Source organism: Sturnira hondurensis, unplaced genomic scaffold (assembly GCF_014824575.4).
Source record: "Sturnira hondurensis isolate 20B ecotype Veracruz unplaced genomic scaffold, ASM1482457v3 Scaffold0006413, whole genome shotgun sequence".
Classification (NCBI taxonomy): Eukaryota; Metazoa; Chordata; class Mammalia; order Chiroptera; family Phyllostomidae; genus Sturnira; species Sturnira hondurensis.
Window position 1 is genome coordinate 33,080,602 of NW_028079044.1, and position 72,089 is coordinate 33,152,690.

The 72,089-nt window shown below is 40.2% G+C and overlaps 1 protein-coding gene across 1 annotated transcript; it reads left to right on the forward strand.

Annotated features, from left to right (window-relative positions):
- The first annotated feature begins 15,726 nt into the window (after window positions 1–15,726).
- On the forward strand, window positions 15,727–51,471 carry TRHR (thyrotropin releasing hormone receptor). Its single transcript, XM_037049015.1, has 2 exons — window positions 15,727–16,515; window positions 50,783–51,471. The coding sequence occupies exons 1-2, from the start codon at window positions 15,727–15,729 to the stop codon at window positions 51,188–51,190; spliced, it is 1,197 nt and encodes a 398-aa protein (XP_036904910.1). The 3' UTR covers window positions 51,191–51,471.
- The last annotated feature ends 20,618 nt before the right edge of the window (window positions 51,472–72,089 follow it).

Below are 72,089 nucleotides of genomic sequence, written 5' to 3' on the forward strand. Positions count from 1 at the left end.
CATGAAGTAAGTACCATCATTATCTTTCTGTTACAGATAAGCAGCCTGAGGTTCCGAGAGGATAAGCAACTTGCCCAAGGTCACGTAAATAGCTAGCAAAAAAAAAAAAAAAAGAGGCCAAGGTCTGAGCATAGTAGGGACAAATAAATAATGATCGCAGAGAACTAACAGTGATTAAAGTGTTACTCTGTACTAAGCACTATCTAAGAGCTTTACATGAATTATGACTTTTATTCTTACAACAATTCTATGAGAGGAGTGTGATTGTTACCCTCACCCCCATTTTGTGCAGAGATGGAAATTTAACAAAAAGAACTCAAATAACATTTTGTATCAAAATGTGAGTAAGTGATGGGGCTAGGATTAGAACTGACTCTAGAACCTATGTTTTGTGCTTTAAATAAATGAATAATGTAATAAAGTTTTTAAAAACTGAACTACTTACAAGACAACTCAGCAGGGAGTCATACACAAAAAATAGGGATCACACACTTACTAAAATCATTAATCTTAGAACATGTCTGACAGCATTTTTAATAAGCAATAAGAAGTGTCGTCCGTGGTTTCCGTGGTGAAATTCTCCAAATGAACAGCTGGCTTTCCTGAAGTCAGAGAGAATACTTTGATACAGACTCCTTCTTGTGGCTTGTGTCTTTAAAAAAATGCATAATAAGATTTTGATATGGTGCCTCTTGGAAAAACTCATTTGAAAGATTTTATATAAATTACCAAAAAGAAAGCTGAACAGAAAGTAAATGATCAGAGAATAACCTCTAGATATTTTCAAAATTCCTCCAAATAAAATGTGCCTATTCTATATGATCTAATACTCCCCCTCGAAAAAATATATGCCATCGCTTGAAATTCCTTAAAGGACCAGGAGCCAGAAACAAACAGGGTCAGGGAAAGGAGGAGAGAAAACAACAAGCACCATAAAAAACTATTATTTTCACAGACAACTCTGGGAGGGCAGTTCTCGGATGCCCAACAGCTGCGTAATGTTCAGCAAATTTTGCCTGTCTGGATTTATGGGGCATAAAAAATGGCCGTCATAAGATCTGGAAATGATGAGCCTAGTCCTGAAATCACCGTGTCAACCCTTAGAAGTGCAGTGGAAGGCAACTAAGAATGATTACATTGTGTGTGACAGAAGGTGCCGGCCCATAGAGCACAAGCAGCTGTTTGCACAGGGACACATTTGTCATAAGGGAGACATTGACGGTGGCTAGGAGCAGGCAGCCAAGGCAGGCTGCCTTGCTTTGGGGCCTGCAGAAGGAAGGGTGGGTGTGTACTCGATCCCAGCCACACTGGCTCTTTGGGTGGCCCAAAGATGTCCTGCCCCACGGTGACACAGTATCTCCTGTTGTGCCCTGAGGCTGTCTGTGGACGAGAATTACTCCCATTAGTGAGCACTTACTATGTCAGAAGCAATTCTAACCACTGTATATCTATCCCCTTATTTAAACTCTAAAAGCTCCAGCAGTAGGTATTATTATCAATTCCACTGTACACCCTGGGAAACCAAGATGTGGAGAAATTAACTGCCCAAAGCAGGTAGAGAGGGAGAGTCCAGAATTCTGAGAAAGTCCATCTGACCTGATTTCACCCTCTTAACACTCTATGCTGAGGTTGGCAAACAGCAGCTTGCTGGCCAAATGGGCCCACAGCCTGTTATTTTAGTGGCCCCTCAGCTAAGGATAGTTTTTACATTTTTTAATAGTTGGTGGGGGTGAATCAAAAGAAGAATAATATTTTGTGGCATGTGAAAAATCATTATATTCAAATTTCATTGTTCATAAACAAAGTTTGATTGGAACATGACCGTGCTTATTCTTCTCTCCATTGTTCACAGCTGCGTTTGTGCTACCGTGAAGAAAGGGAGCAGTTACAACCAAGGTGGAAAGGGTGAAAAGCCAAAAATAGTTCTCTGCCCTATCACAGAAAGTTTTCTGGTGCCTGGTCTATGCAAAATACTGAGCAAGGACCGAGGAGGATTCTCCACATTTAACGCGGTCAAGTGATGATCCAGGAGAACCTTCTGTTACCCCACCCCCATCTATTTCATTTCACATCTTTGTTTCTGTATGTGAATGGGATGCAGTAGCAGATTTCTGACCCACCACCAGCGGGTTAGCTTATTTTGTCTTGAGACGTACAGCTAGAAATACCCCAGCAGAAGTCAGCATTCTACAAAATGGAACTAGTAACCACACCAAATTTCCAAAATATAGGTATTGTGACTTTAAAAATATTTGGGCCAGTGTTCAAGTGGGAGAGAAAAGAAGCATTTAAAATCTCTCTGTAATTAGATTGCTCCCATCAACAAAACAGAAAGTTAAATTGTTGCCCAGGAAAGGTGGGCCCTTCGGCTATTTCAGGCAGTCAGCTGCCTGCACTGTGGTTCGGGGATTCTCACCTGGGAATAAGAAAAGGCAGGTGAGTTGCTGCTGCTGAAGACTCTAGTGTGCAGAAAACAGCAATCAAAGAGGAAAAGGCAAAGGTCGTTGGCAAAAGAGTGCTTCAGCTTCCCTGATCGCCGGATTTTGAATAGTTTAATAAATAAAGTCCACGTTTAATTTAAACATCAGTTGGATAAAACTTTCACCTGAATACTTCATGTCTGGCTTTCATCGCTCTGGCATTGCTATAGCAACAGGACAGAAGCAGGATTTGGCATTTCCTTAAGCACAGTTAAGGGGGTAACCAATCAAAGAGGTGCACTTACAACAAAAGACCTGTAAAATATGCATCATTAGCCCAGCAGAGCTCTGGTTTCTCCTGTGTTAATATGCATTCCAGAAGAACCAAGAACAAGACCGTAGGTCTAATGACTATCTCCTAAGAGGAGATACTAACCAGTACTCCCAAGGGGACTCCTCTGCATAAGTACAGTGGGTTTAAAGGTCCCCAAGAGCTTGATTCTTTGACGTCAGTCATGTGGGGTTTTCTGCTCTTTTCCCTCATGCATTTCTTAGCCTCCACAAGCTCTGAAAGGTAAAGGCGTTACTTCCCTGATGCACCAGAGCTTGAGTGTTTCTCCATGCTGGAGGGACACTGGCATGAGAGCCAAACAGAGCAGCCCTGTAGGCTGCCAGCAAATGCAGGCAGTGTGGTTTTACAGATATGGGATGAAATTTTAGGGGCACCAGCAGAGGGTCCAACTTCCCAGACTGGGTTCAGAAGACAGCTTAGTCCAGCTTCACAGAAGAAACTGACGTCTTCAACTTGGGTTCCCTGGAGGGGATGGGGTAGGAGAGAAGCTATTATAGGATTGAGCGACCTAAACCTCCAACATCTTTTCTCTTGGTTCTCAAGAAGCACCTAAAATACTGTTCAAATCAAACATGTAAAACCAGAACATGCCAATGACTTCAACACCTCGTTCGTTTCATAGACCAGGACATTGAGGTTCAGAGAATTCAGTGAATTGCCGAGGGTCATCAGATGATTTATGGGATGCTCAAGTCTTTTATGGGACACTGAAGGATTCCTTTTCTGTTGCACACATCACCTTGCCTTCTTGCTCTTTCAAGCATGGACCAATCAGGGGAGAACAATGGGGGGAAAGGTGGGACAACTGTAACTGAACAACAGTAAAAAAGAATTTTTTAAAAAGATGATATTGGATCACTACTCATTATACTGAAATCTGGTAGCCAACAGCTCAGGTTGCCAAGCTAATGGTAGCCAAGCTAATGCTGCTTGTTGGAGCATGTTGTTAAAAGCATATGTCTAGAATGAGGAAAAGATGTTCTCGTGGTTTGTTCCAGTCTGGGGAGCTGGGGAACACTTGGTGTACTAATTGAGACAAGCAAGGAGAGTTTAAAATTGCTCCCTGCAGTGCTTCACTTGAAAGGTAGTCAATCAACCAATAGAAAGTGTTTCCATCTTTGAAACACACTAACCCCTTAGGTAAGCCAATTCAGCCAGAATTGATTAGGAACAGGCATAATTTCGTAGCGTTTTCCTTCTCCAGCTGGGCTAGTATTCAATTACATATATTCAAGAGATCCTAAGAGGATGCAGCTAATTTTGACAAGGTTCAGTATTTCTTCAGTCATTAGGATGCTGTAGAAAAATATAGAATGTTTAACTCCAAAGTCTTTCTCATTACTAGGAAACAGGGTAGTAAGTTGGAACAACTTATGTTATGCTCCATAAACATGTTCTACTATCTCACTATTTCACTTTATTATGTACATTCATCACTCAGCCTGAAATATCCCTTCCTTGTTCCACTCTCAAGATGCAGGTGAAGAATTGGCTCCTTCTCCATGAGGGCTTTTGATCCTCCAGGCCACACAGTGGCCACTCTTCTCTACAGCTAAAGAGCTCACAGCATTTCTTCATATTTCTGTTGTTGAACTTGGAAGGTCATATTGTACCTCTATTTTGTGTTTGCTTTTCTCTCCCACTGGACTATAAACTACTGAAGAATAAGAGACCCTGCTTATTTATCTTTGATTCCCACAATAACTGGAGTATGTAAGTTTATAGCAAATATTTACTTTCTGAAATGCATTTTTGTGAATGGTAGTAACAGAATTTTATATGATGCAGATCATATAAAATTGCAAAGGATGCCCTTGAAGAATTTGACATCTTACTCTTTTGCATACATGTACAGATCCTCTGTCATTCTTAAATTGATTCAATCATTTGGCTAAAACTCAGAAGTAATGTGAACATTAACATTAACTGCAATTGCCAAGAAGGGGGGAGGTTTGCATCAGCAGCACACCTGCCGAGAGACCTCAGAGTAGTAGGACTTGCTCATCTCTTCATCATATTGGCTTTCAAACGCTTTTGACCTAGACCCACAGTGAGGCATGCATTTTATAGTGTAGCTGTATGCCTCATAGCTTCTGGCCAGACTGCCAGGTCTGTACCCTGGCTCTGGAATAGATCAACACTCTGTCCTTGTAAAGTTTAACCCCTTGGTTAAACAACTTGGTTTCCTTATTTGCAAAATAGAGTTGGTAATTGATTTCCTAAGATTGGTATGAGACTCAATGGAGTATTATAAAGTTCTTGGAATACTGTCAGTCATGTTATTACCTATACGAATTCAGTAAAACTAGAAGTTTATGAAATAATACTTACCCATATTATCTGCAATCTAAAATAGTATTTGTCATAAAAATTTAAATTGATTACCTAACACAAAATTGAGTCTTAACCTGAAGTGTGAAAAATAACGATGCTTGACAATTTTATTCTCTTTTTAAGTATTCATTTGCTAGATTTTGCTAAACATCTATTGCTTTTGGAAATTCCTTTAGAACACGCAGAGAGACTATAAAGCTTCAACTAGAAGGAGTCATAAAAATGGACACTCTGGTTTCCTTGACTTATTTGAAGAATCCATTCAGCAAAAAAGAAGTATCTCTATCCATTCCACTCATCATTAACCAGATTGAAATCCTGGCTTTTCTCTGTTAGTTCTCTTCAATACTGATGACCATCCAGCTTTTTTTTAAGATGGCCCTATCACTTCTTTTTAAAAAGATTTTATTCATTTTATTTCCAGAAAGAGGGGAAGGGAGGCAGAAAGAGAGGAAGAGAAACATCAATGTGTGGTTGCTTCTTGTGTGCCCCCTAGTGGGGACCTGGCCTGCAACCCAGGCATGTGCCCTGACTGGGAATCGAACCAGTGACTCTGTGGTTCACAAGCTGGCACTCGATCCACTGAGCTACACTAGCTGGGGGACCCGGTTACTTCTTGAAGCCAATAAGCAGTTAGCTGCATACAACTTTCAAGGCTCATGCCTCCAACCTCAGCATAATTAGAAAACATTGTTTTTTCTACTTTAAATTTAATAACGGTTAACTTAGTACATTTTCATGTGGGCATAGTTCTAATCATTTTAATTCATATTATTTTATTTAATCCTAAAAAGGCACACCACTCTATAACTATGATTAAAACAACTTGCCAAAGACACACAGACAGTAAGCAAGCTGGGACTAAAGACCAGTCAGTCTGCGTCAAGAACGTGGGCTTGGCAAATGCCTTTGCAAAAGGGTTCCCCACCCAGAGATGAAAAAGTCAGGCATTGCGTGTATTGTGGAGCAATGTTCACTTGGGACATCCTCAGACAGAGAGACTGGCCAGCTGCTGCTCCACACTGGGAATCTTCTATTCACGCTTCCATCTTTATGGCCCAACTGGTTGGCCAGGGACTATTATCTGATTCTTTATTGCTTTTTTCCCCCCCAGGCGCAAGACTTATTAACTTTTTCCTCGGTCTGGTGAAATTCCTCCATACTGTTTCACATGGAGTTAGTCACTCCTTACACTATACACCCTTAAAAATGTGTACACACCTCCATACAACAGCTAAAACACTGCATGACAATCAGCAGCTGATATGGGTGCCTCCTGCAGGCTGGGAGCTGCTCTGTGCTCTTTGTAGTCACATTTTTATCTGCAGGGTCTGGCAGAGAGCCTGTCAAATAACTGACACTCAATAAGAAAGCGTTTACCAAGCAGGAATGGATAAACAGGTGGGCAGGCAACAGAACCTTGACACTGAAGGTGAGAAATCACTTCCTAATGTTGCCTCATAATTCATTCACTGCACTTCGTTCCTGCCATTCTTCTTGCAGGAGGATATCCCAGCACACTGCAAAGTTTATGAAAAAATACAGTAAGATGTTTTGGAAAAGTCTTGACGTAGAGGAAATTACCATGATGATTTCACAAATTGAAAATGTGTTCCATATTAATGCCTCTTTTTATTTACAGTCATTTATTTATTAATCATTTCAATATTAAAGTGGCCTTTGATTCTCTAAGACAACACTTCTGATTTTAGCAGATCTTACTTAGCTCCGTCAAGCAAACCACCAGTTCTTATCACCATCACCCCCAAGGAGCTCCCACCCCACCCACCTTCTCCACACATTTGGGCCACCTGTGGTGACTGCCAGAAAACATCTCTTATGGGGGGGTGACCCCTTCTGCACGTGAGTGCTAAGATAATCTTTAGTTGCAGTTAGCCAGCTAAAAACCCGATCACTCCCTGGATTTTATTTGTAATTACTGTCTTCCTTGCCTTTTTACTATGTACAGCTTTCTACTATGTACTACTGTATTTTCTACTCTGTCTTAGGCTACTACATAAGGCAACTATTCCTAACAATGAAAACAAATAATTTTTCTAGATTTTCTATCACAATCATAATTTCAAAGACGTTCCTAAGAATTTTAATTCCACAAATTCTTCCATTTCTTATTGATGTAATCCTGGTGAATAAACAAATACTTGCATTTTTAAAAGTTAATTAATAAAATTACTGAAGCAAAAAAATGTACTATTCCCTCTTGCATTGACTCAGGTGCAGGAGGATAAGAGGATACGGCACCAGGATCTCCGCAGACATAATTCCCAGCCAAACCACCAAAATATTCCATGAGACACAGCAAGACATATCTTATAACAGGTATTTTAAAGGTGCAGCATGGCGTTTTAGTAAGTTTAATGATATCAGTTTTATTGTTCCCAAATACATTGTGTTTATAAGGTAGCAAATACACTAAACTTTTATTATGTGCCAAGTGCTGGATTGAATGCCTTATATATAATATGCCATGTACTCACCACATTTATTCTATGAATAATATTTCAAGTCAGTCACTTGGGAAAATGAATCCACTCATTTGCACAACAGCGTTGTATTGTACACAAGCTGCCTTCTCTGTGCTCTGTGTGTGTTTCGTCTGCTGTGTGCTGGGGTCACACCAACGCATCAAGGAGAGTTCTGAGCTTCCCCTAAACATGTAGGGTTACTTTCTTGCTTTGAATGTTTTATGTGTAGCCGTTATGCAGATTTGAATAAAAACAAAGCATTATGTAGATTTGTATGAATATGGTGCAATCATTTTTGGAAAACATTTTGGCAGTTTCATAAAAATGTAAACAAATTCTAAATTTGTGTCCTAGCAATTTCACTCTCAGGTAATTTGATAATCCTTATTCAAGAACTATCACAAAATATTTCCACAGACATGGCATTTGTATGCCTATTAATAGTTTTATTCACAATAACTCAAACCTGAAAAAAATCAAAATGTCCAGCAGCATTTGAATTAATAAACAAAATAAGATATAGCTATACATACCTACAATGGATTATTATACATCCACAAAAGGGGACAAACTACTGATTCATGTAACAAAATGCTGGCCCTAGTCAGGTAGCTCAGTTGGTTGGAGCACTGTCTCCTGATTCATGAAGGTTGTGGGTTTGATTCCTGGTCAAGCTACATACAAGAACCAACCAATGAATGCATAAATAAGGGGAAAAGCAACAAATCACTGTTTCTCTCTCTCTCCCCCTTCCTCTGATTTCAAAAAGCCAAGCATAAGAATACATGCTGTATGCTGTAAAACTTAATTTAAAAAATTTCTTTAAAAATCTCTATTGATTGCAAGATGACTGTAAATGTTTGGGAAAACACTAAAAATGTAGAATTATGGGATTGAGCAAAAAAGGGGGAAAAAGAGAAAAAACTCATGGACAGGGACAATAGTTTGGTGATTGCCAGGGAGAGGGGTAGAGGGAGGATGAGGAGGGTATGGGGCGCAGTAAATGGTGATTGGTGGACGGAGACTTGACTTGGGGTGGTGAACACACAATACAGTGTACAGGTGATGTGTGGTACAACTGTGCACCTTATACCTGTATAATTTTGTTCACCAGTATCACCCCCAAAAACTCAATGAAAAGGAAAAACTATATGCATTACAATTCTACTTATATGAAACTGTTCAAAAGATCAATATAATCTAAAGATAGAAAGCTGGGCATCACTTACCTGAACACAGAATTGTTCAGGGGATAGAGACTCGACACAGGAGTGTGGGGGACATTTTAGGGTGTTGGAAGTTTTCTGTATCATGTTTGTGGTGGTGGCCTCAAAGGTTTATATATTTGTTAAAACACATAAAACTCTACACTTAAAATGAGTTTTTTGCATTTTTATGTAAATTGTATCTGAATAAAATACGTTTTTAGAGAAAATTATATATGCATATTTGGGAAGCAGCACTATATGTCTACATTTGTGGCTATGGTACACTAAAGAAATATGAATCAGAGGAGGAACTGAAGGTCAAATACTAAATTGATAGATTTAGCAGGAAAAAAGCCTTTTATTGTTAAAGTCTTATGCAACTATTCATGTGAAGATACAAACTTGGACTTGAGATTTTTAACATTCAGAGTAAAGCATAAAACATAATCAACTATAAAATGGAAGTTTGTAATAACTTAACAGTAACTTTTAAAAATTATATGCCTTTTTAAAAGTAAGTTTAGTGTTCCATAAAACATGCAATAACTCGAAATAAGCACAAGCTCAGACGTTAGATGTTTTGATTAAATTCTCACTCTTCAACCTTTTGTACAGGTCATGCCCACAAGAGGCACTTTGGGGAACCTTGTAATCAGGGTGAACCCTTCCTGAACACGCTCCCCCTGGTGAGGTAACAGAAGGGGCTGATGCAGGGGAAAGGAGCTACGTGTACGTGTTCACACCTCTTCATTTTTAGACATTTCTAAGTTGAGTTCTATGGCACTTAGTTTTAAATTTAAGATCCTATTTTCTCCACAAATGTGGACTCTGGGATATATAAAAGTATATGCGTACATGGTAGAGAAACAGAGAAGAAGAGTAGCTTGCACCCAAAATACCCAACACAGCGAGTTTTATCTTTCGGTGTAAACAGGAATTTGTGTCTTCTCCACAAGCACAAACATGGCTTGATAATCCCATCACATAAAGTATTTTCCTTTATTGATCAATAGCCAACAGTTTTCCGTAGGTCATATTTAAAGTTCAGCAAAAATTGGATTTGGACATTTTTTTCCTCTAGTTTGCCAAATGCCTTCTTCTATCCAGACTCTGGAGGAAGTTACACCTGAACTGAGGAAATTGGAAGATCCTTAGTTCAGTATCTAGGTGACTCAGCATAAAGCCCGTTGTTTTCTACTCCCAGAACCCCGACCTCATATCCCACGTCCAGTGACTAAGTCTTTGACGCGGTTTCTGTTCCCGACTATTAACTTGATAGACTGCACCGCATTCAGCACTTCCAAACCCAGACACCCTCACAGTAATACAAATTCTCCCAGGACCCAGAGACCTGTGCCAGGCCTCTGCTGCCAAAGTTTCCTGCTGGCCCCTTTTCGAATCTTGGCAGGTGACTTGCATCCCGTTTATCTCACCGTACTGGCTGTCCTGCAGCCTCGGCTGTCGTGTGCTCCAGTCCTTCATCTCCAGAGGCCAGCTTTTTTTGGTGTAGATTAGTGGCTCTTGACCATTGTCGTATGGACCAAATCTTGGGCTTTGTTTCATGATTAATTAAATGTCTGGAAGAGGGGCCTAAGTATCTAAATTTTTAAAAACCGTCCAGATGATTCTAAAATTCAACCAGGGATCAGAAATCTGGGAATAAGGTGAAGCAAGGGAAGGTGCAAAATTCAATGGACCTCAAAAACAAAATTCTAGTGATCAAGATACAACTTTAATGCTATAGTTTTAAAAATGAAAATGAATGACAAATAGTCCATAATAAACAAACTATCAAACTTTTACATAAAGGCTCAGTACTTGAAAACTTAACATGAAAGGAAAAATTCATGATATTGGTTCTGTCTTAAAATTTTGATATTTTATTCATCAAAAACCTTTTGCATTAATTCTTTTACAAAATACTGCATTCAAATATTAATTTTAAATATCAATCACTGAGGTTTTTGTCACTCCTTTAAATGTTGACCCCTCCTCACTCTGCCATGGGCGGTACAAGCCACTGACCCAGCTGAATGTCTACAGTGTCTGGGACCCTAGTGGCACTTGACTGTGATAAGGAGAGCTGTTCTACTTCCCAGCAACCCCCCACCTTTGAAGCTCAGCCCGTTCTGCCAGTTTAAGACACACAGTAAGATGAACACTTTTGTCCAGGGTCCAGATCTCCTTCTCAGGCCCTGGTCCAATCCTGGGAAAGACACCTCTATTTCAAAGATGTAGGCGGACTAGCCAGGTATGTACAGTTTGAAACTCCCTCCAGGTGATTCTCATTCGTCATTGCTCTCCACTTCCCACATGAGAACCATTGAGCTAGATCGTACAGTTACTCACAGCATTATTCAAACTGTGGACCACCGACCACTAGCATCAGCATTACCTGGAAGTTTATAAGAAATGCACACACTCAGGCCCCATCCTAGAATAACTAAAACAGCAGTTTACAGATGAATCCAGGGATATAGGTTTCAAGGTCTCTGGGAAATTCAGATGCATGCTAAAGCTTGAGAAACACTGATAGCATAAGTAATCATCTATCTAATGGGTTCATGAGAACCAGTGGAGGACCACCTACTACCTGGATAGCTAAGATCATCTCCCAAATTCCTCTCGTGTAGAGGTAGGTGGGCCCAGCAGGTGCGATATCAGGTCAGCCACTGTGCCTCAAGGACAAGCAGATAGTTTCATAGAGTAACAAGGAAAGAGAAAGTACGATACTGAGAGTAAGCTATCTGATTAGGAATGCCAAGGATGGAAAGCAGAAGTACAATCCTAAATTTTCCCAAGTTCAAGGGTAAGGTCTGAGGCAGACCCTCCCAAAAACAGTCCTGACCAGGATTCCAAGAACATTCTTAGAGGAGCCTGTGAAGTCTGATGCTCATATTGATGCTGGCCAAGGGGTGCACGAGTGCAGTGGCCCCGCTGAGGGTGGAAGGTCAGAGAGAAGAAAGAAAGACTGCAGTGGGCAGGAAAGCACGTGCGGTGTTTTGTGGGCATGAAAGCACGTGGCCGTGAATTGCCACCTTCTTTTCAAAATCAGATGCCACCGGATTGTTCTCAAAGAGCACATCTCTCTATCAAAAGTACTCAAAAGATACAAAAAGACATTTTAAAAGATATAAAAGCCACAATTCTACTATCTTAGAATTTCAGATATTATGAGAAACAAGAAGTCTCAACCCAAATGTAAGGTTTAGTCTAATTTTATCCTACTTTTGTGCAGTTCTTTTACCATAGGGAGTGTTTATTAGATATTACCTAATTGGGGTTTTACAAATAAAAAAATTCCACCTTATAAAATCACAGTTACTTTGAAAATATAATTTTGCAAAGGGTATTTAGTTTGGACTGAAAATAGGCAGGACCATAAGGAGCAGACATGCCTGGGAAGGTGGAGTCAGAAGTTTAGCCTCCCCAGAATTGAAAGAACAAGTTAAGGGAGGGGGGTGGTCTAAGCCAGAGCGGAAGGGGTAGCCTGCTCATCATTAGGACCACCTCATTACCAACTCAGACTCCTCATGGCCAGAGTGGAATCATAAAATTGCTGCCCCACCCTCCAAAACCCTTGCCATTTCACACAGCTGGGCTTTACATATCCTAAGGCCTTCAGTCAGAAGATCTCACCCTCCCCACCTAATGAAAGGAAACTGTGTTTTACGCTGAGACTGGAGCCCTCTCTGGTCCCTCAGTCCGTTGTCCCCCCACCCCCCCCCCCGCCCCACTGCAGATGACTTCTCTTTTGCAACCTAAACCCTCTTGACATACTTTTTTATGCGTATCTCCCTGTAACTGTAGACTACGACCTATCTGAAAGTAAAAACAAAATTTTATATACTATGTCCTTAGTACATAGTAGGAGCTTAATAACTATGTGCTAAGAGACTAAAGAGAGACACAACATAGAGACTCAGAATGGTGAACTTGCATGGAAATACTGAAGAATGTGCTAAGAGAAGACTTGGAGCAGGGATGGAATTGCCAGAGCACACGGCATTATAAATGATCTCTCCCCTCATCCTTACTGCCTAAGTATAGGACTTGAAGAAAGGTCTTTTTGTGGAGGCGTGGCAACTGAGTAAAACTCTAGGGAGAATGACAGCAGAGATGTGCTTTATGAAATATGACTTCAAGGGGCATTTCGGGTTGGAGGTGGTGTGGTTGGGATCGGGTAGGGAGGTCACGCCTTCTTCATCTTAGAATTTTTTATCCTGCGATGCGTGAGGTCTAGTCAAGAAATGGGGTGTTCGGAGCAATCCCTGTCCTCTAGACCAGGGAAAAAGGTGCCAGGTACATCCGCGGTCCAGTCTGCTAAACCAGTGGGGAACACAAACTACTTCAATAGAATGTGGGCTGAAATTCTCCTTGGGGTAAAAAGAATTTGCAGGTGGCTGGTACTCTCCATTGTCTCTCCCAGGAACTTGTACATGACACGGAGGTTGAGACTCAAAGGGCTACAGAGGCCAGGTGTTGTGATAACTGAGTGAGGCTGGCACGTGGGGCAGATAAGAAGGAAGCAGTTTCCATGAGGAAAATGGAAGGCACTTCCTGTACCAAGGGCCCCTCAAACTGCTACCCACAACCACCACTCACCTCCAGATAATCATTTCTACGCAGGAATAGGGGCCCGTGGCTCTACATCTTTCCTGTTTTCTGGACAGACAGAAATCCAGATTTAGTATACAATTTGTCAATTTGGAAAGGTAGACAACGATCAACTTATTTTAAATGACACTCAAGCTTACACTTGCAAGCTAAACAACACCCGTTTGGAAGCTGAATCTGGGTCATGAGTCATTAATTTGTAACTACCGATGATTTTGAAAGGAGCAGGAGACACTCAAGGAGCCCTTGGTTATTCAGAGGGTGGGATTTATTCCATATGATCCATTGTCCCACTTTTAAGTCATTGTCACCTAGCTTTGAACACGGCTTTAGTACTCCCAAGGTCCTGTCTTCTTGAAATCTATTCTTCCATTGACATCTTCTGGAAGGATGATGTCACCATATGGGAATTTCAGGTAAGGGCTATTTTTTCTCAGTCAGTTAATAAAGTAAAAGTGGATGAGCATTAACATTTGGTGTACTCAGTTGGTGCCTGAGAGGTGAGACACCTTTTCTAAGCTTTCATAAAAAAAAGATTTTCCCATGGACAACTTTAGACAAATAAAAGTCAATGTCAAGTTCACATTTCATTTAAAAAATGGGTCTACAAAATTTTGTTTCAGACATGTGGTACCAGAGAGGCATGAGTCACTGGCCTAGGCTTCCACTGAACAAGTTTTCACCTGGAAATAAATGAACAAAAAACATCGCTGGGTGGTACCTCTGGCTGAGAGTCCAGAGGGGAGACGAAGACGGCAGGGGCACGGGGGGCAATGAGAGAAATTCTATCGAGTGATGCAGGGGCAGAATTGAAAAACAAACTTAACAGATCGGGTGCAGGTTTAAATTGACGTTTGCAGCTCAAACAATTTTTTTTAGTTCACTAGTATTCATAAGCCCCAGAAGATTGAAGCTAAAATGATTTTAGATTAATTTTTACTCATTCTCCATTCGCATAATATGAGAGGAGGGAGACACTTTCCCTAATTTTCTGGAGAAATGGTCTAAGGGTTTCTGCAGTCAAGAAAGAAGTTGATTTCAGCTCAGACAGATATTTCAAGATCCAAGGGCTGTGTCTGGGCTGAGGAGGATGTGTTTGCTTTTCCAAAGTTCCTACCAAACAGGGGGTGTCGATATAGCGCAGGGCTGCTCAGGAACTGAAGTGCCCACAGAACTCAGGCCATAAGCAACTGTAAAGACCACCTGCTACTGGATCCCTTGCTTGTGATTTCAGCCTTCCAGAGTGAAGAGTGTAACATCAGCAGAGTTCAAAGTAAATTCTGCAAAAGGAGAAGATTAAGAATCAGTGAGAACCAAGTGGCATTTGTGAGTGCATATGTCAATGTGTGTGTAGTGTGTATGTGTGTGTGTGTGTGTGAGAGAGAGAGAGAGAAAGAGAGAAATACAGAGAGAGAGAGAGAGAGAGAGAGAGTTCTCATTAGGAGACGATCTATGATTTGACAGCCTCGCTGCTCCTGCTCCTGCTGCTGCCTCTGCTGCGGCTGAATGGTCTGTCATCGCTTGAACAGAGCTGCGAGGGTTCAGAGGAACTGCAGTTCTGGAGATGAGCAGTGCTAAGTGGTCTCCCTGTCAAACAAAGTAGACGAGAATCTTTGCAGCTTTGGGAACTTGGACTTCTTACTGCTTCATCCACCCAGGGAAGCAAGCAGCACAACAGAAGAGAGGAAAGGTAAGAGAAGAGACCGTTCTTTACGGGGTGGGTAGGGCAGGGGCCACGGGATTTGTAGGCTCAAAGGGATCTCACCCTCTGAGAGCTAAGGAAGTGGCTGCTGATTTCCTATGGGGCTTGATCAGTGAGCATCTTGGCTTCCCCACCACCACCTCCCCCCTTCTTGTATCTTTTTCTTATTTTTACTTTTTCCAAACATCTGAGAGGTTTCCTGGTGTTTATTTTTTGGTTAGCATGTATTATTGAGTCTTTTCCCTCTGAGCACTCTTTCAAAACAGGGAGCTTTTTCTGTTTCTTGTTTCTTAAGCCTTTTTTCCATGAAGAGGAAACTGGTCCCTCTTACTGTAAGCTGGTCAAAACAGTTCATCCTGCACTGGAGTTGCAATAAAAGGAGTTTTCAGAAGTACGCATCAGCCCTATTCTTGCAGAAAAGGGGGGGGGGAGGAGAGGAAGTGAGGGTTAGCAGGCGGAAGTTGTGTCTTAATCTGAAACGGCAAGGCTGTGAATGAACATGGGCTATCACTCTTCACAGGGCAGAGAAGCACTGGAAGAAAGGCAGGGCGCTGGGGAGAGGATGTTTTGAGAAGTGTTGTTTGAGAAACACGTCACACCACTGAAGATGGAAAACGAGACAGTAAGCGAACTGAACCAAACACAGCTGCAGCCACGAGCAGTGGTGGGCCTGGAATACCAAGTGGTCACCATCTTACTTGTGCTCATTATCTGTGGCCTGGGCATTGTGGGCAACATCATGGTAGTCCTGGTGGTCATGAGAACCAAGCACATGAGGACCCCCACAAACTGCTACTTGGTGAGTCTGGCGGTCGCTGATCTCATGGTCCTGGTGGCTGCAGGCCTGCCTAACATCACGGACAGTATCTACGGCTTCTGGGTCTACGGCTATGTTGGCTGCCTGTGCATTACGTACCTCCAGTACTTGGGCATCAATGCATCTTCTTGCTCCATCACAGCCTTTACCATTGAGAGGTACATAGCAATCTGTCACCCCATCAAAGCCCAGTTTCTCTGCACATTTTCCAGAGCCAAAAAAATCATCATCTTTGTCTGGGCTTTCACCTCCATGTACTGCATGCTCTGGTTCTTCCTGCTGGATCTCAATATTAGCACCTACAAAAATGCAATCGTGGTCTCCTGTGGCTACAAAATCTCCAGAAATTACTACTCACCGATTTACCTAATGGACTTTGCTGTCTTCTATGTTGTGCCAATGATCCTGGCCACTGTCCTCTATGGATTCATAGCCAGGATCCTCTTCTTAAATCCCATTCCTTCGGATCCTAAAGAAAACTCTAAAGCATGGAAAAATGACTCAGTTCATCAGAACAAGAATTTGAATTCAAAGGCCTCTAACAGGTGTTTCAACAGCACAGTATCTTCAAGGAAGCAGGTAAGTACATGTGAATGCCCAGGTCCACAGGGGAGCTGTGGGACAGAGGTCCTTGTGAGATGAAATCAACCTTGCCCTTCTTAGCTGATGCCTCAACCAAAATGCAATCATGCAAACATTTCCTTCCCAGCATAAGCTTCTGCTTTACATATTAAACCCATCTCTAGAGCAACTGAAACCCTAAAAATAGATGGGGAGATGTTGATAGAACATCAGCAGGTACCGGCTCAGGTGTTATTTACAGATAAGGAAATATAAGCAGAAGCCCTAGAAATCCACCTTCACATGGTTGTGCCTCTCTGGGAAATGTTATCAAAATATTTATCTCCTTCCTGCCTTCTGGAGAGAGCAGCTGGCTATCTTTAAGAATTTTATTGCACAGCAAAGGTTTGACAAGATAGTTTAAGAAAAGGTGAGACAAAGCAGCAATGATTTTTTTTTAGCATACTGTCGTGGCTCTCGGCTGAGACACATAACTGAGAGGGGTTCCTGAACTTACTGTTTAAAGTCTTACTGGACAAGATTCCCTCACCCTCTTCCCCAGTTCCCTCCCTATAAAGTGCCTCACCCTGTAGAATTTGAAAACACACTTTGCTCATGAAATGTTCTAACAAAAACCGTAACACCAAGCTCAACTTGTTTCAAAAAGTGATCAAATTTTTAGAAGTGCCTGTTTTTCCTGCTGAGCATAACTAAAAATCCCTTTATGTTTTCAGGTTGCCTGAATCCTCATGTGGTTACAGCTGAATAGTGGTTTTACTAAGTGAATGAAGTACAACTTTGTTATAGTAGCTATGGTTTAAAAGACAATTTAGGAACAAAATACTTTTATAGTACATACATATTTATACTTACACAATTGTTCTAAGTTGTTTGCAAACTTAGCTTTGAGTTCCCTTTCTTTCTTTGCTAAACAGAATAAGCTCATGGTAAATACTTATTCTCATAGCTGAAAAAAACCCTTGAAATCAACACTACCAGCTCTTTCAAATGGCTTGGTTTTATGTGTGTGTGTGTGTGTGTGTGTGTGTGTGTGTATACCTGTGCAGAGAATGCAATTCTCCCCGTGTGCATAGGTAGAAATTGAGTATACCTTTTGCAGTGTGCATATGGATCATCTGTGCTATCACTTCCTAAACTCTAGATTAGCTGACATAGGAGAAATTATAACAGGATATTTGGGTGCAAGTGAAATAACCTATAATAAATGTATGCTTTAGATCAACATGAAATGAATAATGAACTGTAACTGAAAGAAATATTTACAGCATTTTATATATTGGGGAGCTTGATTTATGTATTTATTAGTGAAGATGCTTGGATGATAGACAGGGAAGACCTGAGCAACTATTGCCAGCTCTTAGATTCCTACTGCCGTGGGTCTCGCAGTGCTACCTGACACAAGGCACACTTGGCCATCTATTACCCACAGCCTGATTAAGGGAAATTTAGAGAGAACTGCTGACCATCTGCCAAGACAAACATTAACAAATACAATACGACAGGAAAGAATATGTACGTCTCCATTAGAGACAAATTGTGGGTTAATATCTGCAGCAAAGAAGGTCAGTGAGTAAATTTATTCATTAGACTCCAATTGATATTCTTGTTATAAATTCTGAAACATTGTTTGTCTGGTCTCATATCCTTCTTTTCAATTATAGTCATTAACATCAGCCTATTAATATAGCCTAACATCATTAATAACGTCCTTTAAATTGATAATTGGGTTACACGTTCACACTGTTGTTTCATGTTACGATAGGCTGTCTCTATAGGGGCTGTGTGGTAAAAGAAAAGGCGAAAGTCTGGCTCCAAACAATCTTGAGCTGAAATGCCCAGGTTCTAACCAAGTGGCACAATCTTGGATAAGCAGGACTCTCGGTGCCTCGGTTTCCTCATTTATAAAATGAGGCTAGTTAGCAACATCCAGGGTTGTAAGAGTTTGATGAACTGTCTTATAAAAGACACCTAAAATGGATGGTGATTAACATGAGGTGTTAATGAACCTCCTTCCTAAATTTGTAATATGTTGGTAACTATTAAGAAAACACATATTTGTTCTTCAAAATATATATTTGCCACTTAAACAAAGATTGTTTGTTAAAATTATTTGTTAAACAGGTGTGCACATCACACTTCTCTAAGGAAATTTTTAATAATTAGGGCATTTGGAAATGTACTCAGAGCACCTCAGGTTGTTACAATAACATCACCGTCATTTGGCATCAAGAGCCTGGGTGCCAAATACCCTGAAACATGCAAGACAGTCCCGCACAATGAAGTGCCCTGTTACCAATGCCAATAACACCCTCACTGAGACGTATGGGGTGGCAAATAAATCCATAGCACTGTATTGTAAGTACCATGATCAGAACATCACATAATTTAGTCCTGATCATCTGTAAGATAGAAATTTAGGGAAAAGAAAGAAAATTATGAAGGTAAAGACAACAGGGAAGACATCATGGAAGAGGTAGCATTTGAGAAGTGTCTAGGAAGATGGAGATAATTTGGAAAGTAAAAGCCAGGAGGGACAGCACTCCACATGGGAAGGACATGGATGGGATGGGAAGGGTTTGGGTTTGAAGACAGGACAACATGCACTTAGGGAGTGATTTGTAATGGGATGAGTGACTTGGCTGACCAAAACGAATGGTGTATTTGGGTGAGTAGTCAAGAGTAGGATTGGATGATAGGTGTGTGTGAGGGGTGGGGTGAGAGAGAGAGAGAGCGAGAGAGAGAGGGAAGGTTTTGGAGAATCCCAAGTATCAGGCAGAGAAAGGAGCCTGAACTTACTGCAGAGGCAACAAGGAATGAGAGTGGTGAGCAGGAAGCAGCAATGAGAGAAGTGGTGTTTGGGGCTGACGACCCTGACAGCTGTGGACTGGGAGGATTTGGAGGCCAGGCAGTGGTGGCAGGAAGACAGCTCTGGAAATTGCTTGTAGTGATTCAGGAATGAGGCTGGAAGACTCTCCATCCGGAAAACATAAATTAAGGTGTGAACTGGAGAGATGTTTCAAAGAAAGAAAGGGTGAGAGGTGAGCATGTTAGACACAAAAGACACAGTGAGGATGACTAGTGTGGCACTGGCACTAGTGTGGCACTAGCACAGTGTGGCACTAGGGCTCTGAGCTGGGACGACGGTGCCCCTGACAAATGGGAGCAAGCGCCCATGAAGTTGTGTCCAAAATCAATGGCCCCTGCTGAGCTGGCTTCTTCCTCTTCTGAATAGTTCTTTTCTTATCTCTTTGGAAGTTTAGCTATAAACTTCTTACCTCCACCTGCTATAACCTAAGGGCTTTTATTTTAATATTTCCTCTGCACTTTTTTTCTTTCAAGGAAGTTTAATTCATGTTTTAATAAATATTCCATCTAAGTCAGGTCTTTCTAACCAAGTTATTAAATTCAAATGTACATAACCTAAAAAACTATATTTAAAAAAGAAACAAAATAGCATTTATATGTCAGGGACCAACATGATTTTTTGTTTGCTTCCAATTTATATTGTTTATGCAGAAAACCCAAACCAGAATCTTTTCCCCCCTATTTTTCAGACTTAATTATATTTTAAGGAACTAAATACGTATTTGGTAAATTGATGAAACAAGTTACCCAAACTAATGCATAGACAAAAGAAATATTGGACTGACTAAATTTTTGACTTTACAACTGGTTGGTTTGATAGTGAGGGGACATGATTTAAATAATCAATTTGTCCCATTGCAGCTGTATCTGCCCAATGCAGAAATATTCTCTCAGTTCAGTCAGTTCAGGTGTTCAGCCTTGTGTAGAAAAACTATCTTTCTTATTGATTGTCTGTTTCAAAGGAATTGATTGGATCTTTGGCATTTTGAACGCAAGAAAAACATGCGACGCCATGTTTTTGGAGTCCCGACTGTAGGGATAGGCACGCTCCATTTGAATGTTCGCTCTCTGCAGAACGCAGGGCTCGGGCAGAACCCTTTACGCATCGCGCTGCCAGTTGTATTTTCAGCTGATTCACTCTCGTGCAATTTTCTCTCAGTGCGACTGGTAGGGCAACTCTAACATAGTCCAGAGAGAAGCTTCCAAACTTTATGGCCAAATTTTTATTGTGAGTTTCATGTATCTAAACAAGCCTTTAAAATACCAAAGGGTCTTTGTTTCCATAAATTTGTTAAAAGGCTTCCACCTCTACTAGAAGAATGTTGGTAGCCCAAGAAACAAAAACAGGGTGTTTTTTTTTTTCTTAAGCAATACTTGCCTTTTGTTGTTGTTGCCATTGTTACCACGATCACAATACAGAAGTAATCATGTGTTTTATGAAATACACAGAAAACTAGGCATAAGAAAAAGGCACCCTTCATGCCATTTCTTATCATCACAATTTATTAGCATTTAGTTATATTCTTTTTCTAATGTTTTCACTGGATCTTTTTATACCTTTGTAATATATACATATTATAAATTAATGGTGTCAAAGAAAATAGCTCAGAAAAAAGAAAATGGGTAAGGCTAAGCTAGTTTCTCTCAATCTCAGTTTTCTTACCAATAAAATGGGAATGACAATTACTCATAGAGTTGCTGTTTAAATTAAATGAGATGCATCAGACAAAATTCATGTTTGCTTTCCTCCCACCTGTCCCATCAGCCACCTTCCCTCACACCTGTCCTTAATGATCTCCATCTCCTAGACAGCCTCCCCTCCTCTCTAAAGCTATTTCCAGTAGGATGATGTGATCGGAGAAAATGAAGAAAGTGCTTCAATGTGTCTTCTCCCTTCTCCCCCTGCCTCCCTCTGACCCCCACTTCAATTGCTATTTACTTTTTAAAGAGGAAATCTTACACCAGAAAAAACCCTTTAAGACCCGGGGAAGGAGGTATAATGGTAGAATGTCAGGCAGTAGGGCTGACATTTGGGAGCACAGAGTTCCTTACATTACACAAGTAGCTTAATTGCTTTACAAGGCAAATTAATGACACAAAACTAGTCAACATTAGGCCTAAATTAGAGGTTTCTCAAACTCACTGGGACTGTTTTTATAGTGTTTCCACAGGCCCATATTTTATTTGTAATTGTTTTATTTGTTCCATTTGTCTGGGTTCAACTATATCCTTAACAGTTTAAAGATTTCTATGTTGGAAAAAAGTGCAATTTTTGTCACTTGGCACACAGATATCTAAGTGTGCCGTCGTATTCTTAGTATTAAAAATAGCCTTATATTTTCTCATTCACACTGTGTATATCCCATAAACTGACTAAGTGAAAATCCCCTGCAGTTAGCTGCTTCGTATGCTATGGTTAGATGAACACACATTGTTTGTTCCCAATTTTATACTTGTAGCTTTGAGCCATAATTTCCTCAGCAAAGAAAAATTAATTTTTCTAAATGCCTGCAAGAAGGGAAAACTTGAACTCTTTCAGAATTCTCAATTTGGCCACACATACAAAAAAAGCCACCATAAAATCAGCTAACCTTGAAAATAACAAACTATTTTATACTACTTTATGTCGCCTCTTGTGAATTCTTCCTACTGTAAACAGATATCCCAAGTTCCAAACAGATGAAGGCATAGCTGTACCTATGTTCTCATAGACAGCAAACATTTTTTGTTTAATTAGAGGAAGGGGGAATGATATAAAGTTAGATCTTGGTCAACACTAAGTCAAACTTTGCAGTGGGTCATTTTATATTCAATGCCATCCTCCATTAAATTGAACTGCCCACAAAACACTCGGCACTGGCAGAGGCATTGAGGACGTAGGCTTACGTAGAGACGAGCTCTTCACCTTCAAGGAGCTCCCTGCTGGCCATGTACATATGTAATTCTGAATGGACCAATATGGTCTACAATAGAGGGCACACACCTTATTGCTTTCTCCTTATTCAGCAATAAGGAGAAAGAGAGAAAAGGAAGGGAGACAGCTCAACACAAAAATGAATTGTCTAGACAGGGACGTCTGAACCAGGCTGTAGTCCTGCTCCCTCTAACTCCTGCCTGCCCTTCCAGCCCTGCCCTCTGCCATGCTGCCTGCTTTCCCCCATTCCCACTGGCACAGCTACCACCTCCCAGTCTTCAGCCAAGACATCTCCTGGACCGTAGGATCCGGTTTCTGGACCTCAGGCATGTACATCCAATTTAATATGTGTAAAGCTAAACCTGTTATTTCCCTTGATACACCTTTACCTTCTTCTCTCATTCCTGTTTTAGGTTCCCAAGCCAGAAAACTAGGAGGCCCTCCAAGTGCCTTTTGGTCCCACCCACCAGCAAATCCCAGCAATAGCCAAGGCCTGGCTCTTGCGGCTCCTAACTCTAGACTCTGACTGCCCCCATCCCTCTACATTGTCCTAGTTCACTCTTTGTCTCCTGCTTCGTTCAATACTCACCTCACCAGCCTTTCTGACCCCATTCTACTCACCCTGCCCAATCATTCTGCACAAGGCTCACTAACAGATTTAACACAGAGGTAGCTGATCAAAATGATTTGCATAGCTCCCTGAGGCCTAGAGTTTAAATAGGCCAGCATAGGGTAGTAAGATCCTGGCTCCTCCCTATGTCCTCAGCATCATCTCTTCTGGTTCTCCTAACTGGACTTTCTGCCCCAGTGATACCAGATTATTGGTAGTTTTTTGAACTTTCTATATTCTCTCACTGGAGTGCCCTTTATCTGGTAAACTCCCAATAATCTTTCAAATCTAAGAGCAATTGATGCCTCCCATGCAGCTCATCAAGACTTCCCTGAATTTCTCCAGCAAATTTATATACCTGAATGCCTAACTGTAACTCTGTATGTTAAGAGTTCTATCTATGCTTTTACAGTACTCTGCATATACTTCTGGTTTAGTTATTCTCATGTATCATAATTGTTAGCCCGTCAGTCTTTCCACTGCCTCTAACATCCTTAGAGCAGGGTCTTCCATCCCCAGTGCCCTCAGCCCTGAGTTTGACGTATGGTAGGCTCCCAGCAGTTTATGTATGTTGTCATATGTTACAGCCAAAGAATATAGGCTTCACAAGGGCAGGTCATTAGCACCTCTTCCCAACTCTCTGTTCAGTGACAACAAGCTGAGGTTAAACTTGGTCATGGTTAGAGCACTCACATTGAAGAAATCAACAACTATCACAACTCAGGTCCCCAACCTTCTTTTGTGGTGAGGCAGTTGTTAAATATTTATCAGTATACTTGTGTGTGTATATATATATATATCTGTCATACATAATTTTATATATAATAAACCAATGTGAAATATTACTTACATGCATTCTTTGGGGCTCAGTCAATTCCAACACTTTATTTTGTTCCCCCCAAAATTGTTAATGTGTGCTTTGTCCTTCTCCAATTTTAATTAAAATTTTTCTTGTCTTATTGAATTCCAAAATAGTCAAACTAGCTGCCTGCTGGTATGGTGGTTAGTTTATTAGTAAATACGGTTTTTTAGGAAGATTTTTTTCTTCCCAGCCGGTCAGGATGACTTAGAAAATGGCAAACTCAAATAATAATTTACATTTTGTATAAATTCCTGTTGATTTTCCCATGAGCCTTTCAAATACCCTCCATGATGAGGGAGCTGTACTGGAAAGAGTGGGCAGAGGTGCTGAGGGAAAGAAAACAGTGTGAGCAGAGGTCTAAAGGTGAGAATAAATTTATCTGAGAGCTCCTATGTGACCAATTTTCCTAAAACAATTTGCACACATCACCTTTTCAAAAAGACATACCCCCAATCTCCTCTGACTGGCTTTCAAAGCCTATTAAAATCTGACCTTTTCATCATTTTTCTGGCTTTGTTCATGCATTATATCTTTAATTCAGCACACAATTATTGAGTACCAATTTCAGGCATTGCTCTAGAAAACCACTGATAGCCACAATCTTATGGAACTGCAGTAAAATATGAAAGGTCATTATTCAAAAACAGTTGGAAAATATAAGTTCAGGCTGTACAGGGTACAGAAGAGGCAAAAAGAAGGATTGAACACTATACTTAAGGCTGGAGAGCAAGCCCCCAACAAAGTCACCGTCACTTCTGCTTTTGTGTAATGGGTAGGCATTCACCAGGCCAACGTGAAAAACAAGACCTTGAAACCAACAGAAGTAGTCATTTATGTAAACAAGCTGAGCCCACGGCAAGACCTGGAGGGCCCTGGGTGTCATCCAAAGACATTTGAACTTAGTTCTAAAGCACTGGTGAACCACTGAAGGCTTCTAACAAGGACAGTGGCCAATGAGACTTGACTTTGGGGAACTTTTCTTATAAAACTGTCAACCCGGAACCAGGCAAAGAGAAATAAGGCTTTTGCAATACAAGCCACAAGCAAACAAGACTTGAATTAGGAGGTAACAGTAGGGAAGGCTAGGAACCATGTATATCAGTCAAATCAGTGGCATTTAACTATAAATTTAGCTGATGAATGAGAGAAGTTCCTAAGGAAGGTCCCAGATTTTTAACTGGATGACGAGACAGGCAGGCAGTGGAGTTATTAAGCGTGGCACAGAAAACAAGAGGAAGAGAGGTCTTACCTATATTTATTACTCCACCACAGGTTCAGGTGCATCTCACCAGATGTTCCTAAATACCAAGCTCATTTATATTTTCAACCTGGCTCATGTAATTGTTCCCCACTTGTAAATACCTCTCTACTCTTGGCATTTCCACACCTATGGGCAAAGCTCCAGATCCAAGTTCAGGATGCAGTTAGAACAAGAGTGTCTGTATGTTGAATGTATGTTCCTGTATGTTTCTGTATACTGGAAGGCAGATGGGTATGAGCTCTACAGTTATAAAAACCTAAGTTCAAGTTCCAGTTCTTCTACTTCTTATCTCTTTAACTTTGGATAAGTTATTTTGCTTCTTGGTACTTTAGTTTGTTCATATGTAAAGTAATTATAACCATTTATAGGGTTACTGTGAGGAGATGCATGCCTAATACATAATAAGTACTCAATACTCCTTATTTACTATATCTAAATTATATATTATATTTCAAATAATATTTGGTTTCTCCTTATTTGTGAAAAAGAAAGAAAATTATTTATGAAATAGCAAAAGTACAAACTGGTAATTCTTTCCTGAAGAAGACAAAATTTAGAGGTTATAATAGAAGTAGATATTCTAGGCTCATCTAATAACATATTCATAAGGTCAAATTAGTAAATACTTCTTGAGCATCTACTATGTGCCCAGGTTGAAATACAATAAGTACAGTCACATACATAACAAAAGCTGGGTATTTTTGGCCTTTTGTTATGTATTCTGTACTTTTCAAGTGTTTTACACGAACCAACTCAATAAATCTTGACAACAAATGTGGAAAGTAAGTACTAATTACAGGAGAGTATTTGGAGGCATAGGGATGATAAGTGACCTTCTCTGGGATACACTGCTTGTTGTGGCAAAGCCAGGATTTGAACCTAGCACTCCCGCTCCTGAGCATCTATTTACATCAATTGTAGGGCAAGAGAAAAATCAAATAGCGGTGAGATTGCTGGAGGTTGGAATAAATTTCTTGAAGTTGGTAGAATGAAAAGGTTTGAGGAGGGTTAAAGAAAATGAGAAAATAAAGTTTGTTCTAGATAAAATAGAGAGAAAGGAAGGATGTTTCAGTGTTAGCAACAGGAGGAAAAAAAATCCCAGGATTTAAAAGAGCATGTGCTGTCTGAGGAATAGTGATGAGATTAGCCAGATGTGGGCCAAGGGTCACATATTAGGCAGGCATGGGAAGCAAATTTGAAGGACAGGCAGGCTGAGGCTGCATCATCGAGGCCAGAAAACCAAGCACAGGATCCACACCACCTGTGTCCTCATCCTGCTATTGAGCAATACCAGGGAAACTCACGCTTGAAATGCAGCACGTGCTTTAGCTTTAGAGTTTCCATTCCACTGGGCCTTCAATGACATCTGTCTATCCATTTACAGGATCAGAATGTGTTCCCTCTTTTCACGACTTAAATGCCTATTTCAAAATTTCTTACTCTCCTCGTCATTATACCTGGAATTTTTTTTCTCTGAAGTCCTCCCACATCCATCCTCTTCTTTCAGTTCCAGTCTCAAAATTTCCTCTCAGTACTGCAGATGAGGAGTCTGGTCTCTGCCTTGCCAAACTGTTGAAAAGGGTTCCTAACTAGTCTCCATCTCTTAATTGCCCCCTTCTAAATCTAGGACCCTGTGGGTCTCTCCAGTGAATTGTCTTGTGAGGCTGGGAGTTTCTCCTGCCACTGCCTCAACCCCCACAGATTTTTGCTCAGTCAGAGGTTTTGAGGCTTTATTTCTCCATGCTGGAACCCTGGGTTGCGGGATTTATCTCGATCCCCAGTTGTTCCTTGCAGTTTATCTGCACATGAATGTGGAACTGCCCACTCTGCCAGCCACCTCCCACCCCAGTCCTCCAGGTGCAGCCTTGCTGTGAGTCCTCTCCACTCGTCAGCCTGGCTCTGCCTCTCCTACCGGTCTGGGTGAATGTTTCTTCTTTAACTCCTTGGTTGCTGAACTTCCATATGGTTCAATTTTCTGGCGGTTCTGGTTGGTTTTTGTTTTTAAATTTGTTGTTGTCCTTCTTTTTGTTGTGTGAGGAGGAAGGCACAGTATATCTACCTATGCCTCCATCTTGGCCGGAAGTCTGTATTTCTTATAGGTTTAAACCCAATGTCATTATCATGCACACTGGGACATGTATGTTCAGCTCTCTGCCTACTTTCCTATACCTATCTTTCTCCTGTCCTCAACATGCCTTTCAACATGCAGTTTCCTAAACTGGCCACACTATACCATGCTAGTAAGTCAGTAGGCACACTCCCTACATTCTGTAGTAGGCCTCAGTTGACCCCCTCTAATGCACCCTCTCTAGATAGTCCCTCAGAGCAGGCTCTCCTGACTTCCACTGGCAACATTTGGTGTTTCTCCCTCCTCTTTGTGGCATTTTGTTCTTGCATCTGTACAACATACTATGTTGCTATAGTAATTTGCCCAAGTATCTCTCCCACCAAGCTGTGCACCCACAGTGGCCGAAACATCATCCCATTCCTATCTATGTCCACAGAGTCCTGGTGTCCAGAGACATATGGATAAATGACAAAACTAGTAAAGACTGGATATAAAGAATAAGTTAGACAACAGAATCAAATATGACTCAAAAGATTGTTTCAGGAGACTAAAAATGGAATTGTTAAAAGAAATGTGGAGGGAGAGATGTTAACATTTTCAGGTTAAGCCCTGGCTGGTGTGGCTCAGTTGACTGAAGCTTTGTCCCATAACCGATAGGTTGCTCATTTGATTCCCAGTCAGGGCACTTGCCTATGTTGTGGGTTCAGTCTCCAGTCTAGGCATGCGCAATGCCCCATCCAGGCATGTACAGGAGGCAACCGACCAATGCTTCTCTCTCTCACTCCGATGTTTTCCTCTCTCCCTTCTTCTCTCCACAAAAGCAACGAAAATATTCCCTGGTGAGGATATTTCTAAAAGTTTTTAATCTTCAGGTTAAGATGAGGACGTGGAAATTTTAGATTGTAAGTGAGTGGTCAAGATCAGATTTATGGATTTGGGAATCAATAGAATGATAGGAAAAGGGTATGACTCAGACTGAATTTTAAGAGAAGGAGAACAGACTGACAGAAACTGAGTTCTGGGGGAAGTTATACATTTAGGGAGACTAGAAGAGAAATGAGGTGTTAACTAGGAATAAAAAGACCTATTTTTGCCTCTTGGAACATGGCCAGAGGGCCAAAGACAGAGTTTTATAGGATGCTCCAAGTTGGGAGGAAAGCAAAGCAAGAAGAATCCAAAGAGAAAGGTGAGGTTCAGTTAAAAGATCAAGTGGATTGAATATATTCCTTGATAAATGTAGTCGTGCATCACTCAACAAATACATTTTGTGTTAAATTTTAAACAGTGAGTTAATCGACAAATATAGAACGTGCAAATGGTAAAACTGTTTACATGCAAGTCATTAGAATAGTTCTTTTCAAAGTGAAAAAAAGAATAAATGGATTCTCTACAGCTGAGAATTCATGGCTTTGCCACTAAAACACAACTCCTCAGGGATTCATGAGAGGCACATGGGAGGAACTGGAATCAACTAAAAATTAAATTAGCTCAGAAAATTAAATAGGGCTCAATACATATGCATATGAAATAGGATGAATAATGTAGAAACACCTGACAATCAGATTTAGTTGAAATAAAAATAGATAACATCATTTTGGAAAAGAAAATGCTGCGACCTTGCATAAACAACGGTGGTGACTTTTGGCTGTATCTCTTGGAGAGATGGCCTAAACATAATTATATAGTTGCTGCAAGTAAGTGAGACATCCTATGCTTCTCCATTCTGTGCCTCTGTTGTTTGAGTTTTATGGGGATTTATGATTATGGGAGAACTCAGCATATTTTCTGCAGGCAGCTGTTCTTAGCTTAGAAAATAACAAAGTGACTCAGAGAGACATGGCACCACTGTGAGAGCCAGAAAGGGCAGAAACAGGGTAAATGCAGAACACTCCGTGAAATTTTAAAGATCACTTGTAAAGCCTAGTGACCGAAGCCTCCACTAACATGCAGACTGACATCTGCCATGTCTCCTCTCATGGAGGTTCGGCTTTGTGACCGCTTCTGTTCGGCACACATTTGAAAGATTTTGCACATAGAAAACTTGGGTGGGGGAGAGTAGGGGGAAAGTGTGCACTGAGATATTTTTTACTCTACCAGGAAAGAGAGAATTCAGGGTCAATTTACAGGAGAAATATTTAACAGAAATTATCAAATGCTAGGATGGACCTCCAGGCATGTCTTCAAGAATCCATTAGACTACTCCATGAATATGTTAACATCAATCTAGTCCAAACTTTTGTGTAAATGAATTGCAGGCCACAGAGGCACTGTTAGCCTACAACGAAAGGTGGTCTTGTTATTATATAAAATAGGCAACGGCGGAAGCAAGGACCAATTCACACCAATTTGTTTATTATTTTAATGAAAATCTACAATAGATGAGACCCTGCATTAGGCATTGGATACAAAACAGAGACCTGTTCACAAAGAGTTCACAGTCTAACAGGAAAAAAAGAAAAGTAAACTGATCATTAAAGCCATAGAAGAAGAAGTGTTACTGCAGAAACAGGCATGCATTAGGGTTACCTGACCTGGGTGGCTTGCGAACAGGTGAGCTTAAAAAAAAAAGGCTTTCTGGAAAAGGAAACTCCTAAGCTGGGCCTAGCAAATTAATAGTAGTTTCATAGGTGAAGATGGGAAGGAAGAGAGTTATACAGGGGGATCTATAGAGGTAAAGGCCAGGGGCCCCAAAAGAACACAGAGAGCTTCAAGCAGCTCATTGGTGCTGGGCAACAAAAGATGAGAATATAATGAGGCAAGCAGGGATCAGGAAATAGAGCCTTTATATAAGATATTGAGGAATTTGGACAACAGTCTAAAAGCTATAAGAAGTCACTGGAAGATGACAAGGCAAAGCATATTATAACCAGATTAATGGTTGAGGAAGATCACTGTCTTCAGTGCAGGCAAGGATGAGACCAGAGTCAAGGTCATTAATTAGGAGAGTGCTACAACCAGATGGGAAAGATAATGATTCTGTGAAGGCCTAATATGGCAAGGGAAATGGCAGTAAGAATAAAAAGAAATAGATACATTGGGAATAGAATCAATAGACTTCATGTGAGTAGATGTGAGGAAGGGAAGGGAAAGGAGTCAAAGGTCCTCACTTAAACAAGTGAGAAAGAAAGCAGAGACACGGTTCAGAACCTGTATTCCAGAATCTCACTCCCTGGGGTCAGAGTCAGGGCTGGCACTGACTAAGTGCTGTGAGCGTTAATTGGACTCAGTTTGCATATCTGTTATAAAGGGTGTTAGCAATAACGGCTATCTCTAGTGGTAGTTTCGTATTATTAGGATTTGGTGCAAAAAAAAACACATAAACGACTGTGCAGCATGCCTGGTACATGAAAATAATAAATGGTAACTACTGTTATTATTATTTGCGTAGGATAACTTGCCTAAATGAGGAGAATTAATGGAAGAACATGTTTCAGAGCAGTGAGCATATTTCGTTCTGTTTTGCCCATGCTGTTTGAAGCATCTCTAGACTGACTGACTACAAGGGTACAGTTAGAAATACAGAATCAGAGCTCAGAAGAATCACCTGGCCTGGAGATGTGCATAGATGGTTTGTTGAAGACTCTGAAGTGGATACGATTACTGGGGGAAATTTTGTGGAATAAAAAAGAAATCTTGGAGTAGGTCAAATTCCAGCAAGACAGGATGAAGAGCCTGCAAAATAAACGGAAGGAATCGCCTGAGAGGTGGGAGGAAAACCAGGAGAAAGTAGAGTCACAAAAGCTGAAGAAGGAGACTCAAAGAGTAGTCAATAGAAAGAGTAAAGACAAGAAATGGGAGAGCACCCAAAATAGGCATTGGCAACCTCGGTGAGTGCAGTTTCCGTAAAGTGTTAGCAGGAATAAATCAGATTTCATGGAGTTGGCAAATGAATTGGTGGGGTGGGGTTAGGGGGACCCAAGAACTGTACAGACAGTAAGAGTAACCAGTTGTTTTAGCAAACTTGACTATGGCAGAAAGAGAGACCGAGGGAGCGCAGTAATGACAGGGAGAAATAAATAAGTCAGGGTATTTTAATGTGTTTTATTGACTTCTTAAGACAGAAGAAACCAGAGCCTGTTTCAATCCTAATCGAAAAGATCTAGTCAAGTAGGAGGAATTATCTGTAGATATACAAGCAAGATTTAATTTCGATAGAGCTCAGTGCCCGAGGAGGCTGGAAGGAATGCCGTAAAGACTGTAGGTGAAGAGAATTACCTTGGAGAGAAAAGGACATCTGTCTTTCCTGTCAGCAGGGATTGTGTCTAATTTACTGATCCATCTGTAGCACACAGCACAGTGTCTGGCACCTAGAAGTATCCAATTAATGCCAAATTAACAAATGGCTAACCAAGTGAGTTAACGAAGGAATGAGTAAGAGGCCAGGAAAAGAGGTAAGGATGATAATGGTTGCAGATCGATTCTAGGTGATAGGGCAGGATGTGGTGATTTCTCACAAGCTGGTCTCTGCTTTCGCAGAGAAAGAAGAGGCAATGGCAGAGGGAGGGGACATAAAGAGAGACATGGCCACTCGTGATGAGAAATGAGAGAGGTAGGTGACAGGTAGAATGATAACAGGACTAAGTCCCATCCCTGTTCAGAAAAACTGACCTGGTGCAGTTGCAAATAACAGGTGCTCTGAATTCCTTAAAGACATCTAAGCACTTCACAGTGAGCCTGTCTTGGGACCCATTCCCAGTTAATATCTCGAGAAAATTAGGAAAAATCCATTCTTGTTTGGATAATCAGAGGCACTGATCCTAAAGGTCTTTATGCCTGGTGTCTTACTTAGATGAGCCATTTTATTGTCTTCAGTTTGTTCCCTTACTGTTGTGGCAAGGGACATACCTACAACCTACCCGTACAGTTTCACATTTAGCACTTCACCCCTCTACTGAGGCAAGGATCTCGTGATAAGGGCTGGACTGGATTGGAGTTGACGCATTACCACAGGACAGGGATTTCTACATTCACAAAAACCTTCCATCTGAAGCCCTGCCTCCCAGTGGGTAGAAGCCATGTGCCTCAATAAACCCCTTACTCAAAAACATTGTGAGCAGAAGCAACTTGTGGGTGATGACTCTGGCCTCCCCATCCCGAGCCAGGTCTCTCCTTTATCAGCATCTCCAGCGGGCATAGCTGGTGTTCACAGCCTGTTTTGTCTTCCTTCAAGCAGCTTGGCTCTTTTCAATTTATCTTTGAAAGATTCTGGAAACATACTCTAAAGCAATTAGCCTTGTGACAACAGCAACCCACTCCATTTTGCACACGGTTCTTGACTTTGTTACTGACTTGCGCTCAAAGAAAGATGATATCAGAAGGTGTGCCTAATAAATAAGGAACGACACGATCAAGAGTGCTTGACTCTTGTTGGGTTTCGTGACTCTCAAGATCCTCGAGACACTAAAGGTAAATGCCAGAGAGGCTCCTCGGGACAGCACTGCCTCTATTGATGCACGACTCTTCAGCACCATGAGGGATGTTTGTTTATCACTCAGGAGAGCTCTCCCGACTCAAGGAGTCTGTGCCCCAGCACTGGGAGTCCAGCGCAGACCCCCACGTCCAGAAAGGCAGACACTGCTCCTACTGACCGTGGCTTTTAAGATAATTCACAGCAGCTTCTGTTTCTGGCTTCTCCCTAATCCCACCCCTTTCCTCAGAATGATTAGGCAAAAGAGGTTATTAAATCACATCAGGCTTATCCTCCCATTCTAAATGCATTTGAAAACAGACAATTATTTGTGCATATACCACAAGTAGAAAAGGCAGTCTTATTTCTCTTTTAATCCATAAAGACTGCGGCAGTGAAAGAAAATTCGTGCTCCTATTATGCACTATTACATAAATTTCTGGGCTGTGACAGCATGAATTATCTTCTCAAATAATCTTTAATGGTCATTAAGAAGCCCTTGGTAGCATTGGAGGAAGGTACATTAATTTTTACAAACTGATGCCTAAATGCAAGCCTACTTTCAGACAAATGCTGCTATCTTTTAAAGAATTATACAGTAAATTAAGAGTAAAACTATTAAAATTAGATTTCTATTTATTTGGTAAGGTCACCTTTCCACTTCAGCTAAACCAACCCAATAGGATCCCAACATTCAAAAGAGAGTCACGTTATTTAGAAATTAACAAGTTCCTTCAAAAACACCAATAATTTATTATAAAAACAATTTGGAGTATGACGATTAGCAAAAGTCAAATTTGCAGTCATTTCCCCCAAAAGAGACATAGAAATGCCTGCATTCAGGAGTAGAACGTCTTGGCACACTGTTACAGCCCTGCTATGGGAAATGCTCCGCACCAGAGCCTCTGTGATGAGCAGTGATTTCTTTCTATACTAACTAGCCAAAATTTCAGACATATGCCATTTTACTGTCATCATCAAGTTTTGAACATATTACATCTTAGTAATGAATGATAAATTTACCAACATTTCACCCCAGAACCCTGGGGAGCAGGACAGTTTACCCTCAGTAGCAGAAGAACATTCCAGCACAACTGCTAAAGGGAGGCGGAGATTCCAAGAGATTCTTACAACCCTCTTCAAAGCCTCCCATACCATTTCAAGAGCCACTGTTTAAATATTCCAGCTTAGATTCTTCTGTTAATATCATGCACCAGGCTACTTGTCTGGGCTTCCTCTCACCTGGAAGGGAACCCAGAAGACTGTCCCACTTGCATCCGTGTCTGTGGTTTTATCCACCTTTCTGACAGGTAATGTTTTGGAGCTCTTGCTATGCGCCAGGCATGGTGCTCAGGGATTTTCACACATCATCTGCTTTGCACTGACAATGTAGGTATAATTCTTCAACTCCATTTTAAAGGTGAGAAGTCTAAGATCTTGCCACATAAGTTCAAGGTCACCCAATCAAAAATAGAAGACCAGAGTCTAATCCTAGCATCTAATCCAAAGCCTCTGATAGCAACATTGCACTTCACCTCTTTACACACTTGACCATGTACTAGTAGTATCTCAGAGGTGAGTTACATAGTGAACTATATCCGCCTAAGAAAAAGGGAACTTCTTTTTACACATGACAATGTAATGGATCCATTCATTCCACGAAATGTGTTGAACAGCTGCTTAAAGTTTCTGAGCACTGTTTTAGACCCCGAGAACACACCAATGAACAAATAATATAAATATTCCTGTCCCATTGAGCTTACATTCTGGGGGGAAGGCATGGGATCATGGAATAAAAACACATTGTAGATGAGTAAATATGCATATTTTCATCAAGTTGTGACATGTCATATTGCTGAGAAAATTAAGCAGATAAGGAGGATATGAAATGCTGACATTGAAGGGGTACAATTTTAAATAGGATTGTCAGAGATATAAAAAAATAGCTATTTCACCATGAAGTATTATTTTGATTCTATATACAAGGCACAAGCAAATGTCTTTTATAAATCAATGACAAAACAACAGAGTTTTTCCTATTACTGCAATGTTAAAACACCAGGCTGGCCTATGTAAGCCATTGGCATTTATGCACAGAAAGTATATGTAGCATTATCGATGCTATTCAATTATATTTCATAGGCTTTTATAATATCTATTGCAAAAGAAAATGATTCTGTGTTCGAATTCAGAACAAAACATTTCCCAGGGGTGGAAATGGGACTTCTGGGTAGGTCAGAGACCGAGAGAGGTTGGTGATGAATATTGCTTTGCCCAAACACAGTGTAGACTCTCTTCATTTTGGGGGGAGAATGTATAACACCTTGGTCTAGTCTCACTTGAGGAGTAAGAAACAGTTGCCCTTTTGGGGGGAGGATTGACCAGAGACTTCTGTCTTTTTGGTGGTGGCCAGAGTGGTTAAAGCACAGATTGAAGCAAACTGTCTGGATCAAGTTCCAGCTTTACCACTTGTAAGTGGTATATGCATTCCCTCATTTGTAAAATGGAAATAATGATAGTACCTTCCACACGATGCTGCTGTTGCGGCCCATCCAGCCTCTGCCCCAGCTGCTCAGCTCTGCCATGACAACGCGAAAGCCTCCCTAGACAACACAGAACTGAATGGGCCCGGTCCTCGGAACCTAATATATTTACTATCTGAGTCCTTCATGATAAAAGTTTGCTGACCCCTGAATGATTCCTATTTAAAATTTTGTTTGTGAAAATATTGTATACTTAGTACAGGCACAGGTACAAAGAAATAAATGATAAATACATATCGAATAAATATGCCTGAATTCCACAAAATTACCCCAAACAGGAAAGTTCACGCTTATCACAGGCAGTCTAAATTAGCAGCCAGTGAATTTCCTGACTTCATCTTGATTCTGTGTCTCCTAGAGAAAGTGCTTTGTCCCTTATATGAAAGAATCCTTGTTTTTAATGGGCTCTAGAAATACAACTCATCTAGAGAGAAAGTTTTTCTACAGCTTCATAAGTGACAGAGAAGGCACAGATGATTAAATACGAAAGGAGACAGGTAAGGCAAAACAAGAATACCTGCCACAATGAAATTTGTGTCTTTTGGTGGCAAATCCTGCCATACTTCGGTATATATTAACATAGAATTAATGAACATCAAGGAATGGGAAATGAACTCAGCGTAAATCATGTTGAGTTAGCATCTCCTTAGCTCCTTACATTTCTTAGGTTCTTCATAACAATAAATCCAAAAGTTCTTTATTTCTAGAGTAACAGACTAAGTAATGGAACAATGGGAGGACAAAGTTCCCCAGAAAATTTTCTCCACCAGAATTCTAGTCTGATCTATCATGCCTTTTTTGAGACTGAATCTGTATACATTGATTTTAATTTTTAACTTCAAGAATTTTTTAAAGATTTTATTTATTTATCTTTAGAGGGGAAGGGAAAGAGAGAGGGAGAGAAATATCACTGTATGGTTGCCTCTCGTGCATCCCCTCCTGGGAACTGTCCAGCAACCCAGGCATGTGCCCTGACTGGGAATCGAACCACGATTGTGTGGTTCACAGGCCCACACTCAATCCACTGAGCTACGCCAGGCAGGGCATGAATTTTTAATGCTTAATCTGGTTTTTAGTGGCTAGAGAAAAAAATAGGCAGTACACACTATCTGTGCTGTCAAGATCTTACATATCAGGAAAGAAATAAGACCCAAAATAAAAATGATATTTGTATTAGGGTTGAAAGTATCAAACAACAGTATAGTGAGTTAATCATTCCTTCCTTCCTTCTTTCTATGAATTTCTATTGCATCTACCAGGTACCACACCTGCATGTTGCTTTTTGCAGGTAGGGTACCGCAGGGGATGCCCAGAAAACCATTATTCTAGGGAAGAAAGAGAGACAATAAACAGGTAAACAAATGAAGCAACAATCCTTTTGGAATGTGACAATTAATACAGATGAAATAAACAGGGAGATATGAAAGTATTTCACCTGGGGAGGGGTTAGTTCCCACCACTCTCTCTAAATTGTAACTACTCTTTACCTACTTTATAAGTACTGTAAAGATTAAGTAATTCAATAACGCCTCTGCTGCTGTATTTAAGGTCTATTAAGTGCTCAATACAGTATTGCTATCGTCACCATCATCATCAAAAGCTCCTTTCTCATTTGGTTAAATCCTCCACATTTTCCCAGAGACGAAATATCTCCACTCTCTACATGTAAAGTTAGATATCGTGTATTGCATACCATACTCTCTGCTGGTGCCTTCCATAAATCACCTCATTTATTCTTTATACTTACTCTTACTTTACAGATGGATATACTGAGGCTTGAAATGGCAAGATATCTTCTTCAATGGCAGACAGCTAGTAAGAGGCAAAACTAGAATTAGAATCCAGTTATGTCCAGCTCCAAACTCTGTTCCTTTTATCACAATACTACTACTACAAAGAGTCCTGAACAATAGTATCAAAAAGAGACCCCGAAAACCTAATAATCTCTGGTGAAAGCTTGGGCCTCATAACACAGGACCAGAATGCCATGGTTTGTATCATACACCTTGTTGAGTCCAGTGGGTTTCTACTCAAACATGTAGAGAGCAGATAAACGCAAAACAGCTTCATTCAATCTGTTGGGTGAACACAGACTAAGAAAGCTAGAACCGCTTACCAGGGATGCAGATTTTAAGATCAGCTAAGAAATACAATAGTCCTTTATATTAGGCAGTTATAGTCTATGTTACAAAGTGTTTTCCCATCCTCCTTGCAATTGATCCTCAAACATATGTTTTCCTAAATTAACTGTAGACGCAAGCCTAGAAAGCTTTGAGCAGTGTTGAGCAGTAAAGCTGAGATTTCAAACCAAGTCTTCTGACTTTGAGTCCCATCTTTAGCACACTGGAAAGCTAAAATCAGTGAAAATGCTGAATTTATGGTTTTCCGAAGGAAAGAAATAAATCACCACCATTTTGGTCTTCTCTGTGAGTTCATTCAGGACAGCTAGAAAATTAGCTCTTTAATGCCAGCTGGGCACAAGTGTGGATGGTACAGATAGTCTCCCCTGGGAGAAAGTCAGGTAAAGAAGGAGTTGGCTATCCCCCAGAAATGCTCAGCCCTGTGGAACCTTGTCCAATACTATTGGAAGCAAAACAACTAAATGCCCACTAAACATTTGGCAGCCCCGAGAGCTTTACTTCTTAGAGATCACCTCCCTCCCCATTCATCATTCACATTTTACATTTTAAAATATTCTGATTGATTTTCTATCTCCTGTTGCATGAGCTGCTGAGGGATTGTTTCTCAGTATCACAGTCTACAATGTCACCCTTATCGGGCTGTGTGGCCAGAGAAACCCAGGGGAGAGATGAGATTGGAAAATATTTGCCCCAGAAAGGATCAATCCCTTCATAGAAGCATTACAGGTAGCAGTGAGGTTCCCACCTCAGAGCCGGCTACAGTGCTTCATCAGAATTTCTAAGGTCTGCTTTCAATAAGAAAAACAACCAGGAAAAGTAAGCATACCCCAGAGAACAAAGGTAAGAAAGTGTTTCAAGCAGATAAATCAAGGTAAGCTTTTTCACACACATAGCCATTCGCCAATAACTTAAGAAAAGGCTAAGTAGTGCACACAACCCACGGCAGGTGAACCGCAGCCTCATGCACATGGCCCATGAAAGAAGGCAGAATGGCATTTTATTGTCTAAACTGAGATGTGATTACAATTTTGGATCCCAGTTCTGCCAGCTGAGCTTTTCCCTTCCCAGTGTGTTTCCAAATATCTGCCTTCTGTGAACAAGAGCACATCCGAGCAACAGGAGGGGAGCCAGCCTTTCATCAGGCACAAGCACCAGACTGTCATCTATACTGACACCTCCACGCTGCAATAGTTGCTAGTGTTGCGGAAAGTTTTCCCTCTAATCTTCGAGTCTGCTTGCAAATGTTACCTAGCATGCAGCTGTTTTCCATTCTGAGCAGAAGAACCTTGAAGTCAGAAACAGTAAAAAAATTGTGTTTCCTCAGGACTTCATATCACAGTGAGAAGAGAAATGTCTTTCTTAGGTGTTGAGGCTTGGATAGAATTAAAAATTAGGTTTTCCTTCTCCCTACTTCATTCCCACATACAGCCTTCACCAATGCCAACCATTAACTTCAGAAAAATATCTTTTTCCCCAAATTCAAGGCATTTCAGTAAATAAGAGACTCGAGTCAAACACACATGTTCTTAAAATGTGCCTGTTATTCATTAGCACATGGCATTTTTTGGCATTGGTATTATTCACTCTACAATGCAGGATGCTTAAGAAGAAGGTACCAAGCACAGTGCCTGGCACATGCTGGGCATTTCCTATGTCTTAATGCTTTCTTTCTCTTTCATCTGCTAGTTCCTCCTGTTAGACTGGAACGCCTCCTAGTTTCATCTCTTCTCCCTCATTCTGGATTGAAGCATGTTAAGAAATATTGCACTGTCCCCATGTAACACACAGACTCTTGGAGATTCTCAGAAGGCGGGGCTCACAAGCCCTCAGGGTCTCTTTCTCCAGTGGGTCCTGAACCACTAACCAGAATGGCTCCATATGTTCCATCACTTTTTCCCACTATTCATGTGCCTGTGCTTCTGACTTCACTCTTTAGAAGAAGTACAGACTTTGAAGGCCCCCCCCCGCATCAGAGACTTGAATGAAGAGCTCTGTCCACTTTCTTTAAGAAATGCCATGCCCTGGCTGGTGTAGCTCAGTGGATTGAGCACGGGCCTGCGAACCAGAGGATCGCGGTTCCATTCCCAGTCAGGGCACATGCTTGGGTTGCAGGCCAGTTTCTGGCAGGGGCCAGTTCCCTGCAGGAGATGCATAAGAAGCAACCATACATTGATTAAAAAAAAAAAATTTTTTTAATAAATAAATAAATAAATAAATAAAAGAAATGCCCTCACACTTGAAATTTGGTGATGTTAGTCATTTTACTAAGATCTGGAGATATCACAAAGGAAGGGCCATGCCATGTTCTGCACAGAAGGGTGCCCTCCTTACCTCTGGTTCCCATCATGCCCTCGGGTTGTACCAACAGGGGTGACAACATGACACAGGTAGTGACCCTATGGGCACAGGCAGGCCCACTGGAGGAGAGTCCACTTTCATGTCCCCACGGTGTCTCACACAGGAAGCAACTCTGCTTGGCAAGTCTGCCTTCCTCAGCACCCTTAGATTTACAGAGAAAATTTCTTTCAGTTTCACTGGATGTGCCACATCTATAAATTTGTGCTTAAAAAATCTTGTATCACAATTTTTTTTCTTAATAATCCACTTCTTCCTCAAGTATCACCAGATACAACCAAAGTTTCTCTCCTGTGAATCTCCACTAATTTTTTCATGGGCATTTTAATCAGAGCAGAGCCCAGAAAATTTTCTATAATCCTTGCCAGAATGGCTATTCTGAAAGGAACATTTAAATATTGTACTTGACAGATAGTGTTAAAAACCCAGGCATTAGCATCTCTGGGTGGCTTCTTGTCAAGAAATCTATAAGTAATCCACAATGCAGGGTGTGACAGTCCATGATCTCCCCACCATGAATCATCACTCCAACTTTATTCACTTTTATTATACTTTACCTGACTTTGAATGGATTCCAAGCCCTTTTCCAGCCCCATCATTTAATTTTTAAGCCCCACCAATGATCTCACTCCATGACATGAAGCACCCCACATGAATTATAACAGTCATTTGAAAACTGATGTCCAGACACTAAGACAAAACAGAGCAGAAAAATCTACCAGGGGAAAATCTGAGAGGACTCAGTCATTGTAAAAGCTAGGCTAAGTTCAGATTTCAATAATTGTCTATGCAAGTTCATCTTTCAATTGGGTCACTTAATGCAACAAAACGCAAAGGGTCACCAATGACTTTGCTGAAGGCCATCTGAGAGCACAGCACTCCCAGTAGCAGAACTCTTCGTTACTCTGCAGCAGTGCAGGAGAAGATGAACTGACTCCAAATGCAGAGCGCATTGTTACCCATAAGGAGTGGCATTCGAATATTAAAACTGACTGTTTTGCATTCAGTAACCAAGAGAATATTTCCAGATGGAAGTATGCAGATGAAAAATGGGACTATTCCAGCCAGAGTACAAGAACTAGAACATTTTCCTAATTTAAAGAGCCCTTAACCCACACATTCTCCTACAATTATATTTTATAGTTGTGGAAAATAAATATTTACTCAACAATAACTCAGCTGTATGAACTGAGCATTTATGCTGTGGCTGGCATATGTAATAAGGACTTCTCCCAATCTTCCAGGCAGCAGACATCCAATAAAATTGTGTTGTTTTACTCTGTTCATGAAGCCAAAAAAGAGAGCTTTGGCATTGTAGAACGTGCGATCCAAAATTAACAAAGAGCCCATTCACAATTCACAAGACCTCCTTTGATGGTCTTGGAGAGTATGGGTGATGAAAGTGGAGAATAGCCTTCAAAGACCAGTCTACTGGTGTGGTGGTCGCCTGCAGTTGTATAGCTTTGCTTTTTTAGTACTCGGAAAACGTTCAGTAATACTGTCCTGCAATTTAGATATTCTGCTACGNAGGCAGCAGACATCCAATAAAATTGTGTTGTTTTACTCTGTTCGTGAAGCCAAAAAAGAGAGCTTTGGCATTGTAGAACGTGCGATCCAAAATTAACAAAGAGCCCATTCACAATTCACAAGACCTCCTTTGATGGTCTTGGAGAGTATGGGTGATGAAAGTGGAGAATAGCCTTCAAAGACCAGTCTACTGGTGTGGTGGTCACCTGCAGTTGTATAGCTTTGCTTTTTTAGTACTTGGAAAACGTTCAGTAATACTGTCCTGCAATTTAGATATTCTGCTACGAAATGATAGGCAAATGTTTGAATGAGGCCCTGTTACATTTTATGAAATAACTTTTATCTGACCATTCCTTTGAAAATTTATGTTGATCAAGTGTTTAAATTGATAGTACTCCTTAAAAAGAATTAGTTCTTTGTTCTCTTTCTAAAAGGGATGCCCTTATACATTTTGGTAATTCCATTTCTTCAGTAATATTTCAGTGGTAGTGAACTTTAACAGAGAAGATAGGAGTAGGTGAGGGAGCCAGGGGCCGGGGTCTAGAGCGCTCCATGTTCTTAGTTAGCTGTAGGAAACTGCATCACTTTTGTGATACAGTTAGATTATCCCTCACAATCCCTATGATTAAGATACAAATCTCTTCCTATGGTTTATCAGCATGTCCAGGGACACACACAACACACTGGGTACTACTTCCCTTTGCCCAGTTTTATAATGCCCAAATGACAAATCTTAATTATGTGAAAGTGATCATAATTCTGTCTGAATGATGTGTTACCATTAGTAACATATCAGTTAGATTTTCTAGGAATGTAAAGACTGGAGAGACTTTTCAGAGGAATCCAGATTGTACATTTACTAATTCTGGAAAGTGAGGTCCAGACAGAAGACCACGTGACCTGCCCAGCCTCCCTGGGGCCAGAGATGGGTTGTGAGTCCAAGAAGCTAGAAGCCAAGTGTGGCTCTTCCCACTGTGTCCACTCCACTTAGTCACTCACTAACACACAGAAGGACCAGGCCACAGCTTTTATCTCCCAAGGAAGAAGGTCTAGATAATAGCAAGACCTATGATCATGTACAAAACCTTTTTCTGCATAGTATTTAAAAAATCAGAATTTTTTATGAATCAGTACAAGACTTCCAACTAAATCTCCCAGAGAACTAAATATAAATCAACTCCCTATGACTCCTAGTCAGACTAATGAACTAATCTCTGATAATTAGTCAAAATGTCCACAAACTCCATATAACATGATCCTGATAAATGACAAGCTATTAACAGGGCTTTGACCCCACAAAATAGAAGTTCCCATTTTATTACCATATTTTTAGGACTGTAAGATGCACTGGACCATAAGATGCACCTAGGTTTTAGAGGAGGAAAATAGAAAAAACAACTTTGAAGCAAAAAATGTGGTGAAATATTTAATAACATAAATAACATAGGCCACCACTCCCCACCCCCGCAGTGAGCCAGGTAAGCTACATTTGAACTATAAGACTTACCCCCTTTTCCTCCCAAATTTGTGGGGAGTGCATCTTATAGTCCAAAAAATATGGTACTTTTTTCATTTTCTTGGTTGTCTTTTCCCTGGGAAATAGATTGTTGTGAAGGATTCCTGTCTGCTTGATGGTGACAACTTTCTTCCCCCTAATCAGTACTTTCTAAATGTAGACCTTCAGTTTGGGGATGGGGGAAACATGATTCCAGGTTGCCAATGTTTTTTTGCCAACAATGCTATCCTTTCCAAATATTTCATAAACATTATTTACAATGATTAGAAGACTTCAATTCACTAGATATGCTAATTTGGGTAACGATCTAGAAAGAAACCTAGACTTGGAGTCAAAAGACGTTAACTCAATAACTAGCTTTGCTATTCAGTGAGTTGTATGACCTTTTACCTCTGCTTTTCTGAGCAAACTTTCTGTTTCCTCATCAGTGAAAGGGGAATAATCACACCCATCCTACAGGTCTCCCAGGGATAGGAGCACCAACTGTTTCAATGATGATGAAAGTACTTTGTTAATTTCAAGAAATTAAACAATTAACCGCTCCCAGGACTCCATTCAAGATTCGGGGTATTGACAAGTGCCATTTTCTTCTGTGTTATCTTGATCTCCTAGATCAAGTGTGGCTAGGAGAAAGGGGACAGACGTCAAAAAGTAACGTGGCACATACACTCGAGAAGAGACCAACCACTTGTGCTCTGGGCACGCTCCCTTACGCAAGAACCTAGGGAGTTCCACCAAGCATCGCCTTCCTCTCTCCCTCACCTGGATCATAAGTTTTCCCCTCTCTGTCAAACGAAGGTACTGTAATATTTTCCATACGAAAAAAGTAGAATGACTCTTTATTTCTTCTGGCATCCCCTCTATTTCTCTACTTCCTTTCCCAGCAAAACTCTCAAAAGATGTGCTTATAATCACTCTCCGCTTCTCTCTGATCTTCTCTTGGACCCTTTCCAAAATAGGTTTGTTTGATAAATGCAAGTTTTTATTAGCATAAATAAATAAAAATTTTCTCCACAAATACCCTTTTCCTTTTACTAATGTTTTCCGTCTTGTAATTTTTCTCCAAAGTTCAAAAGCAGCCTAAGAATTCATCTCAACTCTTTTAGTTTTGTCTTTACTCTGTATCTTTTTTCAGTCCCAATATAACTGTAAAATCAGTAATACTTTTTACTAGGTATTTAGTAATAATTATCCATCAGAATTGCTTTGAAGATTAAATATTTAATATCCTTGAATACTTTATAATTTAAAAAGCAATATACAACCCAGCAATTCTACTCTTGGGTCTACCAAAGAAAAATAAAATGCAGCCATGTAAAAATTTGTACACAAATCTTGACGGTAGTGTCATTCATTATAAGCAAAAAGTGGAAACCAACCAATTGAGTGAAAAAATAAAAGGTGGCATATATTGAATACATAAGATGGACTATTACTCAACACAGAAGGGATGAAGCAGTGGTCCATATCACAGCATGGATGAAGCTTAAAAGCATCATGCTAAATGACCGAAGCCAGTCACACACGGAATACTTCTGGCACCATTCATGTAAGATATTCAGAATAGGAAAAAGTACAGTAACGGTTGCCTGAGGCTAGCGAAAACCTGGTGGAGGTAACTACTAATGGGTATGGGGCTGCCATTCGGGGTAATGAGAAAGTTCTACAAATAAATCGTGATGAAGGTTGTACAACTCTGTGAATACACTAAAAACTCTTAAATTGGACATTTTAAGAGTTGGGTGAATTGAATTACATTAAACTATAGCTCACTAAAGCAACATGCAGGGTGAACATCATCCGTCACAAGTCAAGCTGACAGTGTGCACTCTTGGTAGGTCATGTTGAGAAAGGCACTTCACCTCTGAGACTGTCCTCCTCAAAAGTCATAACTTCATTCTTAACTGTAAAAAATCAGTCACACTCAAAATGAGGACTATTCTATAAAATACCTAGTGAATGTACTGCCATGCTAGCAAGGCCATCAAAAATAAGGAAAGTTAAAAAATATTATAATCCAAAGGAAACTAAGGAGACATGATGATGAAATATAACATGGTGTCCAGAATGGCAACCTGGAACAGAAAAGGACATTAGGGGAAAACTAGTGAAATCCGAATAAAGTAGGGAGCTAACTCCATATAAAAGTTATCAGCGTTGCTCATTAATTGTGACAAATGCACCATACAATGCAAGGTGTCAATAATAGGGGGACTTGGGGGTAGGGCACGTGGAAACTCCATACTGCCTTGCTAACTTTCCTATAAATATTTTTAAAAGCAATATGCAAAGGGTACTTAATAGTTTTAGAATGTGTAGTAAAAGTCATGGTACTAGCGCAAGTGATAGTCGTTGTTAGAAATGCAAGGTTCCTTGGCAGGACTGCGTGGAGAACCCAGGTAGCCGCTGGTTTCCACACGCAGCAGCCCCATGCAGAGCTGAGCTTGTGCCCATTCAAGGAACTGTAATCTCAGCTCTAACAACCAGACTGAAATTTACCCAGTTCACATTTAAAGTAGAAAGAAAAAGATGCCTAAATAGGTCGTTATCTAGAGCTGATGAAGGTGATAAAGATGACCAAAGGATGGAAGAACTGAATCCGAACTCTTATGGGACCTATACTCTGCTATTCCACACAATTAAATACACTGAACAGTTTTCAATATATACATGTGTGTGTACATATATATTGATTTTAAAATTTAACCTGATCCTCACAAAAAAACATAACCCTTCATCATGGTGGCCAATGTCAGAAGCTTGTCCAGCTCTTGGGCCATCCTGTTCCCGCTCTGTTCTTCCCCTTAACCATTTCTGCTGGCAATCTCTCTCTTTAAACACTACATTTTAGCGAACTGATTTTTAACCAACTTCTTGTCTGGTCTTCAATACACTCTACAAAAATGGCTCCTTCCTGGTAGGAAAGGGGCCCCAAGGAGCTGACATTTGCAGAAGACCCTCTGCCCCGCAGCTCTGTCTGCTTTGGTAGACGTGCGCTCCTTGTGTCCTGGCAATGGAAAGCCAAGCATCCTAAAGAGCAGGGGTGTCCAACTTTTCAGCATCTCTGGGCCACACTGGAAGAAGAGAGTTGTCTTGGGCCACATATTAAATACCCAAACACTAGCGAAAACTGATGAGCAAAAAAAATATTTTAAAATTTATGATTTTGTGTTGGTTTGCATTCACAGCCATCCTCGGCCAAATGCAGCCCACGGACCTTGAGTTGGACACCCCTGCTATAGAGTGTGACTTCGCCTCATCATATAAAAATGGTGGCTTTTGCCCTGGCCAGGTGGCACAGTTGGCTAGAGCATCATCCCATGCACCAAAAGGTTGCAGGTTCAATTCCCGGTCAGGGCGCATGCCTAGGTTGCAGGTTTCATCCCTGGTTGGGCATATGCTGGAGGCAGCCGATAAAGGTCTCTCTCTCACATGGATATTTCTCTCTTTCTCTCCCCCTCACCCCTCCTCTCTCTCTAAAAGCAATGAACGTAACCCTGGGTAAGGAATTTAAAAAGAAGGAAACAGCTTTTGTAATGGTATAATGGTTTCTACAAGCTTCCTAAAGAAAAAGAAAGCTCCACGTATTTACATGGTCTGCAACTAGAACTTGCAGACTGCACACTTCTGGTCCCTGTGATACGCTCTGCTACCTCATGTCTCCTGATCATCGCACACACAAATCTCAGCAGGACACTCCTCCTGCCTCTCTTTATCTTCAGATTTTGGCTTAGGCATCACTGAAACCAGAAAGCCCTCACTATCCACTCCTCCACCCAAGTCCAGATTAGGTGCTCTCAGAGAACCCCAAATACCCTCTGTCTTAGCATTGATGACATTGTATTACAACCACCACCAGAGTGTAAGGTACATGAAACCATGGGCAACGTCTCTCTGCATCACGGTCAAATCCACAAGGGCCAGAACTTGGACAGGTACAGCGTGACTGCAGATGACTCTCTTAGAATGAACAGATAAATCCCCTCCCAATCAAAAATGTTCTGTAAGATTATTTTCCTTAGATGATTATGTAGTGTCGTTTCTGTCCTGGGGCAGAGACTTCTGTAAAGAAGACAACTTTGTTAGCGTAATTATATATCCTGTGTGTCGCCTCGACAAAAATTGTGATGCTTAAAAATAATGGCCCAAGATATTTTCAAATTAGCATTTTTGTTACTTTATTTCGGATAGAGAATAACAACAGAAACAAAACTTCAGCAACTGCTGTGAAATTAATTGAGTACAAAAGACAATCTCCAGGACGTTTCCTTTCTAGGAAAGGACATTTCAGCACTTCATAAACCCATACTGGGTAAGAGGTGCTAAAATCCAAGCTATGGCTTCATTAAATAGACTAGTGAATATCTTAGAAAGTGATTAAATGTAATCAAAGATATTTGAAATTAAATAAAAATAATTATGAGTGGGGTTAAGTGTATTCTCTATTAGCCCACTGGAGACACAATTTCTTCTGGGTCAATCTTAGAAAATCATTATATTTGTTTCATTTCACACCTCCCTAAATATTCTACAATATATTTCCAATAAAAAGCTGAAATATATTAAGGACTCATTCTACTAATTAAGCCATCTCCATTTAAAGGGGATGTTTAATATTAAAAATACAGTATTTGCAACAACTTTTCTAACATTATGTTGGAGAACTGAAGCCCCCCCAAAAAGATCCTGGTTACATATTTTAAAATAATCTTTTCAATGCCTGAATTTATTCAAAATGTACTGAAGACAATACTATGTCACCTACTGTACTAAATCCCTGAAGAGAGAGAAATAAATAACCTTCCCCTGCCCTAAATAAGCGCGCCGTCTGTTGGAGAGATGAAGACAGTTCATCGCGATGAAAAGTTTGGAGAGTGATGTCAAAGCATGCACAGGGGGCTGTGGAAGCTTGTGGTAGATTCTAACCTCAAAGGAAAACAAGAAAACAGGCTGTGTTCCTTTGCAACAATGAAAGTTGCTCCCTCACTGGCGTTACATGAAAACAGAGAGGTAGATATTAAATGTGGATTCAATGTTTCACCTGACAATTGTAAAGAAAAACATAAAGATAGATGACATCCAAACTTTAAGGTTGGAAATTTAGCAGCAGTAAGTTTGTTGGACTTATACTTTGGAGAAGCTAAATGTTTCTGTGACCACAACTGTGATGGAGATAACACAGTAAAAGTCTCACCATTGAAATGCAAAAGACTTTCACAGAGAGAGCAAATTGTAAAGGAAAGAGAATAGGCTTTGGCTGAGGCAGATTTAGGTTGAATTATTGCTTTGTTACTTACTCCCCATGTGTCTTTACACAAATCACATACACTCTCGAAACCCCAGTTTCTTCATATGCAAAGTGGAGCTAATAGTCGCTTACACATTGAGTTATTATAAGCATTAAATACGATAATGTTTACATATCTTTGGGATGGGCCATCATGAAAGACTCCAATATAACGGGAGCAGTCTAGATGGAGATCAAACCCAGGATTCCAATGCGGGCTGCTGAGTCCTTGGCAAGGAGTGGGAGGATGATGGCCACGATGAAGCAGTGACCTTATGCCAGGCAACTTGGAGTATTAGGCAGGAAACAAAGGCAGGGATTTTATGACAATGATGATGATGATGATGATAAAGATAATAATTACAATAACTCATTCCAAACCTCAAAATATTATCACTAAATCAAGCCTTTGGCTTCCTAGGACCAATTATTTACTCATAATCTTAAGTCTGTTTAGGAAATATCAGGCTTCGATTAACCTCTTGACTGAGTAGATCATCTTTAGCTCTAAAAGAAGTCAGACTCTCTGGAACGCCTTACTTGGTATTACGAATGTGAAAAGACCTCCCCACTGAACAACTTCTCAACCCCCCAGGGAACAAACTACGAAGTGTAACTATCCTACATGCAGTGAGTCAGAAGAGATGCTCGGCGAACAGTGAGTGAGTTAGAACAGGAGGGCAGGAATAGCTTCCAGAAAGTAGTGAGACAGCATCAGAAGCAGAGGAAACAGTCACTTGAGAGCAGGTGGATAGCTCAGGGGTGCCACTGCAAGACAGTAGTAGAAGTCATTCAAAAAGAGATAGTAGTGGTTCAGAAAGAGATGGAGGGGATGTGTACCCATAGATGAAGAGTCTTATGGCAATTGACAATCGGAGAGCCAAGAATGGAGGCAATCACTATAGACCTAGGAAAAATAGTAGCAGGAGATGAACGTTGCCTCTGCAATTCAAGACTCATGGGAGCTCCTAGCTGGGGTGGAAGAGACAAGGCTAAGGGTAAGATAGAGCCTCATGATTAGCAGAGTAGGAGTGTTAGAGGAAAAGGGAGGTATTCTCACACAGGAGACTAACATGGATTCTATGACCAGGATTCAGCACAAGGTTGGGAGCTGCGTTTATAGTACATATCAATGACAGAATAGGTGTCATTCGGGGGGGGGTCCTCTCTAAAAACAGGATCTTCCCCAATGTCAGAAGAAAATAGAGGCTGTTGGCAGGGGCTTCGATGAAGCAGCTGAGAGGTTACGAGGGAGGAGGGAGGAGGAATCAGTTCCTTCTATGTTGTTGGGAATTTTTCAAGTTCAGAGCATCTAGAAACTGTGGGCTGAGGAAGCCGAATTTTCTCAGACTCAGTGGGAGACTACATGTATCTGAAACCTTATCTTTAAATGTGCAAAGTGTTGCTCTTGAAGGAAATCAATCAGTTATTATCTCTCCCACCCAAAGATAATCACTGCTACAATTTTAATGCACCTTTCCTATATTTGAAACACTATTGTCTCTATGCTGTCATTAGACAAAGGGTAATAATTTCCACAGTGCTTTGAAGTTTCAAAGCGCTTTTCACCTTCACTATTTCATTTCCTCTGTATCTTTGTGAAGTAAATGAAACAACATGACCAGACATATTTCTAGGCGTAAGAACGGAAGTATGGATGAATGACTTTATTAAGGTCTTAAAACCACTTATGAAATCAAAGCCAGATGATTTAACTCTGAATTCAGGCCAATTCCCAGCCTTTCAATGAGCATGGCGGAGAGTGAGAGGAGACGCTGCTAAATTATGCCCATCAATAATCTTGTCTTTGGGCAATCTTGGATATTAAATCTCACCCTACCTGTTGTCCTAGCTCCTGTGCATTGCTTGTATGTAGGACCACATTCAATTCCAGAGTTTGTCTCGTCTGGCCTCCGTCCCCTATTGCCCCAAAGGAAAGCTGTGCACAGTGGGAGGGGCAAAGGTTTTGGATTCCTGGTAAAGTGGATTCTAGTCCTGGCTCTAAGACCCTACAGCTCCCCCACACTACTTACCAGCATCTGTACCTCCATTTTCTAGTTTGAACAATAGAGGATCTAATACCTATTTTGGAGGGTTTTAGGCTTTTTAAATGGGATCACATATGTAAAACACCTATATAGTGTCTGGCATGTAGACATTCAATTACCACTGGCTTTTTTAGCTTAAGACACTTTACCCTTTTCAAGCTACCCTGTTATCTCATTTGACGTAGGGGAGCAATATTGGCTCTGTTTACAGAGGAACTATAAGAAAGGTTAAGGTCATTTCCTGGGATCACATGTAAGGTAAGTAAAGTGGAGGTTAGATCCTCAGTCTCCTAGTGTTTGTCGCAGACACACATTCTGGCATCTTATGTCACATCCTCTTAGCAGGACTGATTGCAGTCACAGCTACAGTGGATGGTCCCTGCTTGCAGAGAACGTCCCACTTCAGGTGTCTACTGTCCCGGGACTGTTTATCCTTTTCTCTGCCCCAAGGAACTTTCCAAAGCCCCCAGGCAGGATAATCCTGGGAGTGCAAAACCCCTGACACTACCCCTCAACAAAGGCGGGGAGGACAACCAGTGGCTAAATGCCCCTACCTTTCTTCCTCTGGACGGAGAACGCAGGAGTGCACTATTTGATGGGCAGTTTCACGTAGTGGGAACTATCTCAGTAACACACGCCCTGTTTTGGCTTTTCCTCCTCTGTGACACTTTCCCCCACACCCTTGATCTGGCTTCCTGGGGCGTCTCCCAAATAAACTGCCTACACTTAAGTCCTTGTCTCAGCATCTTGGGAACTAAAGGTTGGGTGGGGGCGGGGGTTGTGTTGTTCCCATTCTTTTGCTTTGCTTTGTTTTCATTTGTGTTTGCTCTGCTTTTTTCTCTTTATTTCTCTCTCCACAGGTCACCAAGATGCTGGCAGTGGTTGTAATTCTGTTTGCCCTTTTATGGATGCCCTACCGGACTCTGGTGGTTGTTAATTCATTTCTCTCCAGTCCTTTCCAAGAAAATTGGTTCTTACTCTTTTGCAGAATTTGCATTTATCTCAACAGTGCTATCAATCCAGTGATTTACAACCTCATGTCCCAGAAATTCCGAGCAGCCTTCAGGAAACTCTGCAACTGTAAACAGAAGCCCACGGAGAAACCCGCTAACTACAGCGTGGCTCTAAATTACAGTGTCATTAAGGAGTCAGATCACTTAAGCACAGAGCACGATGATATCATGGCCACTGACACTTATTTGTCTGCCACAAAAGTGTCTTTTGATGACACCTGCTTGGCTTCTGAAATAACTTTTAGTCAAAGCTGATTCATGAGTTGGAAGAAAATGGACCACAAAGGAAATCTGTGTAGTTATCAACCCAAGCGAGGAAAAGGCCAATAGTCCTATGTGAAGACAGCAAATAAAATCTTTTCCAGTGTTCTAACAAATGCTGGCCCAAGATAGTTTAACCCACAGAATGATTTATGTTTCCCATCTAGAATCACAAAACCAATATCATAAAATATGGAGCAGGTCTGTGAGATAGCCAAAGGGTGACAATCGAGAGTGTAGCCCTTTCTAACTGAGAAATTCATTTTATTTTGACGGGCTATGAAGCTTAGATAAAATAGAGAGATCGATTTACATTATTTATAATAGCTCTATTAAATATGATGTCTCAACTGCTCCCCCAAATTATTTATATATAAGGTGAGGTAAAACTAGGTTTACAGTTGTTTATTTGAAAAATAATACAATAATTAATAAATAATAATAGAAGAGTAAACTCTGTTTCTGGTATTCATAACTGTAAACTTACTTTTGGCCCACCTTTGGTAATTTTACAAAATGCAAATGTTTAAATGTTTGCACATAGCATTTCAACAAAGTACAATGTTATATCATGAATAACTGAGACTACATGCAAAAATGCAAAAAAAATATTCCACTTATTGAGTAAGCATAAGATTTCAAACAAATATGTACTACACTAAAACAAATACAAAAGCAAATATCATAGTGCTTATAACATTTTGAGATGATTTTTATATCTTACAAAGTAGTCATCATTTCAACTTTACTGTAAAAAAGATTACAAAACAGCCAAAATTACAAATTATGAGGACATGTACATTCAACTTTTAGACATGCGCTGCTCTTACCAATGCTTCAAGCCTCCTAACTAATGGATGAGACATAAGAACTATTCGGATTAAATAAGTGTGAAGATAAAAACTAACACACAACTAATATTGACAAGTATAGTCAAGACAAGACCAAGTGCTTAAAATGGGATTTTATTTTTTTCTGAAACTTTTAAGAAGGAGAATCTTCTTTGAGCGAGCATTCTTGTGTGTAAATTACTGAGCCGTGTCAAGTGAGCAAGTCCTTCTAACTAAATCTAGCCTAACAGCCAGAATGTTACTTGCTGTTACATACTTACTTACTTACTCACTAAAGTTTGAAGCTTACTTGCTATTCTCAAAGTCTAACCATTACACTCCCAGAGGAAGATGCCTCTCTGAGCATTGTGTGGGGCCTGCGGACTTTAACTAGTCTACAACTGTCTGTCCTTTCTGCCTGCTTGTTATTTGTAGGTTCTTTATCTTTTTTCTAATGCTTAGTGGTATTTTGTCCATAGAGTTTAAATCAGAGCAATGCAAAATGTTGTTGGTTTTATTTCCTATAGAGATAAATCTGATTTCAACTCATAATCAGTATCTCTTTAGAGCTACAACTTAGATGTGCTATTTTATTCCAGTGGTTATATGAGAGAAGTATGAATGTGAATTTGCCCAGGACATAGTGTCTGGCCTTACTTTAATTCCTTCCAAAAGACTCACCTTCTGAGACTTGGCCAGTCGGCATCTTCAAGTGCATACATCACACTTGGTGATGACTCAGTAATAGCAGATTTTTAATGACTGGGTCAGAAAGTCCTGGGTACCTTGAAGTGTTCCACAGGCTGGAATTTCTCCTCTCCAGCCTATGTCCAGTTTTGTGCATTTTTTTCTGGAATGTAACTGTTACTGATAATCACCCTACCCTACTTTTCTTAATAAAGAATACACCATTCTGTTTGGGAAATTTCAGGTTTAAAAATGCTGTTTCATGGAGACTTTGCCATCCAGAACTTCATTTCAAAGTATGCTTCTGTAAAAATTCCCCTCATCTACTCCAGGAAGACATTCTTATCCTGTCCCTGTGTCAGTAAACAAATGCAAGCAAATATTTATGTACATACCCTAAAATCTGTCTGCATGAAACTAAGAAATCTATTTTAACTGACTTGCATCTGGATTAAATGTTAATCTTGGAAGTGTTTAGAGAGATCACCAACTCCTCACCACACAAGCGCCTGGGCAGGAGCATATAAACACAGACACACGTATAAATAAATTGCTTAACAAGGGGGATTGGAATATATTAGATTTTTTTCATTGAGGTAAGAAATGTATATCATTGAACTTCTAACGATGTCTCAGGCATGCTGCTAGGTCCTTAGCCAACGTTATCTTCATCACAATCTCACTGCAGCTGTAATGTCTCTTGTGATAAGACCAAAGATCAGGGATCAAGACAGCTTCCTTGAATCGTGTAGATGTTATTAGATGTTAGGGAGAGAGAATATGTCTCTTTTAAGCCAGCATGCTGATTAAAATTCTTGTAGCCTGAAGACTTAAATTATATATATATATATATATATATATATATATATATATATATATATATATACTTCATAGGATGGCAATATCATATTTTGAAAAAAATTACAGGTTGTCTTACACGTTATACACAAAACACAGTATACCTCTCCCACCTTTGGAAATTTCATATCTGAGCTCTGTTTTCCATTTTAATTTTTAAAAAGTATTTGCTGATAATCCGTTAGTTTTAGATCACATGGGACATGCCGAAGAGCTCAGTTCACAGTGTCTCGCCTCTAAAGCAAATGTCATAACAAAATTAAATGTTCCTGTGCAATGTCCAATAGGTGTTTGGGTTTACCCAGAAGAGATATGACTTTCTAAGGTATTCTTTCTCACACTGCACTAAGTCATAAAGAAGTTCCACCAAGAATCAAAACTTAATATACCATCAAATGAAAAATTAAGAACTAGATTAAAAACTGCTGCTGGAGTGAAGTAACATTATTAAGGGCTTCCCTTAATATAACTCCTCGAGTTGTTTTATTACAATTTCATTAGTCGCTGAGTGTCTTAGTTAGATTTGCACTTGAGATAATTAGGTAAAGGCCACAGATCATGAATAAAACAAGCAAACATAAATTCCCTCCTAAGACTTCACCATCAGTATTGTGAATATATTTCTGGAGCTTCACTCAACACAACTACCCTAAATACAGGAAAGAAATGGGAAAAATCTAAACCAGATTTAGTCTTAAACAGGCCATATGCACAGAACAACACACCATGACGTTTGAAACAAAAAGATGATTTGAGCTAAATGATTAGTAAAGACAAAGGAAAACTGGAGCCATAAAACTTAGTTTAGTATAGCTAAATCTTAAATGGACACTTTGTTAAATTTTTAGAAGAGTGTGTTGGAATAACAAGACAATCTGTCAATAAAGCTGAGTCCACACAGCACTGAACTGTTCTTGAAGAAGAGTTCATCATTCTGAACTATGTGAAGCCTGTAAACCCGACAGAAGAGAGAGAATATTAACTTCTTGGAGAAAAAAAAGATTTGAAACAGTTTACCCATGACTCTGAAAATTCTATAGATATTACACTCTGCATTAAAGAATGGAGTAAGAATAGAGTCAGGAAACTGGATGCGAATGCAAGAGTATCCGGAAACGACTAGTCAGTCCCAAGCTCAAAGGAAAGGTTTTTCTAATGTTTGGAATCCCTTGTTCCCCTTGGAAGAAGCAGAGGATGGAAACCTTTAGCAATTTATGTTCTATTGGTGTTCAGTTGCCTATTGTAAATATCCACCAAAGCCAAGATTTGGCTGAGTAAATACGTTTTCAGGGAAATGCACATGAAGAAGTCTTACAGAGCTCTGCAGAAGATAAACATGGTTTTTTCTCTTTCCCTCCTCCCCTATCAAACTCTTACCCCTCCATAAACACCGCCTCTTCCTCAGAGCAGGTAGTTTCGTTGGACTTCATTTAAGACAAAACCTGGATGTGTGAAAGTGTAAATATTTGTCTATAAGCAAATATTTTGCTGTTCTGAACACTGTCATGTTTTCATAAAATCATATTTAAATTATGAAAAAACTGATGTTTATAAAACCTCTAACTTATGTCCCTGTTTTTGGTGGGGGTCACAGGCACAGTGAAGCCAGCTACTAAATATGGCTTTTCCCTCTCCAAAAAAAAAATAGAAATTTGGTGTTTCAGAAGTTTCCATGAGAAACCAATAAAAGAGCACTCAATGTGTGTAAAATCATTACAAAAAACAAAGGTCTTTTCCCCTGAGGAGCTCACAGTCCATAAAAAAATACATATATGATATCATTGCAAGGTAACTGTTTGGCAATATCTAGAATATTAATTAGAGATGTCATGTTCTCAAAAAGCAATTGCTAAAAATCTATTTAGAAATGCCTTAAGATGACTTTAATATAAAGATCATCTAAGTACTGTAATTTTAGTTTATGAACTATAGTTAGATATATTGATTCATTTAATTCTTAACTTCATTAATTCCACAGGGGGGAAAAAGGTCAGATAACACCCTCTAGTATTTTTGTTCATATGCTTGGTCTATATAAGTATAATCTCAACTCACTCTGCAGAAAACTTTATTTATAAGAGTTGCACATTGGGGAACGATTTGGTTACTGAGATGGTTAGCACCAAATGGACCATGTCGGTGGAAACTAGACCTATATGGTTCTGATTTTCATATTCGGATACTCTCTTTTGAGAAGAGTGGCTGGACATGTGTGTACACAATGTTGTCAGGCCTGTTTACGTTCTTCTACACCAAGCCCATTCATGGTCAATCCAACCTGAGGTGACTGACTGATGTTTTAGAAATTACATCTGGAAACCCAGGGGGCAGCATGAAATAGTACAGCTGGGACGGCACATTGTCAGAACTATCAAATCTGGATCCAGCAAAACAAGACAGTTTTATGGCCCATAAACAGCAAATCCACAGAACGGTTGCCTGCTGTCCTCACAGAGGGGCATCTGGGTCGAATCATTAGTATAGGCTTTTCACTACGATAATGGAAATGAAAGCACTTGGAAAACTATAAAAGTTAAAAGGACAGGATAAGTGATGGAGTTGGCTGGAGCTTCTGTAACTTATTTGAGCTCTAAAGCAACAACACCTATAAGTGACTATTTGGTTCTTCATAGAATAATAGACTATTTTTAATGCAAGTGGCTGTTCTCTGACTTGCAAAAAAAGAGAACGAAGCTTCTCAAGAATGTTATGGACTGATATGGATAAAGACGGAGACTTTCCAGAAAAGAAAAAGAAAACCCAACACGGCAGTAGAATGAGCTGCCACCTACCTAGAGGTCTGAATTCAGAAGCCAGTATGAACAGTCTGTATTCCTGAAAGGGCAGGTAGGCCCCAGGAAGGAGGCCAAATGTTCCCTCCCTAGCCGGGAGTGATGAACCACTCCCAATTGGTAAACACAAGAATTATCGGGGAGCTTATCTTAAAGTGCACTTTATTTGACCTTGCCCCGAGAGATTGTCATTTATTAGGTGATTTTGATTGACTGGTGTAGTCTGACCACACCTCGAAAGCCACTGATTCCTGGTCCCCCGTGTAGATGCTTGAAGTCTCTTACTTATCACACAATTCTTAATAAACAAACTCCATGGAAAAATCCTTGAGGTGAAGTCTATTTCATGTTTGTATTTCACCAACTATCTAAACTTGGGTGACGTCTGTGAGTATCTGTTAGATGAATGAATAAATCAGTGAATCCCAAACTAAGGAATGCATTTTGAAATCTGCCGAAGCCCAATTTGCCTATAGATCTGTCTACCCAATCAGATAACTAGTTCTATTTTTTCTCATTTTTTTTTTAACAGTTTTCTTGGCTCTGCGAAAGCCAGCACTTTAAGTGTGCTACATCACGGTCAGAACGATCCCTTCCATAGGCACAGTGCTCCACAATCTCAACTGCACTTTCAAGTCCTGATTTAAAAGTCATCTAATTTAATAATGGGAAAAAAAGAGAACAAACCTATGGTCCCTGCCCTCGAGGGGATTACAATTTAATGACAACATATTAACCCGAAACATAATACAAAATTCATAATTGGAAGCCAAATTCGGTGTTTTCCGAATTATAAACAAGTGAGTTCTTCCGAGGAAAAGGGGTCGCCAGTGAGACCTGGACTCACTAAGAAGGACTTTGTAGAGATCATAGGACTTTTTTCAAAGATAGACTTGACCTAGATAATTAAAGGAAAGACAATCCTTGTGGGAGAAACAGAGTAAGTGAGGGCAGGGAAACACAAATAAAGGTTAGAGTGAGGCTCTGCACACAAAGAGCGCGTGTCCAAGGCAAGTCCGTCTCAGGGCGGAGTGACGAAGGCAGGCCGCTCGCCCTGCGGTATGGCCTCCACCAGTGACGTCCCAAATAAAGCACAAGAAGAGAAGCGAGGCACCTACTGGTGGTTATATTTGGTGAGGAAATACTCTCCCACACACTAGAATATAAAAAAACCTATTGGTTGGCTATGTTCATATTCTATACTTTGAATTTCATTTATTATCTATAGAAAATATAGTACACTGCTTCTTATGCATTGTAATTCTTATGGTTTTAATTTTCCAAGTACAAAATGTATATAAAATTTGTATGTATGTATATGTATATATACATATATATATATATATATATATCTTTGTTTCTATGTTATATTGTCACTATATATTTAAAAATATACCTGTGTATGTTATCCAGGGGTCCTTAACAACTGTCAGTTTATCCAATTATGCTAAACATAGAGATCGGGGCTAGCTTGGGGACCCTGGTCCTTTATGAACTTCAGCTTCAAGTTTAAACATAAAACTGAAAAGCATGTAGTGATTAGCTTCAGATACCTGCATGTCGCCTACAATGTGCTTCTGAGGGCATTGGCTTCCTTCTATCAGTTTAGAGAGAGTTATGCTGACTCGCATCATCACTTGGGAATTAAACCCTGTGTCCTGGTGGGACAAAGACTATTCTTTAGGAAAGTAGGGTATCGTGTGCTCTGCTGTGGGAAGCTGTGTGTCTATTTCGAAACTGTATCGTGAGCAATAAAGCATCAAACTAAAAGAACTTACTGTGTAGCTTTCTTTTTCTTCCAAATTATTTCATTTTGGGTGTAACCTGATCCTAAACCACTCACCCTGAAGAACTTTATTTCAATCCACTGGCAGCCCACATGTACCACTGTGGTGTTTTTTGATGATTAGAAGTACTACACAGAGAGACATTTTCCACTTTAATAACAAACTTAATGTGTAGTAAAGCAACTATGATTAGCCCATCAAATTCATGATGTCAGTGATATTACTGAGTTCAGTTAATGTTGGTATTAGATAAGACCAAAGCCATGAGGGTAAAATAAGTGGCCAAAGTTTGGGCAACACCGAAGTAGTTGTTTCGCAAGTCTCTGTCGTCTCTCCAACACCAGCAAAGTAACCTCGATTACTTGTGAATTACTGTGAAGCAGACTCTACTGTCACCTCAGTAATTCCACAAAATCTCCAGTTTACCTGGAACAGGCAGGCCAAAACTACACAAAGTATGAAGTTCAGCTCTGTGGAGAAGGGGGTTTGGCTGCTCTCATAAACAGACTCCATTTGATAAAGTTCTTTTTGCCGGGTTAAAGGAAATGCTTGCTGAAGTTAAGTCTCAAGCTTTGCTTCAATGGCCTCGTTCTTTCACGCTTGGAGAACATGGGAATAGGAATATTAAAAAATGCATTTGAAACGCTGTTGTGTTCAGTGAGCAAGAGAGGATTCTTAGAATCTCTGCCTGAGAGTAAAACAGCCTTTGCCATGACTGACACTATCTCCCTTTCTGAACACGTATTCTCATATTATGACAACACCTCCAGCCAATTAAATTTTCCTCAGTTCTCTCAGGTGATTGGTTTAGTGGGATTTTACCAAATAGCATATTTCTCTTCCCCAGATATCCTAAAAATGCTGTGAAAATCAATGTCAAGATGCATTTTTCTCACCATGCTCAGTAAAAGGCTGTGAGTAGCACATTACCTGGCACACGATGGACCCTCCAAAAACAATCTGTTAATCAATGTAAATGAATGTGCTTTTAAAGAATTAAATGTAATGAACAGAAAGCATTTCCACCGTGGAAAATGACAACTAAGAGAGCAGATTTCATGTAGACACTAAAAGCCTTAAGCCTCCTCAGTCAGGAGCTCCCACCACCTACTCCTGTTACCCTTAAGATACGTTCCGCTTCGTGATTCAGTGCGCCTCCCCTGACATGAAAATCCGCTAAATGTGGTCACCCCACCCATCCCACAAACCTGTCCGTTCTGTTCATAGATTTGTTATGAAAGGTGAAATAATGCAGATGATTCTATGCAAACAAGCCAGCGCAACAGTCTCCTATGGAGCTTTTGCCGCATCTCCTCTTTGGCGACCACGATTTCAACACAGCTGTTGCCACTCTCCGGTCTCCAGCGAATCAGGATGACTTTGCTTTTCTGCTCCACAGCTGTCTTCAAAGCTGTGCAAAGCCATGCAGCTTAAACACAGGTAGCCAAGGATTTCGATGTTGTCCCTAGGGACAACACTAACACAGTGAGGGGTGAAAACCAATGCACAAATGCTCCAGCCTCTGGTCTTCTGATGAAATATTTCTGAGGCTTCTTCAAAATGGTCCTTTACAGAATCTGCAGAATGCCTGAAGCCCCATTCTCCATGTTGGTAACTGTCTCCAAAACCATCCTTCATGAACTTCTCTTTCTTTCTTATCTCCGTCTTCAACTTCACTTCTGCTTCCTGAAGTCACCAACAAAATCTAATATTTGTATCAAATTCTTGCTTTGCAATACCCTGCTTTGGGGTCCCATTGGAGATGGAGGTCTAAAATCTCAAAGAGCTGGCACTGCTTATGTGGATCAGTTTTTGTACCTGTAACATAGCACAAATTTTTATTATTCAAAGAAGTCATTTGCCTACAGTACTGAATCACAAAGAATCATGTCATTTCAATTCATCTCTGTTCTCATTCTCTCTTTTGAAGTTTGTAAGTTTGTGACTCAACATGTAATCATTGCATCTGAAAAGTGGAGATAGAAACTTCTAATTCAGGCACTAACTTTGAGGATTAAGTTAAATTACACATAAATTTATTTATACATGGCCCATGGTATGCACTCAACATTTTTAAAGAGTTATTAATTAGTCTTAAAGCAAGGAATTTCAATCACATAAACTCACAAATATTCATTGAGAATGCTATATGCAAAGCACTTTCCTGAGTCCTGAGATAAAAAAAAGAAGGCAACAATTGTCTTCAAGGAACTTACAATATGGCTGAAGAGACCAAATACAAGCATTTAAGATTTAGATGTTGGCACAAATTTATCTAGCAGTACATGATGCCAAAAAAATATATATAAGTTCAGGGTGAATTTCCTAATTATTTTTCATTGAATTTATTGGAGTGACATTGCTTAATAAAATTATAAAGGTTTCAGGTGTAGAAGTCTATAATAAATAATCTGTATATTGTATTGTGAGTTCACTATCCCAAATTAAGTCTCTTCTCATCACCACCTTTACTCTCTTCTGCCTCCCCCACCCCCTTTCCCTCTGGTAATCACCATTTGGTTGTCTGCCAATGAGGTTTTTTTGTCTTGTTTAATCCCTTCACCTTCTTCACCCAGGCCCCCCAACCCCATCCCCCTGGCAGTCATCAGTCTGTTCTCTGTATCTGTGAGACTGTTTCTATTTTCTTTGTTAGTGCATTTGGTTCATTAGATTCTATACATAAGTGAAATCATATGGCATTTTTCTTTCTCCAACTGGGTATTTCAATTAGCATAATACACTCCAGGTCCATCCATGCTGCCACAAAAAGTAAAATATCCTTTTTACAGCTAAGTAGTATTCCACTGAATAAATGTAACACAGCATCTTTGTCCACTCATCACTCATGGGCACTTGAGCTGCTTCCAAATCTTGGCGATTGTAAATAACGCTGCAATGAACATAGGGGTGAACATATTCTATTGAATTAGTGTTTCCATGTTTCTTTGGATATATTCCCACAAGTGGAACCACTGAGTTTTAAAGCAGTTTTATTTTTAATTTTACAAGAAAACTCATAATTGTCTTCCACAGAGGCTGCACCGATCTGCATTTCCATCAACAGTGAACTAAGGTTCCGTTTTCTCCACATCCTCATCAGCACTTACTGTTTGTTGATTTATTGATGACAGCCATTCCGACAGGTGTGGGGTGATATCTCACTGTGGTTTTAATTCGCATCTCTCTGAGGGTTAGTGATGCTGAGCATCTTTTCATATGTCTACTGGCCATCTGTATGTCTCTTATGGAGAAGTCTCTATTCAGGTCCTTTGCCCATTTTTAATTGGATTATTTGGGGGTTTTGGTATTGGGTTTTATAAGTTTTTTATAAACTTTGGCTCTTAACCCATTATCAGATGCATCATTGGCAAACCATAAAAAAATCCTACAAGAATACACAAAGGCAGTAAAATCTCATATATTACTCGTAGCAATATTTTTTCTGATACATCTTGGGTAAGGAAAACAAAAGATAAAACAAACCAATTATATCAAAGTAAAAAGGTTTTATGCAGCAAAGGAAACCATCCAATGAATGAAAATTCCCTAATTATTAACGCAGACAATAATTGCCAAGAAAGTTCAGAAGAGAGAAATCATTCCAGACTAGGCCAACCAGTGGGGACTTTGAAGTAGCAGTGGAATAGGATCTGAAGGTTAAAGAGTAGTAAGATATGGAAGAGCAAAGAAGGTATAGGGGTGGAGTAGATGAAAAGGGAGGCATTTAAAAAATCTCTCAGCAAATAATAAGAGATAAGATGATGTGGGGACAGAGGAGAGTGATAAAAAGTATGACACATTAACTTTTTACAATAGGCTATCAAGAGCAGAATAACAATGCAAAGGCAGGCAGTGCTCATTCAAAAAGGGAAGTTAGACAGCAATGTGGTGCAGGCTGGGGTTGGGGGGTAGAGAGGGGAAAATGGGGGACGTCTGTAATAGTGTCAAAAATAAAAGGGAGGAGTTTAGTCAGGCTAGGTTTTACTTTCAAATTAAGAGTTTTCTTTAAATATCAGGCGTGAAAATCATAATACTGTTATGGACTAAATATCTGTGTCCCCCTAAAATTCATATGTTAAAATCCTAACCCCCCGGGGGGTGGTATTTGGTGTTAGGGACTTTGGGAGGTCATAGAGCAGACCCTTAAGAATGGGATTAGTGTCATTATAAAAAGACCAGAGAAACTCACTTCTTATGCCATGTTAGGATAAAGCAAGAGCATTACCTCTATATACCAGTCACCAAGTCTGATGATGCCTGGCTCTTAGACTTCCCACACTCTGAGGCTGTGAGAAATTAGTTTCTCTTGTTTATAAGCCACCCAGTCTACAGTATTCTGCTATAACAGGTCAAGTGGGATAAGACAAATACTATTTAGGTTAACTTTTTTTTGGTTTATAATAAGTAGAAAGTAAGCAGAATAATAGTACTCTCTTTAAACCTGTCTATGAATCTAACTTTCACATAATAATACATTTACCAAAAAAACCCAACAACAAATGTTTGTCATAGAACTCCAGGAGGAAAATAGATTGTTCTAGAGTGTTTCCCCTATAATCCCCCAAATTATTCTGACATTGAGATAATTTCTTTAAAAAATAGTCAAATGAAAAAATTAAGTAAATCCTCTCACCAAAGTCACTAACAATGTTCACAGCTGTCAAACTGTAACTCAAGTATATCAGGGCTTTTTTTTTGCAAGAGCTTGTTGAATGATTCTCACTTGAGTCACTTAACTTCATATTTTGTATCCTGAAAAGCAACAACCTAATCTCAAATACACACACACACATACACACTCCCAGGTGACATAATTTACAGAAGTATAAAGCAGTAGGGAGACCAGAGTGGCCACAGACATTTTTCTTTCTTCACTTCATCCACTTAACTATTCATCAGCTATCTCCTACATGACCTGGCCATTCTCAGGTGCTGTAAAACGAACCCTGGTTGACTCCCTGGAGTTCCAGTGACTCTGCCTTTGCCAGTTACCCTCAGAGAAATGCCACATTGATGATTAAAATAGCATTTTAACTTTTATCCCACACCCCGGACCTTGACTGGTACATGTCTTCATGTCTTTGGCTATCATGGCAGGTGACATGGTTGTGGCAACTTCCAAGTTCTTAGAAGCCCTAACTTATGAGCTGAAAAAAGAAAAGGAAAAGAAGTGACAATAGCAGCAATTAGAATATCTGTCTGTTTAGTTTCTCAGTCCTGTTAGCTGTAATTGGACAGAGGTATACAGAACCATCTTGAGACATCACCCCAGTAGTCAGATGAAGGGAAGAAAAGGGAAAAAAAAACAGAATCAATGAAAATAACTCTTCCAAATAGGATGTGTTCTGTGTTGGATTTATAGAAGATAAAAGTTGTTTCACAGTTTCATATTCAATATTTAATGTAAACACTGCTATTTCATTTACAATCAGTCATTTTCTCTGGGAAGAATGGAATTGACCACCAGAAGAATTTGAGAGAGCTGAATCGTTGCCTCTGCTCAGACCACTGAATATATTCTTATCGCCAAGATATGAAGGGTGTGGAAATACTGATTTCTGTAGCCAAATGGTGAACTACAGCTTCTTTCAAATGTGCTAAGTTTATCCATATCATGTATTGTCCATTTGTGCTATATACTTCATATTTCCTTTAGGCTGCTGATAAGACATAGTGATAGATATAATTAATGTGAATTATTGTCCTTTGATTTCTTATGTTAGTTACATATGTTTGGGATTTTTATAAAATTAATATTGCCATGTCTTATGACTGGCATGATATAGTCAAATAGAGTGGCATTCAGAAGACAGAGTGATTGGGACCCAGCCTCAAAACTGCTGTCAATATGAAACAAGCACTGAGAAAGAAGTTGGGGTGAGGGCCCCTCCGTCTAGAGAAACAGAGAAGGAGTCCAGTCCACTTCAGGAAATAACATCCACATAATTCAGGTTAAGCAATGACTGGGTAATGACCATCTACAATGCACCTACACTATAACCCATATAATACAAGATACAGTACATATAATGGGAAGTCAATGTAGAGTTTTTTACTGATTCAGAAAGTAAACACAGCACCTGAAGGAGTTTAGTGGTATTCAGAGACCTAAGTAGACAGACATCCATGTCAATCATCAGAGCCACACTAAATTATGGGTGACTTGATGCTGTGAATAGCAGTAATAAGATAGGTGCTTACATACAGCCAGTTGAGGTCACAACTCATCTGAGAGCCTGAAATGGATCTGAGCCTGCAAATTGAGGTCAAGTGACCCCAGCGCTGCAAGGGAGACTGCAGAGACTCAAAGACAAGACAGACCTGACCAATGTGAGGCTGATATTTCTCATCTGCTTAAACATTGTGGTTCCTATTCAGATAAGGCAAATTTCAGTCTGTCTGTTCAGTAATGGGTTGAGGAGAAGTACGCCTTTGCCCCAGCTGCTTGCCAGAGCAAAGCAGGTACATATTTGAAAATTTGGAGCATCAATGTTTCAGATATTTTAAATAAAAAGCTTTTATTAGAAAGAGAAAAAGCCTCTTCTTACTGATTTTAAAACTCTGATTAAGCACCAAACTAAGAATGAAAGAATGTTCTGGAAATCAATTAAAATTATTAAGATCATGTGTGTGTGTGTGTGTGTGTGTGTGTGTTCTCATACCAAAATCTACTCCAAGTAGCAGAATAGATTTCAATAGTTGGGATCACAAATAGTGAAACATGCAGTTTGTAATAGAATAAGTAAAGGGTTATTATTTTAGGACATTTTATATGCTAAGACTTATATAGAGCTTTTAGGGGGAAAATGGTTTGGCCTTTATGGTGATGGAGGAAAACTCACACCTCTAATATGGTTCTTCAGAAAAAAGAATGTGTCCGGAATTAGACACTTCAGTCTTTCAGAACTCCAGTCAGTGGGATAAAGGAATCAACTTAAAAGGAAGACGCTATCAGTGTTCATCAGTTGTTACAGAAACTGATGAGTCCTGTCTGGTTGAATATCAAATCACAAAGTGGAAATTTACTTTAAGGCTTTTGAGACTTTAGAGTAAAGCAGATCTAAGTTGAAATCTCAGCTCTATAGCAATTTTCTATGTGATCTCGGGGTAACTGTATGATTTCCCTGACCGTCTCTAAAACAGCCAAACCAAAAATTTAGGTAAAAGTGGATGAGAAATGGGTGCAAAGTATTTGGCATGGTGACTTTAATAATAGACACAGTTATTGTGACAAATCTGTGAGAGTTCAAGGAAACTGGAGCGGCCATGTTTCATAAAGTTATTCAGGCACTGTGTAAGGCATCTCCGTTTCTAGTTCTCCGTCATGGACACAGAAAGGCTACATATCCCAGCTCCTCTGTACTTGGGAGGTGCCCTGTGACCAGTTGGGACTAGACTTCTGGGTTGAAGTATTTAAGATACAACACACAATTCATCCTCTCGCTTCCTGCTGGCAAATGATAATATGTGTTATGACAGGTGACACAAACCCAAAAGCTTGGTTCACTGACCCCTCAGGCGAGAGAGTCACCCAGACTTGCAGCAGTCTGTACATGAGCAGCAAGTGACCTTCGTTGAGTTAAGCCAATGAGACATCAGGTAGTTGGATTCCAGCATAACCTCACACATCCTGACTGAGACCAGCATTTAATGAAGACAATGACCAACTACAGACTTACAAGGGACACAGAGTACATATGTGCAAAGATCCTAGGCCTTTGTCTTAGTCCCTTTGGGATGCTATAAAAAAATTACCGTAGTGCTGGTGGCTTATAAACAACAGAAATTTATTTCTCACAGTTCTAGGGGCTGGCACATCCAAAATCAAGGCACCAACAGATTCAGCGCTTGATGTGAGCCTGCTTCCTCATGCAGACAGCAGTCTTCTTGCTGCATCCTCACAGGGCAGAAAAAAAAGGAAGGGTCTCTCTAGGGCCTCTTTAAAAAGTGCCCTGATCTCATTCATGAGGGCCCCACCCTTTTCACCTAATCACTGCCCAAAGGTCTCATCTTCTGATACCATTATCTTGGGGATTGGGATTTCGACGTGTGAATTTGGGGGAAACACAAACATTCAATCTAAAGAAGCATTAGAGTCAGACGAGGGTTTAAATTTTTCTTCTGCTTCTTATTCCCTGGTTGTCCTTGGCAATTTACTGAGCTTGTTCCTTATTTAGAAAATGCAGATTAGAATGGCTTTGCAGAGGATTGCTGTGAAGAGTAGAGATAATGTACATAAAGTACCCGACACAGATAGGTCTGCACCACCACCACCACCACCATCATCACTACCATCACCATCATCACAATGCACATTTGTAAATAAAGCGAGCAGTCAGCTCTTCATTGCTTTCTGCTTTCCCGGAGTGAAGGATTTCTTGACATTCTGGGGAGATTTCCACAGCTGGTCAGACGAGACAGGCAGTGCACACTGGGGAAAGTGGTCCTTAGTTTAGCGAAAGAGAAATTGGATAGCAAGCTATGAGGGTCTTAAAGATGGCTCTCAAGTGAAATTCACAGATAATATTGAGAAACTTTTTTCCATGAAATTCATGGAAAACATTGAGAAACAATGTTTTCATAACCTAGATCATCTCCTTTCTCCAAACCAAGAGTTCATGAAAAGCTTTCTTTGCCTTCTATGGACATATTACCAAAAAGAGGATTCCCTATTTTGATAATGTGCACTCATAAGAATCAATAACATTTATAGAATATCTCTTATATCCTGGACATTGTGCCAAGTGTTTTACATGCATTATCTCATATAATTCTCACAAGACTCCCGTGAGATAGGTACTATATATTCTCTTTTATAACAAAGAAATTCTACCATGGAAAGAATCGAGAACAATTATGTGCCAGGCACTGTTCTTAGCTTTGTATGAATTGTTTCATTTGCTTCCCAATACCACCCCATGAAGTTTTATTACCACCCTGCATTTATAAATGAGGAGACTGTGACTCAGAGGGATGGGTACATTCCTTAAGGTCAGACAGCTTGCAGAGACTTACCTATCATTCACATCCAGACAGTCTGATTTCAGAGCCTTGTTCAGAATCTCAGACCATGGTGCAATGTGCCCAAGAGCTCTGGATGCATTAGCAGAGATGGAAACCTAACCCAGACTAATGGGACCCCAGACTACAGAGTCACATTATAACCCTTAGCAACACTATAAAAGGTCTATAGTTACCCCAACATGTACACATATGTTCTTTAAAGTTAAAATCACCCTAAATTATAAAATCAAACTTACATGTATACTAAAATCAAACTATCTTCATAGCTCTCCTGAAGTCACAACTCTAATTATGGGTCTATAAAATAAACTCTGCCACATTTTTTGTGTCACTTCTAGAAGGACACCACTTTTCTACCATCTCTTATTTTTGATGCAACAAAGAAGAATAGAAAAGTCATTCTTGTCAGACTTTAGGAAAAGACATCAGATGCAAATGTGCTGAAATAATGGAAGTACAGCAAAGAAGGCAATTTTTTCTCAGCCAATAATCTGGCAGTAACTCAAAGTACCCTAGGGCAAGAGTACAATGTCTGTTTCTAAGTGAATTAAAATCTGCATACACAAACAAAGTCACACTCACAGTAGCACACAATCAGTGCTTAGTCACACCGTCTATCTAACTGGGGGGGACTCAGCCTCCACTTCAGTTATGTCTTGTGTACCTGAGGGTGCATCACATTGCCCAGGGCCCATCTTATCTTGTTCTCCAACTCAGCTCGGTCGCTGGGCAAAACCACCAGAAGACAGAATCTCCTAGCTGCTGTGGCTCCCAGTACCCACCATGAGAATATAGCTTTGCCCAAGGACCATCTCCTTCGACTTCAATAGGTAAAAAGCTTTTGAGCTGCCAAAATGACCGGCACTTCTTTCCTTGCTCCTTGTAAATTGCACCTCTCTTCCCTCCTTGATAGTCTTTCAAAATGACCTTGAATCTGTGTATCGCTGCTTATGCTCTGCATGTAGCAATGACTCCTATGAAAACAGGCTCTCAGCTTCCTCCTGCAGATGTTCTCTTGCTAAATGATCAGATCCAGCCTGAGTTTGAGGCCAAGGAACAATACCACATCGTCCTTTGCCTCCCGTCATCTCTATTCTCAGACACTCATCACAAAACTTCTGCCTCTGGCATCTTTTTCCCCTTTAATACAGATCAGCTTGTGAGGGTGGGCAATGAAGGGCACTGTTCCACCAGAGCAGCGGATGCAATCCCAGTTTAGGTTAATTACAGTTAATAGGAAAATTACAGTTATATTGAAAACAGATTAAGTGTGGGCAACAAACTAGACATGCTAATTTACTCTTCTTTCTGGGACTCGAAAAACCAAATGCTAAAGGGAAAAGAAAAACAAAACTCAAGGGATCCTGAGCTTGCTTCGAATATGAGTACAACCTTCCCCTAACAATGCCTAATACCAATGTCAGGCATGATCTCTCATGGCTTCAGGTTGTCCCTCAAGCTCCGGTCAACTCAAGCATTCAGATGGGGTGAGTGAGGGGGAGAGTCAGAATATATTTGGCTGTCATCAGACTATGAATGACTAAAAAGAAAAATGTTTGCTTAATTTGACCAACTGACAGCTGATAAATGTGGAATTTTGAAATCAAACAGGAAGATTTAGCTGTTCAAATAATATTCAATGCTAACTATAATTGAAAAATTCAATTTTTAAAATGGATAAAATAAATGGCATTTTATGAGCACCACCGTGTGCAAGGGAAAAAAGTGCTAAAAGCAAATGTATTTGGTGGTATTGATTCTCCTTGGAGCTGTTCTTTTTTTGAAAAGCTACAGACTAACCTGAGTTCACGAAGCATTCAGCCCAGCCAACCTAGACATGCTGATTTTTCAGTGCATGGAGAGGCCAAAGGGTCTACCTACATTCCACTTTGCCCCCAATCCCGACCTGTTAACCGATGGGTGCAAAATTCATTTTCATGCTTAAAGGCTGCATGCAGCATTGCTCTGTCCATGGTTAGAGATCATCAAATTACTCCTTCCTTTCCCACATCTCAGGAAAGAGTGAGCTCTAAATCTTCACCTGCAGGTAAATACAAAACAGAACTTTTATTAGCAAATGAAGAACACAAACCAGAAACTTAATTTCGGTTTGTACATGCAAATCAGAAAGCAGCAGCTCAGCCAGGCCCCCTGAACCAAGTAAGACCAAAGGCAAATAATCACGCTTTAGACAGAATCCTGGAAGTCAATTGCCCTCTCTGTATATCACCTCTCCTGGAGAAAATTCTTCAGCAATTAAAAGTGCTGAATTCAAGCAGAGTGCCTGGTTCACAGATGAAACCATACATAGAAACTGGGAAACACATCACTGCATTCAGTATCGTAATTAAGAAAATTTGCCTTTACGCTGTTCTGTGAATATGAATGACTGAATAAATGACTGAGTCACTCGGCCTCCTCATTACCAATAGAGTCAGGTGCAGGAGAAGCACCCAGGTTTCTGGGAGGTCCAGGAAAGCTCAGAAGGAAGAACAGAGCTCAATAAAAATCTGAAGGCTCAGATGCTTTCAAGTAGAAGATAAAAATAAATAAAACCTGCAGCTCAGGTACAGTTGCTGAAATATTCATCGGGGTCAGAAAGAGAAAATGAAGTAGATCATCTCAGCTAACAGGCCCCTAGGAAAAGTGTGGGATCTGCTCTCTGAAAGTGGGTTTTCCCGAGGTTTTCATCTCCCTGGCCGCACGCAGCACAGTTAGTTATTGGTTACTCACTTAACTCCCACCCTGCTCCGAACACTCAAACCAGCACATGTTCAGCTCTCCATGCTTCATCAGAGAGCAGGGCAAGACGAACTGTGGATTCTAAGAGATGCTGGAGAAGAAAGCAGAGTGGCCTTGGGCCAGGCTCTCCAAAGTACCCAAGAGCTTGGGAGAAATGAGCAAGGCCATGCTCAGGGGTCACCTTGGGGAAAGCAAATGAGGGGATACTAAAAACCGGGGCAGTTGGTAGGAAAGGCAGTCTCCAAATTATTTCACAATGATCCTGAACTTCCATGAATTCAGTCTTTAAGTTTGAAAAAAAAAGTCTTTAAAGGATCAAATACAAAAGGGGACCCAAAAAACAGAATTTATTAAAAAATGTATATTTATTTTTATATGTTTAAACTTTAGTCACCTTCAGAGTGCTCTCCATTTGATGCAATGCACCTATAGAGAATTTTTTCCCACTGTTCAAAGTGTTTGAACTTGTTGATTTTGATGCCTTTTAGTGCTTCTGCATTTTTTAAGTGTTTTTTGTTTCACCTCTTCCACATCAGTAAAACATTTCTCTTTGGAGGCTTTTTTCATCTGGGGAAACAAAAAAAAATCACTTGGGGCTAGATCAGGTGAATAGGGAGGGTGGGGTGTGGGGGTCCATCCATTTGTAGTAAAAAATTGCTGAACGCTCAGTGCAGTATGGGTAGGTGCACTCGTAAATCACCCGGTCATGAAATGGTCAAACGTGTTGAAAAAGTCTTTAAAAAATTCACTGAAGCCTAACTCAGCCTCTCACAACAACGCCAGCTAGTGCAGTGACACAGGTGGGTCCCTAGAACAGTCAACTAGAAGGGGAGGTCTGCATTAAAAGGGGCCCACCCTCCAGAAGATAATTCCAGTTTTGGGGGGGTCATCCCTTGTATATGGTGACAGTAGGAGACTAGATTCTGGGTGGTAAGCCTACAAGACCAAGATGATGGATTATAGAATTGTATACCTCAAACTTAGATGAAGTTATTATTCAATGTTACCCCAATATATTTAAATGTTTTAAAAATTACAGGAGCATTTTAACTTTTGCATCTGAGGTTTATTGCAAAGAAATATTTATAAGATATAAAAATAGAAGCAATCTAAAAATTCATCATTGGGGGATTGAGTACATTATGGAATCCTCATAGATGGAATTCCATAAGACAAAAAGATACAGCATAGTGCAATGATACAACTTCACATGCATATATACATGTGTATAATTTCAATATCATTTTTATGTGAATTTTAAAATCTTTTGTCAAGTGAAGATCACTTGAGCAGACTGCTTGGTATTTTCAGTGTAAAAAAGTAAGAATTCTTAGATTTGTGTCAGTCAAAACCTTTTGTAACGTGATCAGGTCGGGGTCTCAGAAGAGGCCCCCAGGAACCCAGAGGACTTCAGGGAGACAAGGAATGACAGGCCCACACTGTGACCTGACATGAGAACTTAGGGTGACCTGATAGGCCCTCTGGGAGTGCTCCCATCAGCTTGCAGTGGTGGGGAACAGTATCAGGGCACCTGAAATAAACTTAACCTTGAAAAGTGTATCTAGCTGGGCTTTTAACTGAGTCTTAACACCAGGGCCTACCAGTTTGTGTGGAAGGACTGATCTAACCCTGCATGGGGCCAATTTCGGAAATCTCTCTGGAACCAGCTCCCTGGGGCATAATAGGTGTGCACTGGGAAAGACTGACAAACTAACATAACCAATTTGAGGAATGTGGGGAATCCAGGTGTGGAACTTAGATAAAACAGAGTAGGAAAGATGCATACTCCATTGGCTATGTAATTCAGAATGGGCCAGCTCCAGCACACATACCAACAGAAACAGTTCTAAGTGATTCTGCGTCTATTGCTTGATGATGGCTGGATTCCAACTGGGCAAAAAGTGCCTAGAACAGTGCCTGGCTTTTTCCAATTGGGAGCTGATTATTGATCACAAATTTATAAGTAGCTCCTTTTCTTAGAAGTAAACAGAGTACAAAATTTTTCTCCATGATTCCAAAGTATGCTTTTTATTATATTTCTCCCACCATCTCCCTGGAAAAGTAGTCATTTGTGTGAATTGCCTATAATTTACATCTCATTATTATGCAGTGTGATAAAATTATGTAAACCACTAAATGAATCAGGTTAACTTTGTCTTGTTTGAGTGCAACA

What these genes read in the sequence shown, in the direction of transcription:
- TRHR (XM_037049015.1), top strand. Translation starts at nt 15,727, where the DNA reads ATGGAAAACGAGACAGTAAGCGAACTGAACCAAACACAGCTGCAGCCA. An exon ending in CAGTATCTTCAAGGAAGCAG is followed by an intron (nt 16,516 to 50,782) that starts GTAAGTACATGT and finishes CTCTCTCCACAG; the next exon opens with GTCACCAAGATGCTGGCAGT.